The sequence below is a fragment of the Thalassophryne amazonica genome, chromosome 3, assembly GCF_902500255.1.
Source record: "Thalassophryne amazonica chromosome 3, fThaAma1.1, whole genome shotgun sequence".
In the NCBI taxonomy this organism is placed as follows: Eukaryota; Metazoa; Chordata; class Actinopteri; order Batrachoidiformes; family Batrachoididae; genus Thalassophryne; species Thalassophryne amazonica.
In genome coordinates, this window is record NC_047105.1 from 41,775,305 (window position 1) to 41,847,393 (window position 72,089).

General features: G+C 39.7%; 3 protein-coding genes across 4 annotated transcripts in view; all 3 read right to left on the reverse strand.

Annotated features, from left to right (window-relative positions):
• Positions 1–6,218: 6,218 nt before the first annotated feature.
• On the reverse strand, positions 6,219–17,703 carry lmod1b (leiomodin 1b (smooth muscle)). 2 transcript variants are annotated; one of them, XM_034166098.1, is made up of 4 exons: positions 17,382–17,703; positions 16,911–17,226; positions 8,337–10,103; positions 6,219–8,260 (listed from the first exon to the last, which is right to left on the reverse strand). In XM_034166098.1, the coding sequence occupies exons 2-4, from the start codon at positions 17,199–17,201 to the stop codon at positions 8,234–8,236; spliced, it is 2,085 nt and encodes a 694-aa protein (XP_034021989.1). In that variant the 5' UTR covers positions 17,202–17,226; positions 17,382–17,703; the 3' UTR covers positions 6,219–8,233. The 2 variants fall into 2 exon arrangements, with proteins under 2 accessions (XP_034021989.1, XP_034021988.1); XM_034166097.1 differs by having other exon boundaries at positions 16,911–17,703.
• Positions 17,704–41,680: 23,977 nt separating this feature from the next.
• shisa4 (shisa family member 4) lies at positions 41,681–64,027 on the reverse strand. Its single transcript, XM_034166099.1, has 5 exons — positions 63,718–64,027; positions 55,727–55,904; positions 44,980–45,116; positions 44,717–44,890; positions 41,681–42,171 (listed from the first exon to the last, which is right to left on the reverse strand). Exons 1-5 carry the CDS (start codon positions 63,773–63,775, stop codon positions 42,131–42,133), a joined length of 588 nt encoding a protein of 195 aa, XP_034021990.1. The 5' UTR covers positions 63,776–64,027; the 3' UTR covers positions 41,681–42,130.
• A 3,311-nt stretch (positions 64,028–67,338) lies between these two features.
• ipo9 (importin 9) overlaps positions 67,339–72,089 on the reverse strand; it is a 38,255-nt gene continuing 33,504 nt past the window's right edge. The window contains exons 20-24 of the mRNA XM_034166100.1: positions 71,766–71,899; positions 71,543–71,662; positions 71,266–71,385; positions 71,065–71,141; positions 67,339–68,149 (exon numbers count right to left, since the gene is read on the reverse strand). Coding sequence (XP_034021991.1) covers positions 68,039–68,149; positions 71,065–71,141; positions 71,266–71,385; positions 71,543–71,662; positions 71,766–71,899 — 562 coding nt within the window. The 3' untranslated portion in view covers positions 67,339–68,038. The remainder of the gene's footprint in view (positions 68,150–71,064; positions 71,142–71,265; positions 71,386–71,542; positions 71,663–71,765; positions 71,900–72,089) is intronic.

Genomic DNA, 72,089 nt, shown 5'->3' on the forward strand with positions numbered 1-72,089 from the left:
TACTGCCAATCAAGCCTTGCTGTACTCCTATCATCCCCGCCCCGATCAAATCTTCTGCCGGGTATTCTACAGACCGTACTTGCACATCTTTGGACAGATCCCTGTTGAAGAGATGTGGGGAAGGATTGGGACAAGGAATGCACTGAAAACATGACCCTGATTCAGGGCGGCGAGGAGCCCTGCAGAAGTCAGTACGGAAACTGGCTGGCTGTAATTCTGCTGGTCACCAACATTCTGGTCATCAATCTGCTCATTGCTATGTTTAGCTACACCTTCTCTGAAGTGCAAGCACACAGCGATATCCACTGGAAATTCCAGCGCTACAACCTGATTGTTCAATCTAACATTTCACTCAGTGGAAAAATACTGGAGTACAGATGTCTTAGATGGGGGTCAATAAAATTAACAGCACAGTAAGCCATATTATCTCAGACATTTCTATTAAACTGCTTTGAAAAGACAAAGATGGTCACATTCACAGCAGCTAGTGGCTATGAATAGTGGTACCTATCCACCTTATTCTGAGCCCTCATGAGGCCTTGCATGAATTATGGGTGAGACTTTCTGTAAAAACCGGAACTGGTGTCACCGAACGAACGGTCCCCCTAAAAGTCAGTTCCCCTGATGACGCGGTTCATGGATTAACACCTTATTTCTGCTTACAACTGCACTCCAGTCATCATCTGTCTCAGCAACAGATATCTGATGCTTTTGTTCAACAATCATTTCCACATAAATTCATCATTATTTCGGAAGCGATCAGAGCGCTGTGGCTAAATGAGCTGCTTGCTGATGCGTTCATGGCACGTCGGTCATTTCAAAGCGTCAGAATTTCGGCGAGTTTCTGCTTAAAATGACCTCGTTTCTGTTTAAAACTGACTTTGGAATGATTTAAGAGGTTTTACCAATACCATCTGATGGTTAATAATCCCATTAATCCATTTAATTGCTTTGGGTGAAGAGACTCTGTCTCAGACGTGCTGCTGTCGTCCGAAATGACGCATGCACAGATGCAAAAGGCGGACCCATTTTTAGGGGCGGACCGTTCTATCTGCGACACCGGTGTTTGCTTACATGATAACTTAGTAGAGAAGCTTGAATCTTCGACTGGACTGGGTTGCTTGACGCGAGGACGTTTCGCTTCAAATCGCAGAAGCTTCCTCAGCTAAAATTCTTGCTCTGGTGGTCTGACTTCTGTCTTGACTCTTGTAGAGAAGAATAATCAGAAGTCACAAAAGCTGGAGTTTTAAACCTAACCCTCCTACCGAGAGGCAGATTGCTATAGGCTAGTGACTAAACAATAGCTCTAATTAGCACCTATTGTGCTCTAGTTAGCACCCTCTTAATGACAGGGCAGCTGTCCCTCCTAATGATGGGACGGATCCTCTCCTGATGGCCCCCTTGACGACTCTGCTGGTGATGTGAATGACTCATTACCATGAACAAAAGACTGAAACTGCTTTGACCTGAGTACCCCATTGTAAACGGAGGATAAAGCGTGTCTCAGACCCCCTCCCCGGTTAAGGCTGGGTTTCAAACATTTCACAAAGAATGCCTCCTTGACACCTCTCTCAAACCATTTCTTCTCTCTGCGAAACGTCCTCGCGTCAAGCAACCCAGTCCAGTCGAAGATTGAAGCTTCTCTACTATGGAAACCACCTGGACAACTGAGAGCCTACACAGAAACATGATAACTGTTTGAATCCACGTTTTACGAGGGTTAGTGACTTAAACAGCAGCTGTTACAGTTCAAACAAGACAACATTACGATCCCATTGTCTACAAATATAGAGAGGTGGGAGGACGACATGAAGAAGTGGCCTAAGATAACATACGGTAACATTTTTAGCTCCTTTCTTAACTCTCTCTTCTGACGGGGAGGCAGTGAACAATCGTAAAAGCTCTGAGGCATATCAGGACCTGCACAGTAATAACGTCAGTCCCGTTCTGTTAAGAGGTCTTGGGACACAACTTATTTACCTTAAGGCAGACATAGAGGCCAGCAGAAGCCTAAAGTCCCTGATCACCGAGCCTAGGTTTGAGTTTCAGCATCAGGTTAATACAAACAGCAGGGTGTTCATGCAGAGCAGGTCAGGGCAGAGCTCAAGGTGGGTAACTTTTGCAAATTATAATGTATGAATGAATGTGGCAGAATACATGTGAGCCTTCATTAAAATGAACTCTAAGTCATCTTTTTTCTTTCCCTCTAGGTCCAGTTGACACTGATGTGCCTGCAGCTGGTTATCTGGACACCAACTGAGCACCTGCAGTTGGACATTTCATTTGACAAATTATTTACTGACATACATATGAAACACCTCCAGAATTTCTACTTTTCATACATGCTTCCAACATTAGTGGATTAATTTGTTGTAAAGAAGGTTCTGCTCTGCTCTAATATCTGAGTCTTAAAAATACAGTCATCACTTATCAGGTGTAACGTGTGTTGCAGACAACAAAAGAGCACTGTGCGACTGTATGGCTCACTTCTTGAATCCAAGTTTTTTGCTTTTTGAAAATTGTCTGTGTGCAGTCAATTATACAAGTTGTGTTAGCAACATGCTCTTTAAAAGCTTTTGGCAATGTTGCTTTGTTTCATGAGGCAACCACACTGTGAGATCCTTCATGTGTTCACACATAATGTCTACCCACAGTCCCACTGTGCTGCTGACCTGAGCTTGTGACATTTTAAATCAGTGTGTCAAATCAACCATGACAAAGTTCTGTCTTAGTTTCATCAAATTCATTAGAATTTGGGCCACAACTGGCATTAATGGTGAAGTGTTTGAAATTCTGAGTGGAATCCCTGCATACAGACGGGAGTCTGCATCAGTCTCTAAGATGCAGTCAGCTACAGGGGGTGGCAGTCCTGGTGATGGTGGATGCATTTTACACGTGATGGTGGGCACTTCTGACCAGGTGTGATCCTCCAGCCCCGGGTCCAACATGTTTGTTACTGCAAACAAGCTCCTCACCCTGATCCATCTCATATGGAGGACATAATTATCGAGAAGTGATGCATTAGGGTTTTCATAACAACACTTTTATTACACCATTAACCTTCCATCAAACCCACTACTTTCCACTGGTAACAGCATCACCTCTGTGCTCCAGAAACCAAGAGAAACCTGGTACATAATAACAGCTACAATATTAAATTCAGATTAAGATTAAAATACTGTATTGTTGAACATTTTGTTATGTCTGTACTGAAATTATGGCATTTTTAGGTTCATACTGACTAGCAGTCCCAATGCATTTTACATTTTAACTGTTCAGAAAAGAGTAATACATGCTGTTGCTAATGATTAATATTACAGTGATTTGTCCTCCACCAACATGAAATCATACCTGATATTCTCATGACAGTGCTGTCAATCATCTTTATCTGCTCTGGTGCTCTGTCCTATCCCAACCACAAACTAAGATGTTCCTCTGTGGGCTTTTTGTCAGCAAAGTGAAAAGAGCACAAATATAACATTCTAGCTGGTCTTTTCAAGTTGAGTGTTTTCAGCCACATCCTTCTTGGTTCCTCATCCCTCGGCCGGCGCAGGAAACTCTCTAACTTCGTTTAGTTGTTAGTACAACAGTGAACAGTGCAAAATGTTCCCGAACTGCAGAAGGACATTTTTTAAATGCTACAGGAGCTGATCATCATTTAGAAAAGAAAACGATAAACTTTCAAATAAACCGGCCCGGGAAACGAAAACCACTACAAAACAATGGCTGACTGCTACGTCCAGTGCCTCACAGGAAGTCGCACCCATAATCGCTTCTACAGCAGCGCCCTCAGGAATAAAGTGGATACGGAACACAGTAGCTGCCATTCAAAGCAACTACTGGCTAATTATTCATAACTTTGTGACTTAAAATAGATTTAAGTTCTGTACTAGGCAGTAAACATGGTTATTTCTGCTACAAAGTTGGACACATTAACATGGGATTCAATGGGGATTGACTCACCTTTGAAATCAGTCTCAAATGGCTATTCAAAGACCCGCAGGTTCCTTTGATCCCAGTTGCTGAAATGATCTTTGTTCCTGATTACCCATCTTTTATCCTATTTGCTGATCTTTGATTATGATTACTGAACTTGTGACTGTGATTATTGAATTAAAATCCTTACATCTGATTCCTTTGATCCTATAATCAGAATTAAAGTTATCAGAATCATGGATCAAAGCTCAAAGATGAAAGACCAAATGAAAAATCCAGCTCAGCACCAAAAAATAATGCATTCTTCATTGGCCCAAGCTCTACCTCTCCACTAAATTTCATTGCAATCATTTATGTCCTTTAAAGAAATTCTGCTTAAAAAACAAACTAAGACACAAAAATGGCAATGAAATCATACCTTTCTTGGTAGAGGTAAGGATAAACCTTTTTAAAAGAGAATTTAAACAATTTTGTGGATTTTTTTATTGGTCGTTTCACATTCATACAGAGTGTCCCAAAAAAGTGCCACAAAAATAAAGCAATAGAAAATCTATACACTTTTGGATACTGATATCTGTCATATGTCATCTTGAAGCACATCTCAGGGAATTTTATCTCTGGTGTTCATTTCTAATTTCACCTCAGTTTGTAAGAGTTTTGACATTCACAAGCTCGTATGGTCCGACCAGATCTCCCTTTGTTAACATAGCGAACAGTTCTATCAGTTTTAAACTTCTTTACAATCCTCCATATTGTCTTTCTGTCTAGAACTTTTCTAACTGCGGAATGACATTGATATTGTTGTTGGGTTTGCACGACTGATTTTGGTCTCAAAGTAGAATTCCACCAGTTTCTTTTTTTGCTCGATTGTAAGTGGCATCCCCATTGGATCAGTCTCAAACTACATCAGAAGAAATTCCTCACATATGTCTTGATGTCTGGGGGAAGAAAAAAAAAAGCCAACCAATCCATCAGGTTGGATGGGGAGCGTCGGTACACAGCCATTTTCAGATCTCTCCAGAGATGTTCAATCAGATTCAGGTCTGGACTCTGGCTGGGCCACTCAAGGACATTCACAGAGTTGTCCTGAAGCCACTCTTTTGATATCATGGCTGTGTGCTTAGGGTCACTGATCTGCTGAAAGATGAACTTTTGCCCCAGTCTGAGGTCATGAGCGCTCTGGAGCAGGTTTTCATCCAGGATGTCTCTGTACATTGATGCATTCATCTTTCCGTCAATCCTGACTAGTCTCCCAGTTCCTGCCACTGAAAAACATCCCCATAGCATGATGCTGCCACCACCATGCTTCACTGTAGGGATGGTGCCTGGTTTCCTCCAAACATGACGCTCGACATTCACGCCAAAGAGTTCAATCTTTGTCTCATCAGACCAAAGAATCTTGTTTCTCATGGTCTGAGAGTCCTTCAGGTGCCTTTTGTCAAACTCCAAGCAGGCTGCCATGTGCCTTTTACTAAAGAGTGGCTTCCGTCTGTCCACTCTACCATACAGGCCTGATTGTTGGATTGCTGTTGAGATGGTTGTTCTTCTGGAAGGGTCTCCTCTATCCTCTGAGGAACGCTGCAGCTCTGACACAATGACCATCGAGTTCTTCATCACCTCCCTGACTAAGGCCCTGCTCCCCCAATCACTCAGTTTCAACGGGCAGCCAACTGTAAGAATCCTGGTAGATTGGAACCTCTTCCATTTACAAATGATGGAGGCCACTGTGCTAGTTGGGACCTTCAAAGCAGCAGAAATGTTTCTGTACCCTTCCCCAGATTTGTGCCTCGAGACAGTCCTGTCTCTGAGGTCTACAGTCAATTCCTTTGACTTCATGCTTGGTTTGCTCTCTGACATGCACTGTCAACTGTGGGATCTTATATGTAGACAGGTGTGTGCCTTTCTAAATCATGCCCAATCAACTGAATTTACACCAGGTGGACTTCAGTTCAGCTGTAGAAACATCTCAAGGATGATCAGTGGAAACAGGATGCACCTGAGCTCAATTTTTGAGCTTCATGGGAAAGGCTGTGAATACTTATGTACACGTGATTTCTTAATTTTTTTATTTTTAATAAATTTGCAAAACTAAAAAAAAACTTTAATCACATTGTCATTATGGGGTTCTGTGTGGAGAATTTTGAGGAAAAAAAATCAGTTTTTTTTTTGTGTTTTGGAATAAGGCTGTAACATAACATAAAATGTGGAAAAAGTGAAATACTGTGAATACTTTCTGGATGCACTGTATCAGCCATTCCCGCCATCAAACATATGACTTTTTGTTGCAAACATAACAAAATATTTTATTGGAGAAATACAGGCTCTAGAAGAAAATCGTGTATAATAAAATACAAGTCTTTCTTACACAATACACAGAGTGCCACTCTGCTTTTTCTTTAAAATCACATTACAATTTTTTTTAATGATATTCACTGAAAAGCATTTTCCAAATTTCTCAAGTTAAGCCATTAAGATGTATGACAAAAGTAATGTGGGATATCCAAACATTCAGAGCAAAATACTACATTTCAGCTGGTGTAGTGCAGAACAGCCATTTGTTCTCTCTTTTTAAAAGTGTACTGTATAAATCTGTTTCTCATACACCGGAATTCCCATGGGTTACTTTCAAAAGTGTTGAACTCTGCCTGAGATGTCCTGAGATTTGGCAACAAGGTGTTCAACCAGACCTTTAGTGGAGCAGCAAACTGCTGATTTTGAGAAAAATCATTCAAATGACAATACAAGCATGAAACCTGGCAAGAACATACACATTGGTGTACTCATCAAAATTAGGGAACGAGCCAAGCAACAATCCAAGATGGAAAAAAATTAAAAATATAGCATATATCATGAAAGAAACAATATTTGAATGATGACAGTTAATACTCTGAAACAGATGTTACTCATTAAAATCTTGGGTACGTATATAACTACTGGCTTAAGCTGAAACAGGAAGACAGAAGTCGGGAATGAGAATGAGAGGAATACTAGTAGCCAGTAAACCAGTATTGATCAGTATGTCTGGTATTTATATATTGTGTATTTGTATTTATATTTGCAAACTGTTTTTCTTTTTTCACTTTTGATACTCTGTGTGCTTCTTACTCTGTGTGTTGCTATACAATGCTGCTGGAACCTCAATTTCCCTGAGGGAGTCTTCCCAAGGGATCAATAAAGTTCTATCTAATGTAATCGAAATGTATATCACAAGTTTCTGCCTACTAAATGTGTTGCATTTTATATTGTAACAATAAATGAAAAATAAATCTTGTCATGATAAAATGACAAAGAAATTTTTGTCCACTTTTAATGAGAACTATTAATATAGGTTATTACTACACATAAAATGTTTTTGTATCTATACTGCCAGAGCTAATTAAATGTGAATGTATGCTGAAAATGTGATATTCCATATAAATATTTCCACATTTTAGAGACACAAAAATGTCTTGAGGGATATTTAATAACAAAATCAGGTTTAGGATTAAAAAATAAAAATTAACGTACTCAGTATTGACTCAAATCCATCAACAAGATTCAGAGATATGGTGAAATGGAATTTTGGCTTGAAATCTGGCAGCCATCTTGAAAAAAAGGCCCCCACCTTGGATTTTCACATTAGCCATCAGAAATGTTTTTCAAAGAGTATGTCTATGCCAAGTGACATGTTTGTATCATCATTTGAAGTGTTTTTCCATTGGTTCCTCCACCTTTCATTTTTTTCTTACCCAGATTATGAATTCCCTGATATTTCAAAATTCCCAGTTTGAACAGAATCCCACGTAATAAGAATAAGATGGATTCCCTCTCCGCAAATAAATAAATGGCTGAATTAATATCTATGATATCAAGGATAGACTTTTGGATATTCAAATTCATAAAGTTATATGACTGTTACTAAGCGCATCAAAAACAGCTCCCTCACTCACATTTTGTTGCAAGCCAACATGGTATATGATCGGCTTCATATTATCTAGTGCAAATAACCAGCAAAGCGTCAATATGAACTGTAGGTAAAGAAACTCATAGCACTCTGCAGCTGGTGGTAAGAGGCTCCTGAGTCACTCATTCTCCACAGAGTCCTTTTGGTCCAGTGTTTGGGGGGAAAATTCATAGTGAGGGCTCGTCACTCACATCAGCATCTCATGCATCATGTTTCCTCAATGTCTCCAGCCATCCCACAGCACAGTTCTTTGACAGAATTGAACTGAATCTGGATGCAAAACAGAGTGCATTGCCACAGAAACCTGTAATGAGATGTCTGTTCAACTTTTCTTGCCATTTTCCAATAGAAGTTTTACTGCAACAACTTTGGCACTGGCACCTGTTGGACAAAGAAGATGTAAGTAAGTGTGACTTTGTGCTATCTGAACCGTTGTCTGTAAACCCATTCGACATACCTTCTTAAGTTGTTTAATGTTGCTTCCTCTGATGGAGGCGAGCAGTTGGTCCCTAGAGTTCTTAGAAGCACCTGGACTTTTTCCATCCAGCTTTCGTTGTGACACTGGTGTCAGAGAATTCTTCAGGGCATCTACATCCAAGGTTGGAGGAGGCGGCGGTGGCGGAAGCCCACCCCCAGGTGGTGGTGGAGGTGGAGGTGGAGCTGGACCTCCAGCTCCCCTCTTAGGAGTCAGCTGTGGGGATGGAATTGGCGAGGGGATGGGAGAAGGTTTTGGGGAAGCCTTGGGAGAACCTCTCAGAGAACCTCCTCCACCTGTCTTGGGTACCTCCAGCGTCCCCTTCTTCTCCCCATTGGCCTGAGCTTGTTTTTGCTCTTGCAAGCGTTTTTGTCTTTGTCGGTCCATGTTGCGACTGAGTATGTTTGTGGTGGTCATTCTGGGTCCGGCTAACTCAAAGTGGTAACCCAGTTTCAGCAGGGTGGTGTTATCTTTCAGAATCTTCGTCATCTCCATCTCGGTCTTTCCACCACAGATGTGACGTTGATTTTGGAATCGAAGCTCAGTGAGTGTTGAATTGTGTTGCAGAGCCTGGATCAGGGACAGGATACCCTTTCCAGTGAGATGGTTGGAGTCTAGGTTGATGCTGGTGATGGTCTTGTTGCTGCGTAGTGTGCCAGCGATGGCATAAGCTACATGGTCGTCCGCCCGGCAGTTCGCCAAAGCAAATGTCTTAACACTGGTGTTGTTGTGCAAGGCCTCAGCAAACTCGATAAGTGTTTTAGTCTTGATAACCTCCGAGTTGTTGACATTGAGCTCAGTGAGGGAAGCGCTGTTATTTCGAACTTGTGCCATCAACTCATCAAACATGCTCGAGTCTTCATCTTCCTCTTCCTCTTTCGTCTTGCTGTTGGGGGTGTTTTTTGCCACACAGTTGCTGATTTTCTTGGGTTCCTCATCTTTGCTGGATTTCAATGTATCATTTTTCCCTTTTACTTTACCATCCTCTTTTTCCTTTTTGTCTGCTGTAATAATTTTCCTGTCCTCTTTTATGTGGTCACTGTGGTTGAACAGCTCTTCTTTGTATGTCCTCTTTTCTACCTTACCACATTTCTCCTGCACATCACTTTCGCCCTTCTCAGACCTCTGCCGCTCAACTTTGACTTCAGCCTTGTCTTTATCTCCACTTTTCTTATCTCCCTTACTTGCTTTATCTTCTGATTTAGTCTCTCGAGTTTGGCTTTCCTGGGTTTTGCTCTGCTTCTCCACCATTTTAGAGACAAGTCCTTGTGTTCTCACAGTGTCTTTTCTGTCTTTTTCCTTGTTTGCTTCCTTTTCCCTCTTTTCTTGTAGTTTGGAAATTATGTCTTTGGTTTTGCTGTCATCCTTCCTTCTGCAGTCTTCCTTTCTGTCCCTCTCCTTGCTGTCATCCCTTTTTTCCTGTAATTTGGAGATCATATCCTTTGTCTTACTACCTGTGCTTTCTCTTTTATCTCTGAGCTTTTTGTCCTCATATGCATCTTTGGCATTGGCTTCCTCTTTAACTTCTCTCTCTCTGTTGTCTTGTCTCCTGTATCTACTTGAAAGTCCACTCCGCTCCTCTTTAGAGCATTCAGGTCCTTTGTTGTCTCTGTCGTCCGGCCTAATATCTTTTTCATTTGAAAGACTTGTTTGTCTTTGTACACCGAATTTCTTGTCATCATTCCCCTCCTGGCTGAGACCCATCTTCCTCAGGTATTCCTGCTTCCGACTCTCCTTCTTTGGCTCACTCTGCAAGAGGACAAACATGATATCAAATCAATACTTTTACTTGACAGTCAAGCTATATGCCAACATCAAAAAGAAATCTTACAGGAAAACATAATATTTGAACAGGTATGAAAGTTATCAGGAGATGTGTTGTAATTTTGAAGAATAACATCTCCATTTCAAATGATTCCTTCAGAACACATGCCTTTTAAGTGATGCAGAACGTCTTTTTTACAGAAATGCACGGTGCATGACCTTTATGACATAACACCTACAGCAAAACTGTACCCACTCGATCAGCTTCATGTAAACAAATGCACTGCTGTTGACATGACATATAATAAAAAAAATAATAATAATATGAGCGAAGCGTTGCGCAGCAGCGTGAACCTCACTCATGGTACAATGCATCCTAAACAGGAAGTGCCAATTTTCAAATCCACAGTAAAACAGGAAATGTTCAAATGTCAAACACTTCCTGGATTGACAGACGAGATCCCATGGAATCTCGCGGGAACTCAGTGGCAAGCTCACACTCAACAGGAAGTGCCAATTTATCAGTCACAGTGAAACAGGAAATGTTCAAATGTCAAACACTTCCTGGCATGGGTGGAGCTAGAGTGGAGGCTGGGGTTTCACTGGACTCTCCTGAAATCTGATTGGACACAGATGATTGACATGTCACGGCACCACACGTCTGGTTGAAAGAGCTGCAGTAGTTTGTGCTGTGTACCACAAAAAGTTCTAATCCACCTTAGTAGAAGAAGAAGAAAAATGTTTGCTTCAGATTTGAACTGAACACGTCGTTTGAACTATGGACTTCTAATCACACCAAACTTATATTATATATATTGGTGAGTAAAGTATTTCCCCTTTAATTTGGGTTGCCATGTCTGTCTGTTAGCTGTTTAAGAGTGCAAACATGTTTAAGGCAACAGACAAGAAGTTGGTTCTGTTGGCCTATTAGTGCAGCAGATAACTGAAACAATCCTTCAAATGGTGATACAAGCATCAAATTCAGCACAAAAATGTTTGACCCGTGTACAAACTGAAACTGATCTTTGTCACCATTCTTATCATTTATCATTCTTATCACTTATCACTAATTATTGTATGGCCTTGCCTTACAATATAAAGCGCCTTGGGGCAACTGTTTGTTGTGATTTGGCGCTATATAAAAAAATTGATTGATTGATTGATTGATCACTTATCATGTTTCCATCCCCTGACTTGTCAAAAGAAAACTGGCAATAAAACTGATTATTATTTACAGGTTTTATCAAATTTTAGAGATTTGCTTTCAGTTTGAGTTTGAGGAAGATAATTTTACAAATTTTTATTCTTTATTTTTTGTTTTTCTTGTATTTAAAATGGCATGAACAAATTAAAAATTCCAGTGTTCCAATACTTTTGGAGGGCACAGTACTAACCTTATGATGAGTACAAAATGAGTGTGGTATTATTACGATTTTGTTTAAGAATGTTTAATTTTCACTGTTGCTGCACTTTGTGTCAAATCATAATCATATCGTTTATCATATTGATATGAAAATTCAGTAAGTTATATCTTCTATTATACATTCCAAATCTAAGGTGGAACTCTACTAGTGTTTACTAAGGTGCACCTAAATATCTTTAAAAAAAAAAAAAAAAGAGAGAGAGAGTCAAGCCACTTAGGTGCCTGGTCTTGAGAACCAGGGATGGTCGGTTGAAAAGCTTTTTTATCCCATGGGAACTCTCCCTACCCACCTAAGCGGCTCAAGAATATGGACAACATGTATATAAGTGACATTTACATGACAATTTATATGACAATACTGAGATACAATAATATGGCCATATTGTACAGCCCTACTGTCAACTAGCTGAAAACTTTGAATATTAATTTACATTTACATTAAAAAAATGCTTAATAACGTGGCAGAGGGTTAAGAGGGCTGTAATGAGGGGGGTCAGCTGAAAAGCAAAAAAAGAAAAATGCTTAAAAAGGTGGGGAGTGTGAGGCGCAGAGCCCCTCCAGAAGCTGAAAAGCAAAATAAGGAAAATGCTTAAAAAGGCGGGTGGTCTGGGGGAGCTCAGCTAAAAGGTTTTAGTCATTCTCATGCTCCCAAGAACAATTTTACTGAAAAAGTCTGAAAGACCTAAATGGCATGGTTAGATGGCGAGGAGCTTTTCCAGGCATGTGAGAGGCAAATAAAGAAAAATGCTTTAAAAGGTGGGGGGTAGGCACCTACTGTTGCATAGATATATGATATGTAAAAGTCTGCACACTCAATATAAGATTTTTTTTTCTTGTATTTGCAAGAAGAAAAAAATCATCTTACATTGTAGCTAATATGACACACGCACACATGCACACTCACACACACATACACACAAGCACACGCACAGTGCATCTGGAAAGTATTCGCAGCACTCTCTTCACTTTTTCCACATTTTGTTAAGTTACAGCTTTATTCCAAAATGGAGTAAATACATATTTCCCTCAAAATTGTACTCACAACACCCCATAATGACAACATGAAAAAAGTTTTTTTTTATTTTTGCAAATTTATTAATGATAAAAACTAAGAAATCACATGTACATAGGTATTCACACCCTTTGTTCAATTACAGCCTCAAATATGATGCCCACAAGCTTGGCACACCTATCTTTGGGCAGTTTTACACATTCCTCCTTGCAGCTTGGATGGGGATGTGTCGGTGCAGAGCCATTTCAGTCCAGTCGCACATTTTTTTTCACCCTCCCATCACGAAATGATTCAAATTTTTGTGACGGGTTTTTTTAAAACTCACTATTCCTACCCCCGACCCTAACCTTTTGCACTCTTCATGATGAACCAATAGATTAATGTATATTTCGTGCTGCTGAATCATGACAATCCGTGAGACTGGGTTGGCCATTTTCAGATCGCTCCAGAAATGCCTTTTGGCACCTGAAGTACTCTCAATCATTGTCTCATCAGACCAGAGAATTCTCATGGTTTGAGAGTCCTTCAGGTGCCTTTTGGCAAACTCAAACTCCAGGTGAGCTGCCATGTGCCTTTTACTAAGGAATGGCTTCCATCTGGCCACACTACCACACAGGCCTGATTTGTGGACTGCTGCAGAGATGGTTGTCCTTCTGGAAGGTTCTCCTCTCTCCACAGAGGAATGCTGGAGCTCTGACGGAGTGATAATCGGGTTCTTGGTCACGGAAATTTATTTCAATTTCAATTTATTTTCATTTATATAGCGCCAAATCACAACAGAGTTGCCTCAAGGAGCTTCACACAGGTAAGGTCTAACCTTACCAACCCCCAGAGCAACAGTAGTAAGGAAAAACTCCCTCTGAGGAAGAAACCTCAAGCAGACCAGACTCAAAGGGGTGACCCTCTGCTTGGGCCATGCTACAAACAGAAATTACAGAACAATTCACAGAACAATTCACAGAACAATTCATGGACGAATATGCAAGAAATGCTGTTGGTGCACAGGACAGGAGGGTCGTCAACACAAACACAACTCCCATCTCTGGATGGAGCTGCACCTTAAACAGAGAGAAAAAACAGAATCAGGCATCAGAAAGACAAAAAATACTGTATAATTTGCCAGCATTAATCAACAAGAAAAACAGAAGAAATACTAAGGTGATCGCCAGCCACTAGCCCTAAAGTTCACTGAAAGACCCAGAATTTAGATAAAGTTGAGGTCGCGACATGCTCCGTTTACTAATAAAATGAATTAAAAGAGTAAAAAGTGTAAAACAAAACTGTACCAGTATGATAGCCATATGAAAGGGAAAAGAAGTGCATCTTAAGTCTGGACTTGAAAGTCTCCACAGAATCTGACTGTTTTATTGACGCAGAGAGATCATTCCACGTAACAGGGGCACGATAAGAGAAAGCTCTGTGATCCGCAGACTTCTTATTCACCTTAGGGACACAAAGTAGTCCTGCACCCTGAGAACATAAAGCCCAGGTCGGTACGTAAGGTTTAATTAGGTCAGCTAAGTAGGGAGGTGCCAGTCCATGAATAATTTTATAGGTTAGTAGCAGAACCTTAAAATCTGATCTCACTGGGACAGGAAGCCAGTGAAGAGATACAAAAATGGGTGTAATGTGGTCGAACTTTCTGCTTCGTGTCAAAAGTCTGGCTGCAGCATTTTGAACCAATTGGAGAGCCCTAATGCTAGACTGCGGTAAACCAAAAAATAGAACATTGCAGTAGTCCAATCTAGAAGAGATAAACGCATGGATCAGGGTCTCAGCATCAGCCATAGACAGGATGGGACGAATCTTCGCTATATTTTGCAGGTGGAAGAAAGCAGTCCTAGTAATATTTCTAATGTGGAGGCCAAAGGACAACGAAGGATCAAAAATTACCCCAAGGTTCCTCACTTTGTCAGTGTGATGTATGACACACGAGCCTAGACTGAGCATTAACTGGTCAAATTGATGCCGATGTCTCACTGGACCAAGAACCATCATTTCAGTTTTATCAGAGTTTAAAAGTAGGAAGTTTCTAGACATCCAACTTCTCACTGATGCAAGGCAATCTTCTAAGGATTTTATGTGAACGAGATTACCAGCAGTTATCGGCATGTATAACTGACTATCACGTCCCTGACTAAGGCCCTTCCCCAGTGATTGCTCAGTTTTGACGAGCAGCCAGCTCTCTGAAGAATTCTGGTAGCTATGAACCTCTTCCATTTACAGATAATGTGCACTGTGCTCATTGGGACCTTCAAAGGAGCAGAAATGTTTCTGTACCCTTCCCCAGATTTGTGCCTCGAGACAATCCTGTCTTGAAGGTCTACTGGCGGTTCCTCTGACTTCATGCTTGGTTTGTGCTCTGACATGCACTGTCCACTGTGGGACCTTATATGTAGACAGGTGTGTGCCTTTCCAAATCATGTCCAATCAGTTGAATCTTACAGAAATGCAAAGTTGTCCATGTGGAATCCAGTTAAGCTGTGGAAACATCTCAAGGATGATCAGTGGAAACAGGATGCACCTGAGCTCAGTTTTGAGCTTCGTGGCAAAGGCTCTGAATATTTAGGGCCCTATCACACCTTGATGATTCAGCCAGTGTATGCTGACAGCCCCGTTCCCACTGAGTGTTTTAATATGGTCGGCATACGCTGGCTAAATCATCAATGTGCGACAGGGGTGTCATGTATATGTGATTTCTTAGTTTTTTTATATATTATTTTTAATAAATTTGCAAAAATCTTTAAAAAAAAAACCTTTTTTCACATTGTCATTATGGGGTGTTGTGTGTAGAACGTAGTGCCATGAAGCTCAGTTTTGAGTTTCATGGCAAAGGCTGTGAATACTTATGTACATGTGCGTTTTAGTCTTTTTTTTTTTTATATTTAATAATTTTTCAAAAATCTCAGAAAAATAAAAAAAATGTTCAGATTGTCAGTGTGGGGTATTGTATGAATTTTGACCAAATAAATCAATAAAATTTCCTCCGTTTTGGAATAAGGTTGTAACATAGCAAAATGCTGAAAAAGTACAGCGCTGTGAATACTTTGTGGATGCACTGTATATGCGTGTGGGGGTGGGGGGTGATGGTGGTGGTTACAAGCCAAAGTTTTGGACACACTTTCCCACACCATTGAATGAAAACAACAAGGTCAACAAGGCCCCATGAGCTCTCCCTCAACTCCCTCAAGCTTTTTTTGATTACAGGAAGAAACCTGAAGCAGACCAGATTCAGTGGGGTGACTATGTGATCTGGCAATATTAACAATAACACAATAAATAAAACAATATGACACAGAATTGTCAGAATATACAGTGACAGAAGTGCTGCACTAAAACAACCAAATACACATAGTCAATTTATCACAATAACCAAAGGATTTTCAAACAAGAAAACAGATTAAATCTAGGCTTGAGGCTCACATGCCTACTACAACTCAAAGCTGTACAAATGGTGATGAAAACTGTCTGTAAAAGGCACAATTTGTTAAAAAAAATCCTTATATTTACTGTTCATTTATTTACAGGCTCTGAAATTGGAGAGGCTGAATATACAAATAACCACAGTTACTAAATAGTTAATGCAATATTTTTGATTTAAAAAACCCCATTGCAATAAAGCTGAAATTCTACACTACAAGCACATTGTGTGTCATTTCAGTTGCATTATAATGCACAGAGGCAAAGTCACACATTGTGTTGCTGTCCAGCTATGCAACCAGCTATGCAACCGTTTTATGATCCATGCATTTGCAGAGAGCAGCTTCCTAAATGTTTGATTTGTGAGTCTGCCTCTGTTTTGCTGTGTGAGGCCCCGGCTCCTAGCAGATGTATCCTTAAAAGGCAGTGAGCATAGGAGCAATCAACCAAGAAATTCCATCAGGCCGGGATTAAGAATATCTGCAAGACCACGACTCCATAGACTGAAGTGCATTTTCTTTTAAAGCACCCAACCAGCTGCAAACTAGCACAAAATCAGGGTCTTGGACCCCCAAGATGTCAGAGATGATCATGGAATCTATAGAAACAAGTCTGTTTGTGAGTGGTTGCTTCTCCATTTTTAACATGGCATTTAAGAATGTGAAAGAGATGTAAATAAGCCTCCAAGGGAAAACAATATTTTTGCTGGCACAGAAACAATCTCAGGGGACTATTATTTATGATCTGATGGACTCTGCATGCAAGAGGTCCAGTTGGCAGTGTCCTTCAACTAAAATGAAAAACAGCACATGAGAGCTATCATTAGAATACCTTGGGACGACAGATGTTATGTAATGTGGTAAACTGTAACTGGATTTGTCTGTTTAGGCTATTTTATTTATTTATTTTTTAGATCTGTCAGTTTGTGAACCCATACCTCCAATGACTGTTCCCTTTGACCGAGCCGCCATTTACTTGTGTCACCTTCTCGTCGACTGCCCCCTCTGGCATCCTCAATGTTGTTGTTCGTCGGCGGCAGTGAAGACCGACTGTCCGCTTGGACGATGATCTTCCCATCTGTCGGATCGAGGTCTGGCACTTTCAACATATCCTTCTCAAGTTCCTCCATCTCCTCTGGAGAAAGGGTGGACAGCAGGTTGTCCAGGTCAGGGTCCTCGCTCACCTGACGACCTGTACGGGTCAGGCCCCTCACCTTTCGCCTGGACATGGTTGCCTAAAGTCTGCGGTCAAAGCTATGCGCGTACAGAAGAATAGAAAAGTATTTTGTTTATTAAAGTGGTGGTGATAGTCAAGAAAATCCACTTAATAAGGTTCTCTCCTAAAATAAGAAACTGAATATTTCCACAGGAGGAGGATGAAGTCTTGTCCTTGCTGGGTTCTTGCGCACCAAAACGCCACCAGAGGCATCAATCCTGGTGCAGAGAGGCTGGTCTCACGCCTTGCAGTCGACAGTACCAGTGACAAACTGCAAGGGCTTCAAAATCATCAAAGTGGACTGCGAGGCCGGGACATTCTTAGAAATCCTGTGAAAGTGCATGGCCATATTTAGTTCAGGGTACCGACTCCTTTAAAGGTAATGGGAAGGGCTGAAGTTTACACAAATGCCAGAGAAGACTTACACAGCCACACTTCCTACTACACAACTGACAGTTTTATTGAAGACACTTTGAGGTGATTTAACTCATAACAGTGAGTATTTCAAGAAGTGCTGCCACAATGAGACAGTGCCAGCTTTAAGGACTCGTCCTACATCCCAGTTTCTTCAAGCGCTCAATAAGGCGACAGTCAAATTTATGTTGATGTTACTTGTGATCACAGTAGAATGAAGTTCTATTTAATTTTCTGCCCAAAGTCTGAACATGTTTTTTGGTAGGCAACATGGACATCTAGTGGTCAACTAATATAGAATCAAATTGCATCCTTGTTTGAATAGAGAAAAGGATAAGAAATAACTATTTCAGAGTTGGAGAGAAGCACAAATAATAAATTGTTATAAACTAACTAATTTGAACCCATGAAAATATCTTCTAAAGTCTTACAGTGTTTTGTTATATTGCAATGATTTAACAAATCTGTGCGTATAGAGTAAATAATTTATACTGTAAATTCTGAATTCACATCTGGACCATCACATGGTGTTGAAGAAGTAAATTCTGAAGAATTAGTCCTTGGGCCAGCAGTCAATTTTTACCTAATTGGGACCACCTAAGGTGAGAAAATGACATTTAATGTATACCATCCACCCTCTATGAAGTAAGTACACAGGTCCTGAGGTCCGTTGGTTTTGGAGCTTATCCACAGATATGGATGAGACTCTACCACTCCCCCTGGACAGAACACCAGTCCATTGACGCTTAAGTCATAGCTGATGTTCCCTCACAAGTGATAGCCGGGCCAATATAAATTTGACCCTCAGAAAATTTACACAAAAGGTTTTTGGTTTATGTTGATCATTAAGTTCACCAAAGTACTAGAAAAAAAGTTGCCAAAATTTTGGCCCTGGGAAAGTGGTTAATTTGTATAATCTCAATATGGCCACACCCCCAAACTTCTATCTACAGAAAACGTTTTTCCTGTTTGGTTTAGACACTACAAATGTACCAATAGATATAAATATGACACCAATCTGTAAAATAACACCACTTGAAAATGTCTCTGACATCACGTGACATAGTGCCTCAAAAACACTTAAAATTATGATTGAAAATCACATTGAAAGAAGTCTTTACCTGTGAACAGAATACTATTACCATTGTGCCCTGAGGAAAATGTCCATCACACTGATGATGGACATTTGACGTAGTGTCACAAACACTTCAACTAGTAAACACAAAAGAAGTTCTACTGCAACAGTGCGGCCACATTTAAAAGTCTCCACTGTCATTTTCATCATCATCTTAGTCCAAAGATACTTGGTTGTGCGTGTTTTCACATGATTCAAGTTGGCATATCTCACAAGCAGTTGTGCATGGAAGACCATACCCCCAACATGTACAGCGTTGTGTTGTACACCCTGTGGTACAGTTGCAGTGTACAACTTTCAAAAGATTGTCTGGTGCTGCCTTATTTCCACACATTACAAAGAATTGTCCTCAGTTGTGTCCTCAATAGTGTGGACTCTTTCCCCATCCATGCTATAATCTGGTACTGAATAAACTGCTTGTTGACACAAAGGCATTCCATGATATGTAGTACTAAAGATACCATTAGTCTCCTTAAGACACAGATAAGTGTCCAAGTCTCACACCCATACAGGAAGACAAAACGCACCAGGACACGAAAGACTTGGACATTGACATTAACCAAACAACTCTGTATAGTGACCTCATGACTTTTTGAGCTCCTCCAAGGTTATCTCCCAGTCTCAAGGGTTGATAACCTGGAGACATGAATGTCACTCCTGCATTAAGTGAATATACATGTTTGATGCTTTCAGCACATACAGATACACTCCAGGGCCTGTATCCGCGAAGCAACTCAAAGCCCTCTCAAAGAGCTCGTAACTTAGTCTAAAATTTCCTGGCAAGAAATCTTAGCCTCAGAGTGAGCCAACAGGTGTCTGAGAGCAAGTCTGAGCAAGGAGGAGACAGAAACTCCTATCTTTGTGAGGAAGCAGGGTTGACCCCGTTGCTAGGTATGAAGCAGTCCTCTAAGAGATGTGATTGGTTGTCACAGAAAGGGGAGGAGAAATAAAGAAAAACAAATGTGCTCCGCCCTCCTAGTCATGAATGGACAGTGAAATCAACCGATCATTTAAGCTGAACTGCATTAAGATGTGTCATCATGAGGATAACTGTTATGATGAAATCTGTCTTGAAAATGTTCAAACATACCTCATTCACATGCCAAATATCTATATAGTAAAAGCATGCATGCGTGAGTTTTATTGTGAGTAAATAATATAATTGTAAATACGTTAAAAATACATGCATGACACAAGAAAGTGAAAACACGCATTTCCATTGTGGTCCGTTTAAAATCAAATGAGAAAATAGAAGTAATAATAAACGAAAATAACAATATTAATAATACAGATAATAATAACAATAAAAAAATAATGATAATATTAACAGTGTGTATATGATAACAAGAACCTAAACAATCAAGCCAGAAGCGTGTTACTGGCTCACTGTCACCCTACATATGGAGAATATCTCTGCTTCCTCTGTATCTTCCCTGCCATTTTCTCTGCTTAGACACTCTTACACTTCTTAAAAGTCCTCCTCCCTCCTCTTACCATTTTGGCACCTTAGGAGCTCCCTTAAGGCCTAAGGTTTTTTGCGGACAAGTTTCATCTTACCAAGTGAAAATTCTGAGAAATGTCTAAGAATTCGAGGAATTCTAAGATTTTTCTTAGATTAATAATCACTAGGAGCCATTTTTAACCTTAAGCTGCTTCGTGGATACGGGCCCAGATGTTCAAGTACAGGAAGTCATTGAAAGTGTGGATCTCCATGTTGATCTAGGACAATCACAAACCCAGACATTCTGATCCTTTACTCAGCTTCTCAAGTATTAGATTTGGGGTATTCACTGATTCCACAAAGATCATAGCATCATCTGTAAAAAAATGGCTGAATAAATATCTGCTATATCAAGTATCAAATATCAAGTATCAAGTAGACTTTATTAGCCCCCCAGGGGCAATTCGTTGTGCAGCCAGCAGTAGAACACATTGGGACATATAGAGACATAACATGATCTAAAATAGAGCATAAAAACTCACCATGAAAACTCACCACACAGTAAACATACACTCAACAAAAATATAAACGCAACACTTTTGGTTTTGCTCCCATTTTGTATGAGATGAACTCAAAGATCTAAAACTTTTTCCACATACACAATATCACCATTTCCCTCAAATACTGTTCACAAACTAGTCTAAATCTGTGATAGTGAGCACTTCTCCTTTGCTGAGATAATCCATCCCACCTCACACCATGATTAGTGCACAGGTGTGCCTTAGACTGTCCACAATAAAAGGCCAAACTGAAAGGTGCAGTTTTATCACACAGCACAATGCCACAGATGTCGCAAGATTTGAGGGAGCGTGCAATTGGCATGCTGACAGCAGGAATGTCAACCAGAGCTGTTGCTCGTGTATTGAATGTTCATTTCTCTACCATAAGCCGTCTCCAAAGGCGTTTCAGAGAATGTGGCAGTACATCCAACCAGCCTCACAACTGCAGACAACGTGTAACCACACCAGCCCAGGACCTCCACATCCAGCATGTTCACCTCCAAGATCGTCTGAGACCAGCCACTCGGACAGCTGCTGAAACAATCGGTTTGCATAACCAAAGAATTTCTGCACAAACTGTCAGAAACCGTCTCAGGGAAGCTCATCTGCATGCTCGTCGTCCTCATCGGGGTCTCGACCTGACTCCAGTTCGTCGTCATAACCGACTTGAGTGGGCAAATGCTCACATTCGCTGGCGTTTTGCACGTTGGAGAGGTGTTCTCTTCACGGATGAATCCCGGTTCACACTGTTCAGGGCAGATGGCAGACAGCGTGTGTGGTATCGTGAGGGTGAGCGGTTTTCTGATGTCAGTGTTGTGGATCGAGTGGCCCATGGTGGCGGTGGGGTTATGGTATGGGCAGGCGTCTGTTATGGACGCATTTTATTGATGGCATTTTGAATGCATAGAGATACCGTGATGAGATCCTGAGGCCCATTGTTGTGCCATACATCCAAGAACATCACCTCATGTTGCAGCAGGATAATGCACGGCCCCATGTTGCAAGGATCTGTACACAATTCTTGGAAGCTGAAAATGTCCCAGTTCTTGCATGGCCGGCATACTCACCGGACATGTCACCCATTGAGCATGTTTGGGATGCTCTGGACCGGCGTATACGACAGCGTGTACCAGTTCCTGCCAATATCCAGCAACTTCGCACAGCCATTGAAGAGGAGTGGACCAACATTCTACAGGCCACAACTGACAACCTGATCAACTCTATGCGAAGGAGATGTGTTGCACTGCATGAGGTAAATGGTGGTCACACCAGATACTGACTGGTATCCCCCCCAATAAAACAAAACTGCACCTTTCAGAGTGGCCTTTTATTGTGGGCAGTCTAAGGCACACCTGTGCACTAATCATGGTGTCTAATCAGCATCTTGGTATGGCACACCTGTGAGGTGGGATGGATTATCTCAGCAAAGGAGAAGTGCTCACTATCACAGATTTAGACTGGTTTGTGAACAATATTTGAGGGAAATGGTGATATTGTGTATGTGGAAAAGGTTTTAGATCTTTGAGTTCATCTCATACAAAATGGGAGCAAAACCAAAAGTGTTGCGTTTATATTTTTGTTGAGTATAATAACTCAAGGAGACTTTTGTAGATCCAAATTCATAGTTATATGAATAAGTTATATTAAACACCTCATAAAGGCTCATTCAAATGTCAATATGAAGTGTAGGAAAAGAAACTCATGGCATTCTACAGCTGACAACACATACTCCTGTGTCATTCGTTCTCCATATAGTGGTGCAGCTTGCCTAAAATTACCATAACAATTGTGGATTTTGTAGTAAAAGTATGGAATTTGGTACACCTATAGCTAAAGGTATTACAAATAAAACTAGATATTGGACTATCATTCATTTTCAATATGTCTCCATGGCAACAATTTTTCAAAATGAAAATGGAAAAAAATGCTTCAATCATATTGGAAAACATACCACATTATTTATCTGATCATAAGGATTCCAAAAAGATATAGTTTGGACTATCTATGAGTGAATGTTCTGGAGTTATGGGATTAAGAACAGCAAAAAAGGATGACAAAGAACAATTTCAGTTTGTACAGTAGTGTTCAGAATAATAATAGTGCTATGTGACTAAAAAGATTAATCCAGGTTTTGAGTATATTTCTTATTGTTACATGGGAAACAAGGTACCAGTAGATTCAGTAGATTCTCACAAATCCAACAAGACCAAGCATTCATGATATGCACACTCTTAAGGCTATGAAATTGTGCTATTAGTAAAAAAAAAAGTAAAAAAAGGGGGTGTTCACAATAATAGTAGTGTGGCATTCAGTCAGTGAGTCCGTCAATTTTGTGGAACAAACAGATGTGAATCAGTTGTCCCCTATTTAAGGATGAAGCCAGCACCTGCTGAACATGCTTTCCTCTTTGAAAGTTTGAGGAAAATGGGACGTTCAAGACATTGTTCAGAAGAACAGTGTAGTTTGATTAAAACGTTGATTGGAGAGAGGAAAACTTATACACAGGTGCAAAAAATCATAGGCTGTTCATCTACAATGATCTCCAATGCTTTAAAATGGGAGAAGAAAAAAAAAAAAAAAAAAAAAAAAAAAAAAACAGAGACGTGTGGAAGAAAACGGAAAACAACCATCAAAATGGATAGAAGAATAACCAGAATGGCAAAGGCTCACCCACTGATCAGCTCCAGGATGATTAAAGACAGTCTGGAGTTACCTGTAAGTGCTGTGACAGTTAGAAGATGCCTGTGTGAAGCTAATTTATTTGCAAGAATCCCCGGCAAAGTCCCTCTGTTAAATAAAAGACATGTGCAGAAGAGGTTACAATTTGCCAAAGAACACATCAACTGGCCTAAAGAGAAATGGAGGAATATTTTGTGGACTGATGAGAGTAGAATTGTTCTTTTTGGGTCCAAGGGCCACAGACAGTTTGTGAAATGACCCCCAAACTCTGAATTCAAGCCACAGTTCACAGTGAAGACAGTGAAGCATGGTGATGCAAGCATCATGATATGGGCATGTTTCTCCTACTATGGTGTTGGGCCTATATATCGCATACCAGGTATCATGGATCAGTTTGGAATGTCAAAATACTTGAAGAGGTCATGTTGCCTTATGCTGAAGAGGACATGCCCTTGAAATTTGTGTTTCAACAAGACGATGACCCCAAGCACACTTGTAAACGAGCAAAATCTTGGTTCCAAACCAACAAAATGAATGCCTCACAGATGTGAAGAAATCATGAAAAACTGTGGTTATACAACTAAATACTAGTTTAGTGATTCACAGGATTGCTAAAAAAAGCAGCTTGAACATAATAGTTTTGAGTTTGTAGCGTCAACAGCAGATGCTACTATTATTGTGAACACCCCCTTTTCTACTTGTTTTTACTAAAAGCCCAATTTCATAGCCTTAAGAGTGTGCATATTATGAATGCTTGGTCTTGTTGGATTTGTGAGAATCTACTGAATCTACTAGTACCTTGTTTCCCATGTAACAATAAGAAATATACTCAAGACCTGGATTAATCTTTTTAGTCACATAGCACTACTATTATTCTGAACACTACTGTACAGTGGTCAAAAGTTAAAGTTGCTCCAATTTTGTAAAACAGCGATGGAAATTACTGATTAATAGGGTTTTAAAAAGGAATAGATTGCACCATGTGTCATGCTTAGTTATCATACTACTAGATAACATATGTCATAAAATCTAATGGATGCCAACCTTGTTTGACCTTTACTTTGGAGACCATACATTCAACAGTCAAAACTATTCCATTTATTAATCCTATTAGCTCAACCAATAGTTTTTTTTAACCAAAATTGGAGCAACTTTTCACTCCAGTATAAAGTGAAATTGATCTTGGTAACCGTTTTTGCTGTTTTTACCTCATAACAGTCAGTCATAGTCCAATCTATACCTTGTTGGAATCTTTATCATCAGATAAATAATATGCTACACCTTTCAATATGATTAGAACATTTTTAAATTTTGACCCCTGTGTGATTCTTCATTGACCCCTGTAGACCATTAGAGGTCAGCTCTGGGATGCCTTCACATCTGAAAATAGTTAAATTTAGAATGTGTCTGCCAAATTTCATACTTTCATCACAAAAATGCACAGTTACTTTGCCTATCTGCTGCACTAATAGTCCTTTTGGTCCTGTGTCCCACTGCCAGCAATGTAAGAGACATTGTCCAGGGAATTTACATTTAATACAGGAAGCAGCGGCACCGGAGGTCCACCCCCCATGCAGAGGTGAGGCCTTTTAACCCCTTAACGCCTATCGTCGCATATACGAGGTCTATTAGAAAAGTATCCGACCTTATTATTTTTTTCAAAAACCATATGGATTTGAATCACGTGTGATTGCGTCAGACAAGCTTGAACCCTCGTGCGCATGCGTGAGTTTTTCCACGCCTGTCGGTTGCGTCAGTCGCCTGTGAGCAGGCTTTGAGTGAGGAGTGGTCCAGCCCCCTCGGTGGATTTTCATTGTCAGGAAATGGCGGAATGATTTGGGCTTTTTTCTATCAGAATTTTTTCAGAAACTGTTAGAGACTGGCAGCTGGAAACCATTTGAAAAATTTATCTGGCTTTCGGTGAAAATTTTACGGGCTTCACAGAGAATAAGGACTGTTACTACAGCTTTAAGAACAGCGTTAAGGACGGCTTTAAGGACGCGACGCGCGGAATTCCTCCGCACGTCTGTCTCAATGTGCCAAAAAAGTGCTGATGTCCACGTCTTTTCACAATTCCTGTGCTAGTCAGACGATGTCCCGGATAAAACACAGCGTCCAGTTTGGAAATGAATGGCACATTCCACTGTTACAGGAGTTTTTGTCATGGAAAGAGGAGCGGAGGCTTCGCGCGTTGCGGCGGTGCCGCATGGTGCACAGCAACGCCGTGATGAAGCCTCATGGGACATGTTCTGGCATGTCCAGGCACATCCACAATTTCTCGGATAATCACTCGATGGAAAAACCACCGACACCTGTCTGAACACCATCTCAAAGCCGTCCTGTGAGACCAAAACGGAGGTGTTCCTTTGTCTCGCTCCATCAGCAAATCGGTCATGACGCGCGAAGCCTCTGCTCGGCTTTCCATGACAAAATCTCTTGTTAAAAGTGAAATCTACCGAAAAATGGTTGATGTCCAGCTCTTGTGATAACCAGAGAAAGTGCACACGATGGTCCAGCTCCACAGAGCCATCTGTTTAGAAATGATGCGGTGGTTTGTGGCTCTCGATGGCGGCATGGAGCGTGGCGTGCCGAGCGTCCTTAAAGCCGTCCTTAAAGCTGTAGTAACACTCCTTATTCTCTGTGAAGCCTGTAAAATTTTCACCGAAAGCCAGATACATTTTTCGAATGGTTTCCAGCTGCCAGTCTCTAACAGTTTCTGAAAAAATTCTGATGGAAAAAAAAGCCCAAATCATTCCGCCATTTCCTGACAATGAAAATCCGCTGAGGGGGTGGACCACTCCTCACTCAAAGCCTGCTCACAGGCGAATGACGCAACCGACAGGCGTGGAAAAACTCACGCATGCGCATGAGGGTTCAAGCTTGTCTGACGCAATCACATGTGATTCAAATTCATATGGTTTTTGAAAAAAATAACATTTTTTTATATACAGCTATATAAATTCAGGCATTAAGGGGTTAAGAGTCAGCTTGAGAGATGGAGTTGGCGAGAGGACAGGTGGTTTTGAAAAAGCCTTGGCAGAAACTTTCAGAGAACCTCCACAACCTGTCTTGGGGACCTCCAGCATCCCTTTCTTCTCCCCTTTGGCCTGCACTTGTCATTACTCTTGCAGGTGCTTCTTTCTGTCTGCTGGTTCATGTTGCGACTCATGTTTGTGGTGGTCATTCTGAAACCGGCCAACTGGAGACGTTGCACCAGTTTCAGCAGTGCAGTCTTCAGAATCTTCTTTCACCTCTGTCTTTTCCACTGCAGATGTGATGCTGGTTTGGGAACAGACGCCTGCGTGTGGAGTTGTGATGCAGAGCCTGGATAAGGGACATGATGCTGTTGCCAGTGAGATGGTTGGACTCTACGTTAATGTTGGTTATTCTCTTGTTGCTCCACTGTGTGTCTGGGATGGCATAAGCTACAGTCGTCTGCTCGGCCGTTAGCCAAAGCAAACAGTCATCTGATATTGCGCTGTTGTAATTTTGCAGAATTTGAATATCGCTTAGAAGTCTCACAATTTCAACTTATCCATTTGGCAAATACACCATTTAAAGTGAAGCAAAGCTTATTTTTATAGACATGCATACAGTGCATGATGCGTTTGACAACACCTACTGTAAAACAGCACCTGCTCCATCACCATTGTGTAAGCAAGAAAATAGTTTCATGGTACATACATTTGCAGAGAGGAGCACTAGAAGTGTCTGACTTGTGAGTCCTGCCTCTGTTTTGCTGTGTGAGGCCGCGGCCCTGGCAGATGTATCCTTAAAAGGTATTGAGCGTGTGTGCAATCAACCAAGAAATTTGCGCCAGGATTAAGAATCTCTGAAAGACCACAGTGGCACAGAACAAAATGTATTTGTTTTCAACCTGCACAACCTGACACCAAGAAAGCGCCATGCGAGTTATTGTTTCTCCAATTACAAGACATGACCAAGAATGTGTAATAGATGTTAATAAGCCTCCAAAGGAGAATATTTATGCTTGCAGTGAGGCAATCTTTGTGGCAATGCCACCACTTTTAACTTTCTGTCCCCACCCCCAACAGACTACTTTCTGATTACATGAAATCTGTCATAGATTTTTCCATCAATTTACAGTAGTGTTCAGAATAATAGCAGTGCTATGTGACTAAAAACATTAATCCAGGTTTTGAGTATATTTCTTATTGTTACATGGGAAACAAGGTACCAGTAGATTCAGTAGATTCTCACAAATCCAACAAGACCAAGCATTCATGATATGCACACTCTTAAGGCTATGAAATTGGGCTATTAGTAAAAAAAAAAAAAAAAGTAGAAAAGGGGGTTTTCACAATAATAGTAACATCTGCTGTTGACGCTACAAACTCAACACTATTATGTTCAAACTGCTTTTTTAGCAATCCTGTGAATCACTAAACTAGTATTTAGTTGTATAACCACAGTTTTTCATGATTTCTTCACATCTGTGAGGCATTAATTTTGTTGGTTTGGAACCAAGATTTTGCTGGTTTACTAGTGTGCTTGGGGTCATTGTCTTGTTGAAACACCCATTTCAAGGGCATGTCCTCTTCAGCATAAGGCAACATGACCTCTTCAAGTATTTTGACATATCCAAACTGATCCATGATACCTGGTATGCGATATATAGGCCCAAAACCATAGTAGGAGAAACATGCCCATATCATGATGCTTGCACCACCATGCTTCACTGTCTTCACTGTGAACTGTGGCTTGAATTCAGAGTTTGGGGGTCGTCTCACAAACTGTCTGCAGCCCTTGGACCCAAAAATAACAGTTTTACTCTCATCAGTCCACAAAATATTCCTCCATTTCTCTTTAGGTCAGTTGATGTGATCTTTGGCAAATTGTAACCTCTTCTGCACGTCTTTTATTTAACAGAGGGACTTTGCCGGGGATTCTTGCAAATAAATTAGCTTCACACAGGCATCTTCTAACTGTCACAGCACTTACAGGTAACTCCAGACTGTCTTTGATCATCCTGGAGCTGATCAATGGGTGAGCCTTTGCCATTCTGGTTATTCTTCTGTCCATTTTGATGGTTGTTTTCCGTTTTCTTCCACGCGTCTTTTTTTTTTTTTTTGTCCATTTTAAAGCCTTGGAGATCATTGTAGATGAACAGCCTATAATTTTTTGCACCTGCGTATAAGTTTTCCCCTCTCCAATCAACTTTTTAATCAAACTACACTGTTCTTCTGAACAATGTCTTGAACGTCCCATTTTCCTCAGGCTTTCAAAGAGAAAAGCATGTTCAACAGGTGCTGGTTTCATCCTTAAATAGGGGATACCTGATTCACACCTGTTTGTTCCACAAAATTGACGAACTCACTCACTGAATGCCACACTACTATTATTGTGAACTCCCCCTTTTCTACTTTTTTTTTTTTTTTACTAATAGCCCAATTTCATAGCCTTAAGAGTGTGCATATCATGAATGCTTGGTCTTGTTGGATTTGTGAGAATCTACTGAATCTACTGGTACCTTGTTTCCCATGTAACAATACGAAATATACGCAAAACCTGGATTAATCTTTTTAGTCACATAGCACTACTATTATTCTGAACACTACTGTATTTAAATTAATTGGTCTTACAGAATGAGCCCCTCATCAACAAGTAATGTCTCCATTGAGTACAGTGCCTCCAGATGTAGCTAAGTGGCTAACTAAATAATCCATCCATTTTCTAAACCCACATATTCCAGTTTAGGGTCACGAGAGAGGTGGAGCATGTCCCAGCAGTTATTAGACCAGAGGCAGGGTGCACCCTGAACAGGCCACCAGTCTATAGCGTAGGGCCAACACAACCATGGTAGTGCAGCAGATAACTGAAACAATCCTTCAGATGGTGATACAAGCACCAAATTTGGCACAAATACTCCTTAGTCTTTACTCTTTGAAAAAACTGACTGGCCACTTGAATTTTCAATAGGCAGCCAAGTAGGGGTCAACTGAAGAATTACTCAGGGTCTAAATTAAAAGATGCTCCAATCATATTGAAAACTACACCACATTATTTGTCTGATCATAAAGATTACAAAAAGGTATAGTTTGGACTATTTATGACTGAATGTTATGGGGTAAAAACATTAAGAATGGTGACAAAGGTCAGTTTCATTTTGTACAGGGGTCAAAAGTTAAAGTTGCCCCAGTTTTGGTAAAAAGTGATGCAAATTATTGGTTGAGCTAATAGGATTAAAAATAGAATAGTTTCAAGTGTTGAATGCTTTGTTAGCAGGAGGTGGTAAAATCACAAGTCAGAATTTCAATACATCCACTTGGGAAATGATTCACAATATTAATACCAGCATTTTGGCATCAAAATTAATCCTATATCTTGAAAATAACCCCCCACCCCTTGAATGTAACAAAGTATGGTCTATTTTCAATTATCTGGCTATTCTGCTATGTGTAAAGTTTGTCCATGCTCTTCAAAAACTTTATAAACACAATTCTTTCACAAAGGTTTTATTTCAGTAACACTGTGTGAATAACTTAGGAGGAGGCCATGCTCTTCAAAAACTTTAAAAACATAAACCATTGTCAAAGGTTTTATTTCAGTCACACTGTGTGAATAACAGAACTTAGGAGGAGGCCATGCTCCTCAAAAACTTTATAAACATAAACCATTGTCAAAGGTTTTATTTCAGTCACACTGTGTGAATAACAGAATGTAGGAGAAGGCCATGCTCTTCAAAAACTTTATAAACATAAACCATTGTCAAAGGTTTTATTTCAGTCACACTGTGTGAATAACAGAACTTAGGAGGAGGCCATGCTCCTCAAAAACTTTATAAACATAAACCATTGTCAAAGGTTTTATTTCAGTCACACTGTGTGAATAACAGAACTTAGGAGGAGGCCATGCTCTTCAAAAACTTTATAAACATAAACCATTGTCAAAGGTTTTATTTCAGTCACACTGTGTGAATAACAGAATGTAGGAGAAGGCCATGCTCTTCAAAAACTTTAAAAACATAAACCAAGACGGCTGCTACCAGAACCATAACCCCACATCTGTCCGTCATGATTAATGAGGTGAGCAAGGCGGTACAATCTCAGACTGCATTAACTTCTGAACTCAAACGCAAGTTGGAAACCATCTCAGAGCAAATGTCCGCCTTGCAAAGGAAGATGTTGGAGACCAGGGAATATTCATAAATTGGATTTCGACAGTCAAAGGAGCCGCAGTGGAATTTCTGTCTCGCTCTGCCTAACCCAAAACATTAGCCTTATCAGCTACCGAACGTCAAAACACCCAGTTTGTTTTTCCTCCAGAAGGATTTCAATGGCCTTGATAAAGCATTCGGCTCCCCTCTTATCTGCCCTCCCTTACAGCTTGCTGTTGTCAAGGCAACTCCAGACTTTATGCACACACGGACAGAGACTGATACGAACTTATTTGCACACGACGCACGCCCCCCCCACCCCGGCCTCAGCTCTGCCACTCCAGGGGGCTGTGCGGCACATAGGTACAGCATTCCCCCCCAAGCTGGCTGGCTTCACGGAACTCTGCTGCGGCCTACACCCACTCTGCCTCAGTTTGGATGGACTGTTTCAAGTTAGGCGCACATAAACAATATCAAATGTATATGTGTTGTTTTTTAATTCTGATGTGTGCCATTATTATGTTCAACTAGTAATAACTGTGGATCAATTGCTGTATTTTTGTCTGCGGTAATTGGGTGTGAATATAATTTCGTTGCACTTCTAAATGTAATAACAAATGATCATCATTATCAAACATAGTCAATGTCCACTGGAGTCTATGACATATGTTACCCCCGTAACATAACTAAGCATGATACATGGTTCAAACTATTCTTTTTAAAACCCTGTTAACCCAACAAATAATTTGCATCACTTTTTAGCAAAACTGGAGCAACTTTAACTCTTGACCCCTGTACAAACTGAACCTGACCTTTGCCACATTCTTACTGTTTATATCCCATAACTCCATGGAATTCAATTACAGATAGTCCAAATTGTACCTTTTTGGAATCATTATGATCAGGCAAATAATGTGGCGTAGTTTTCAATATGATTGGAGGATCTTTTAATTTTGACTCCTGTGTAATTCTTCAATTGGCTCCTACTTGACTGCTGACTGAAAATTAAAGTGGCCAATCAGTTTTTACAAAAGAGGAATGCATAAGGAGTATTTGTGACAAATTTGATGTTTGTATCACCATTTGCAGGATAGTCCTCTAAATATTCTTTTATCTGCTACACTATGGACACCTACAGTTAACTTAGAGGCATGAATTCACCTAACCTGGAAGCAGTGGTGGGCACAGTTCTGCTACTCCGCTAATTATTGAAGCTAATATTTTCATTATCGGATTAGCTTTTCAGATAACTTTGAAAACCATCAGCGGACTAATTAGCTTCCGATAAATTTTGGTCCGATAAATTTTAGACCGCTAACATATTTTTGTAGGTGTGGTGAACAAAGCTTAACAGTTACAAACATTCATAAAGTCTAAAATCAGTTGAGTACCTACCTGTTAAAAGTTTTGTAGTAGATGTGCAGTTCTATCCTCTGCAAACAAAATAGAGCTGGTTCCAGGAGAAACTGCTGTATCCTCTGCAAAGGAGAACTGGTCACAGAAAAGAAAAAACCTCATTTCTTTTGACCCATACTGATATGCTGGCAATATCACCGAAGTTATCCAGAGGTATACAGTTTTAACTTATGGTAAAAATTTTAACCAAACTAATTTCAGACAAGTTATTTAAATTAACATCACGTCTGAAGTTTCTCTGAATATTCTCTGGGTTTATAGACGTTGTTATTGTGTTTGTTTTATGTAAAAATGCCAGAAGAAGCCCAGGTTGCTTCTCTATTATTTTCAGTTAGAATCATTGCAATTGATTCCTGTTTGCTCTTTAGAGTCCTGCTTATGCCAAACACTGCCTGTCGTCTTTGTTCCAGAGTAATATAAGATGTCTGAAATTCAGTTTGCGTTTGTTAAATTCCACGCATCTTAAATGTAGCAGACACGGATTATCTGGAATTTTGTTTTGGCAAGTTTTCACGGTCTCTACTGCCATCTACTGACCAGTAGTGTTCATGGCAGTATGAGCATCTGGACACCAGTAGATGGCAGTGTTCTTTTTATTTTGACCCTGGTTATATCAGACTGTTGTCAAATCATAACTTCTTTTTGCAAATGGCTTTTTTTTATTTTAAAAAATTTTTTTTTACAAAAGCACATTTATATGTAAACACCAACACACACACCTCATATTAATGTGTTGGTTTTTACATAGAATGAATGAGTCAGCCAATCAGTGTTAGCAGAGGCTCATTTATCCATAATCCCTTTGGCATCTGTGTGTTTGTTACAAAACTTCAAAATTAGTGCATTATTTAAAATTAAAAGATGTGTTATTTTAACTTTGTACAAATGACAGAATTGACATTAAAGGAGTTATTCTATCCAGAATAATTTGATGATTTTAAATCAAAGCCATAACTCAAAACTGCTTAATTTTCCAAGACCTCTGCCTCACTGCGGCATAGCTGTATTCTGTTAAGGAATACTGGCTTGTTTTGTGTGTGTGTTAAAACAGGAGCTTCCAGCAGGGGGAAGGGCACACAAAGACAAAAGTGCTGACTCGTTTGGGTCTGTGGTCGCCATTGATGCTACCAGAACCAATCGTGGTATCAGCTTGTTAGTAGTTGCAAATGTATTGGAAGCAATACTGAAAGGTATCAGTTATCTGTAGCTTCCGATAAATTTTTGAGTGGTTTATCGGTTTAGCTTTATAAAAGATAAGTTTTCAGTTAGCTGATTAGCTGTTATCGAAGTTACCTTTTTGGTTATCCGTGTCCACCACTGCCTGGAAGTGGGAAGAAGTCGGTGTTGCAGACTGAGCGTTCCCCCTAAAAATTGGTCCGCTCTGCCTTCACTGCGCATGCGTCATTTGGGACCACAACAGCATGTCTGAGATGGACACTCTACACCCAAAGCGAGCAAAGGGAATAATGTGATTAGTAACCTTCAGATGACAACGTAAAACCTCTTGAATCATTCAAAAGTTAGAAGCAGAAATGGGGCAATAATCGGTGAATCGCTACTGACTGAAATGACGGAGGCGCAGTGAACGCAGCAGCTAGCAGCTCGTCTGGCTGTGGCACTCTGATTGCTTCCTCCATCTTTTATGATGAAATAATTCTGAATTTATGTGGAAATGTTTGTTGTACAAAAGCTTCAGATATCTGTCGCTGAGATAGATGATGACTGGAGTGCAGTTTGAAGCAGAAACGAGGTGATAATTGGTGAACCGCTGCCGACACTTAGAAATGACGCATGCGCAGTGAAGGCAGGGTGGACCGTTCGTTATGCGACACCGGGGCACTCGGAGGGAACCCACGTGAACACAGGAACAACATGCAAACTCTGCACAGAAAGGCCAGATGGAAAGCTCAGATGGGACCTTCTCACTGAGACAACAGTGCTAACCACTGTTTTTTTTTTTGTTTTTTACATTTTGTTGAATTAAACATGCACATTTCCCTCATTGTACAGCAGATATCTGTAAGAATCATTCAAATCCGGTTACAAGCACTAAAATTTGACTGTGTATGCCTTTTGGTACATATTGTAGAAAAATAACTTTAGCCATTTGAATTTTAAATAGGAGCCAAGTAGGGGTCAGTTGAAGAATTGGACAGGGCCAAAATTAAAAAATGTTCCAATCATATTGAAAGTGATACCACATTATGTATCTGAGGACAATGATTCCAAAAAAGGTATAGTTTGGACTATAACAATGTTCTGGACTTATGGGGTAAAAACAGCAAGAAGCAAAGGTCAGTTTCAGTTTGTACAGGAGTCAAAAGTTAAACGTTGCTCCAGTTTTGGGAAAACGTGGTGCAAATTATTGGTTGAACTAATAGGATTAACAAATGGAATAGTAAAGGTCAAACAATGTTGACGTCCATTGGATTCTATGACATGTGACATTTGTTACCCCGTAACATAACTAAGCATGACACATGCTGCAAACTATTCCTTTTTAAAATCCTACTAACTCAACCCATAATTTGCATCATGTTTTACCATAATTGGAGCATCTTTAACTTTTGACCCCTGTACAAACTGAAAGTGACTTTTGTCGCCATGCATTACCCCATAACATTCAGTCACAGATAGTCCAAACTATACCTTTTTGGAATCTTTGAGATCAGACACATAATGTGGTATAGCTTTCAATATGATTGGAACATTTTTTTTTTTGACCCCTATGGAGTTCTTCAATTGGCCTACTTGGCCCCCTATTGAAATTTCAAATGGCTGTTATTTTTCTAAAATATGTACCAAAAGGTATACACAAACTTTGGTGCTTGTAACTGGATTTGAAGGATTCCTCTGCAAATATTAGCTGCTGCACTAACTGTACATACCATCTCTATGCTACAACAAAGTTCTGTCACCTGTTCATGATGACAAGAAGTGATTTACTGAGTGTTTTTAGCTTACACACACACACACACACACACAAATATATAAATTTGATAGCCTTTAGAAGTACCAAACACATCAGACAGATTTTACATTCCAAAGTTAAATTTTATCAGACATAACCTTTTCAGCAGTCACTTGATATTAACCATCCATTTGACAACAGAGAAGCCACAGGGACAGCTATTTTTTTTTTTTTTTAATTAATGACAGTTTAGTAACACACTCAAAGTTGGACAGAAGCACAAATAAATGAACAAAAACTAATCTGAATTTACAAAACTGTCTTACAAAGAGAAAGCCAGTGTTTCATTTACAAAGGATTAACAAATCTGTATGTATGGAGTAAATAATTGATGCTGTAAACACCAAATTCTCAACTGGATCATCCCATGGGTTTGAAGAAGTCATCCATGGCCCCACAGCCAATTTTGACCAGATCAGTATCACCTAAGGTGACAAAGTGGCACTTATGCCACTCTGGGAAGGAGATTTTTGTGTGTGTGTCAGTCACAACTGGATTCTATCATTTTGTTACTTTACTTGGTACCCAACATGTGCTTGGCACCTGGACTAAATCACCTCAAACATTTGGATTTTCATTCATTTTAACATATTTGTCTCACATCTTTATCCTTGAGACTCTCAACATGTTGCACCTGCAAAAACATAATCCAGGCATCAACTGCACATGCTGCAAACATCATGTTCTACAGCAGTGTTCACCAACCCTGCTCCTGGAGACCACCCGCCCTGCACGTTTTACATCTCTCCCTACTTTTGTTATTAAAGTCAGGTGGGCTCAGCGAATTAAGAGCAAAGTGACACCAGTACTGTACACATACCTGACAGCCGACATCACCTGTAGGTTTTCTGAAGAGCTCGAAACTCCCAGCCAACCCATAAAGGGGTTGAGTGTGAGCAGGATGACCGATGCCCAAACATGCCCCTCCCACCAAAATGTCATACCTACCAAACAAGCTAAAGCCAACAGGTTAATTGTGATTCAGGTATTTGACACACGTTTTGTGGACTGGGTGGTATTTTCCCCACATAGGGTGGCTTGAGCGCGGGTATAAAAAACAAACAAAATATACAACCCCTGGCAATAATTATGGAATCACCGGCCTCGTAGGATGTTCATTCAGGTGTTTATTTTTGTAGAAATAAAGCAGATTACAGACATGACACAAAACTAAAGTCATTTCAAATGGCAACTTTCTGGCTTTAAGAAACACTATAAGAAATCAGGAAAAAAAAAAATTGTGGCAGTCAGTAACGGTTACTTTTTTAGACCAAGCAGAGGGAAAAAAAATATGGAATCACTCAATTCTGAGGAATAAATTATGGAATCACCCTGTAAATTTTCATCCCCAAAACTAACACCTGCATCAAATCAGATCTGCTTGTTAGTCTGCATCTAAAAAGGAGTGATCACACCTTGGAGAGCTGTTGCACCAAGTGGACTGACATGAATCATGGCTCCAACACGAGAGATGTCAATTGAAACAAAGGAGAGGATTATCAAACTCTTAAAAGAAGGTAAATCATCATGCAATGTTGCAAAAGATGTTGGTTGTTCACAGTCAGCTGTGTCTAAACTCTGGACCAAATACTAACAACATGGGAAGGTTGTTAAAGGCAAACATACTGGTAGACCAAGGAAGACATCAAAGCATCAAGACAGAAAACTTAAAGCAATATGTCTCAAAAATTGAAAATGCACAACAAAAATGAACGAATGGGAGGAAACTGGAGTCAACGTCTGTGACCGAACTGTAAGAAACCGCCTAAAGGAAATGGGATTTACATACAGAAAAGCTAAACGAAAGCCATCATTAACACCTAAACAGAAAAAAACAAGGTTACAATGGGCTAAGGAAAAGCAATCGTGGACTGTGGATGAAAGTCATATTCAGTGATGAATCTCGACTCTGCATTGGGCAAGGTGATGATGCTGGAACTTTTATTTGGTGCCGTTCCAATGAGATTTATGAAGATGACTGCCTGAAGAGAACATGTAAATTTCCACAGTCATTGATGATATGGGGCTGCATGTCAGGTAAAGGCACTGGGGAGATGGCTGTCATTACATCATCAATAAATGCACAAGTTTACGTTGATATTTTGGACACTTTTCTTATCCCATCAATTGAAAGGATGTTTGGGGATGATGAAATCATTTTTTAAGATGATAATGCATCTTGCCATAGAGCAAAAACTGTGAAAACATTCCTTGCAAAAAGACACATAGGGTCAATGTCATGGCCTGCAAATAGTCCGGATCTTAATCCAATTGAAAATCTTTGGTGGAAGTTGAAGAAAATGGTCCATGACAAGGCTCCAACCTACAAAGCTGATCTGGCAACTGCAATCAGAGAATGATCTGGCAACTGCAATCAGAGAAAGTTGGAGCCAGATTGATGAAGAGTACTGTTTGTCACTCATTAAGTCCATGCATCAGAGACTGCAAAATGTTATAAAAGCCAGAGGTGGTGCAACAAAATACTAGTGATGTGTTGGAGCGTTCTTTTGTTTTTCATGATTCCATAATTTTTTCCTCAGAATTGAGTGATTCCATATTTTTTTTTCCCTCTGCTTGGTCTAAAAAAGTAACCATTACTGACTGCCATAATTTTTTTTTCCTGATTTCTTAGTGTTTCTTAAAAGCCAGAAAGTTGCCATTTGAAATGACTTTAGTTGTGTCATTTCTGTGATCTGCTTTTTTTTCTACAAAATTAAACAACTGAATGAACATCCTACGAGGCCGGTGATTCCATAATTTTTGCCAGGGGTTGTATATTACCTCAGTTACCATCTAGTAACAGTGGAGCCAATGTCACATGATGATAGCTGCCAAATAGTGCTAAAGGTGCTAACAAACAAATTACATAACATTAAAAAGATTTCAACGGAAATGGTGGCGCAGTGACGTCTTTGATGGTTCACTGTTGTATTTAACCGCACAGTTGCCCATATTATCTTATGTGTGTGATAAAGTGCACGGAAAAGACAAACGAGCAGCATAGTGGCTTAGCAGTTAGCATTACTGCCTCACAGTGAGAAGCTCCCAGGTTCACTGTTGACCTGGACCTTTCTGTGTATTTGCGCACACTCAGCAGGTTTCGTGTCAGGTCCCTCTGGGTGCACCAGCTTCCTCTCACTTATGAAGAGATGCAGGTTTGGTGAATTTTAAATTAATGCATTTCTTCAGGTGCATCAGCCCTCTGATAGAATGGTGGTTCTTGCACAGTTACCACTGACATAGGCTCCAGTAGCTAGTTGCCCCTGCTAGTGGAGCTTATGGAGCAGGGCCAGTTGTCATGGACAGGGAAAATGACTATAGACCAAAACCATTTTTAAAGGTTTGTTTCTGCTGTGAAGGTAGAGATTTAACATGGGATTCTACGGCGAGTGACTTTCTTTTGGAGTCGCCCTTAAAGCTAGAGGGCCGCCCACATTTCATTAAACTGACAATTTAGTTTCTACTGAAATCCAAGCATTATGTCTGTTTATTTTTGAAATGCCTTGAAAAATTACAGCTTATTTTAATGAAGAGAACGCATTTATTCGGGGGGGAATTCCATAACTAATATTTTCTTTTGAACGACGTCTGCAGGAATACATGCATGTGTGCATGCGTGAGCTTTTCAAAAGACCAGAAGTTACCTTGATGCGATGTGTGACGCTGACGTCTGTGAGAGGTCTTGGAAATCACTGCAGAAGTGTTATTAGATTATTAAAAACAGCATTTTATGTGTTTTAAATGTGTTTATTTCTCACTAGCGTTTACATAATATATGATAAATATCTTACATTTACATATTAAAGGCACTGTTTTGGAGCATTTTCCACCATGTTGGATTAGAAGGCAGAGAGCAACCAGCCAGCACATGTTACTGTGCCTCTCTACTCTGACTGGCTGTCACAGTGTGCTTCCCATAATGCTTCACACATGTCTGGGGAAGCCACCACGTGATCTACGATGTCACGGTCAGACTAGATGGGTCTCAACTGTCGCTGTTGTAAGTAGATCAAGGCTGTCTGTTCCTTTAAATTTTTCCCCTTCAGGGGAACTTAACTTTTTTTTTCAAGAAAACGTACATTTTGACCGTATTGGTAATGTTATATTATGAATCCCCTACTTAAAGGCTAATAAATAAAATTGTAATGGTGCCAGTGAAAATTCTTTTTATGGCTTAAAAAGCTCAGTGGCCCTATACCTTTAAAGTGGCCATTCAAGGAACTGCAGGATGTGGCACATTCACATTCATGCCAAACCATTCACTACTGGAGGTTACTGTTTGAAAAGCACCGGTCTTGACTAATCTGCTGTGGCTGCTGCAGGTCCACATGCAGGGCAGGTGATCACCAGCAGCAGGGTTGGTGACTCCAGTTCTACAGTAAAATAGTATTACAAAGGTCACAGGGATGTTACCTGCAGACAAACTCCAGATTAACTGACCTTGGCTTCAACAGAGCCCAAATCTGTGAGCCCTAAATTCAACAAGAGGTCATCAAAAAGCTCCCTCCACCCATTAAAGGTCATGACTTTTTGGCTTTGTAGCTTATCCAGAATGTGAGAAACCCATTCACAGTAAAATGTGATGTTATAAACATCACATGGAAGATTCAAACTGGCTTAAACACCAAATTTTTATGTTACAATAACATCATATTGGAAAAAAGTTAAGATAAAATATTCAGTCAAGCAACTGATTTACAAAATATGTATATTTAAATAGTTAATCTCTTATTATTGTTCATTGTAAGGCGGGACATTTTGTTTTAATTAAGCAGCGTGACCAGCAACTCCCTTTCCCTGAAATGTTACAATTAATAAATATTTTTACATGAATTCACTGTAAAACATCCAACCTGACACTGTGGGATTAATCTAAATACTCATTTCTAATTAAATAAACCAGACAGAAGCAAGAGAGAACAGATAACTGACTTGGTAGCATGGTAACGAGATGTTACATTAGAAATAAGATGCAGCTACTATACTACCTTAAACATTTGAGTCAGACAGACAAAAAAAAGCCAGGGGGGGGGGGGTAAATAAATAAAAATCAAGTGCCTCATAATTGCTTATAGCAAATGCTAATTACCATCAAATCCAGTAAACTATTAACCAAACTTGAGAATGTTACACTGCTTATGATGTAAACACATCACATGCATCCTTTATACCAGTGTGTTACCAACCCTCCAAACTGATTTGCACTTTACAAGATTAAAAAAAAAAAAAAAAGAGGAGGAGTCAGAGATAACTTTAGTGCAGCAGGTAACAGAATATTTACAGAGGAATCCTGCAAATGGTGATACAAGCACCAAATTCAGAACAAATTGAGAAACAAAAAAAAAACGATTGGCCACTTGAATTTTTAACAGGCAGCCAGGTAGAAGTCAATTGAGGAATTACACAGGGGTCAAAATTAAAAGACACTCCAATCATATTGAAAAATACACCACATTATATATCTGATCAGAGAGATTTCCAAAAAGGTATAGTTTGGACAATCTGACTGAATGTTATGGACTTACGGAGCAAAAACATTAAGAATGGTGAATTGGTAAAAAAAAGTGATAAATCAATGGCTGAGTTAACAGGGTTTTAAAAAGGAATAGTTTGCACCATCTGTCATGCTTAGTTATCATGTTACAGGGTAACATGTCACATATAAAATCAAAAAATAATATAAATAATATAAAATCCTGACCTTTAATTTGCAGATTAAGCATTCAACAGTTAAACTATTCCATTTATTAATCCGATTAGCTCAACCAATAATTTGCACCGTTTACCAAAATTGGAGCAACTTTAACCTTTGACCCCTGGACAAACTGAAACTGACCTGTCACCATTCTTAATGTTTTTACCCCATTCGCTCTATTGACGTATCCCATAATCCCTTGCGCCCCAGAGAGTCGCTGCAGTCAAACAACAGAGAATCCACATGACAATTGTAAATGAATATTATACTACAAAAACATAATTTTTTATGCTTTTTGTCACATTAATAAAAGACTGCATGCATGATACCCTGAAAACTTGCTCAAACAATTATAACAAATAATCCGTGTCTGCTACGTTTAATCTGCGTGGAATTTAATAAGCGCAAACCGAATTTCAGACATATTATATATTAGTCTGGAACAAAGAGGACAAACAGTGTAGTAAAGAACAATAATCAAGATGTTAAAGAGCAAACTTCACTTTCCCCCAGAATGACATGATCACGGAGCGAGCGTAGCTCACAGCAACCCCCATTGAAAATAACGGAGAGACAACCTGTGATTCTCGCATGTTTACATAAAACAAATGCAATGACAATGTCTATAAACCAAGAGAATATATTCATGAGAGTTTTAGGCACAATATAAAAATAGTTTTATGTTGTGATGTTAATGGTGTTATCTGTGTGCAGCGGTTAAAGTGCAGCCCGATCAGAGTGTCTCAATGCAGTTCTCAATGTTACTGAGATCTCGCAGAGTGGCGACCTGTCCGAGGTCTTGCAGGATTTGAAACGTCAAAAGGGTGAATAACATTCAGTCACAGATTGTCCAAACTATACCTTTCTGGAATATTTATAATCAGACAAATAATGTGGTGTGGTTTTCAATATGATTGGAGCATCTATCAATTTTGATCCCTGTGTAATTCTTCAATTGACCCCTACCTGGTTGCTTATTGAAAATTCAAGTGGCCAATAACTTTTTTTAAATTTACGTCTAAAAGGAGTATTTGTGCCATATTTGGTGCTTCTATCACCATTTGCAGGATTGTTTCAGTTATCTGCTGCACTACTTTAAGCATATCCCCAGTTTATGCAAATTGTGAGCAAGCATTTTCCCTTTAGTAAAGAAACAGTGCATTTTAAATTCGACAAACACATTTTACCAAAGATAATCAGCCCTCTCTTTAGCTGACACCCTGTTATTGAGCGGTGGCGTGGTGATGCCAACCGGGTACCTTTCTGCTTGGATCAGGTGTCAGGGTTGAAGAACCAAGTTAGACTCAAGTAAAATACCCCATTAAAGTAGGATAAGTGTTGAAACTAAATAAAAACTCTTAAAGTGCTTCTGGTTCTCTGTCAAACTGCTGCTAGGCAAGCTGTAGTGTTTGTGTAAATGTATGAGTGTATCAGCGAATGTTGCTGCCTTCTCCTTTTCAAACAGTCATTTCTTTCAGCTGCTGTTGTGTTCCACTGCAACGTAGCCAAGCCCATCACTGTCCAGAGTACTGCGGTGGAGAATACGGCGGGGGAGCTGAAAAACAGAAAAAATTTAAAAACAGTCAATTCCTCAGTATATTGCTGTGAATATGACAGAAATAACTTAAAGCTGCAGTGTGCAAGATTTAGTGTCATCAAGTGGGGAGGTTCCAGGTTGTATTATACAGTCGCTGGTTACAGTTTTGTTTTCCTTCACTTTCTCTCTTCTTTGGCAACAGGGATTCATGCTCATTTGCCTTCTCTTGCGATAACAAGTATGATTCTCTATTTCACAAAAAAATGGGGGTTCGCAAACTTAGCAGCATGCACGAGCAACCAGTAGGAGAGCAACCACCAAGCCCACCAAGCAACCACAGCCCCGCAGAGGGCTCTGAGCTTGGTTTGTCACACCCATGTGTGAAATATAATACCATATTACAGTGCAGGCAGCAACTAGCATTTTGTTAATAATTGCCAGTCCTGAATTATGGCCTGCTTCGTTTAGGTCCCGTGTCTGAGTACAGTTTGACAAACGGCCGGGCTTTTAATCATGGAAATACGGTACCCACTTTCCTTGAATTGGCAAACATCAGTGCTGAACTTCACTTCGTACCTCTGTTACTGGGCACACCCAGACTGATCTGTCCGGTACATGCGAGGGGTTTTTAAAATGGGAATATATTGTGATGGGGTGGGACATTCTGTCCGATGTGAGCGAAAATCCATTATATACGGTGTTTATCACATGGAAAACCATACAAGAGCACTGGAGCTGTTGCTTTTGTCCGGTGAGTGTGAACATCCAGTTAATATGATGATAGCTTAGGTGAGTTTTACTGTAAATAAACTCTGGGATTCAAGAAAATTCTCATGCCTGCTTTGAGTATAATGCCCATGTGTTGCAAATCATAAGATTCAAAACAATCTCATCTAAATTTCTGGCATATATTTGTAGGGTATAAAGAAATAATTTGGCACAATATAAAATGTGTTAGAAAATTCTTCGAATTTGTATTGAAAATACACCTTTATTCATGTGGATGAACTGTTTTGGTGCTATAAATGAGATCACCAAAGTGTTTGGGTCACAAAAACAGTGTAATATATGAATAAAATTGTGGATCCGTGTATAATAAATGTCCAAAATGAAAGTATGTCAAAATTGCATATTGAGTGAAAATGCTGTCAGCCACTGCATATTAGCATTCATATCCATCACCGATGTTCACTTTTAAAGCCAGAAATAACTGGTGGAGAGGCACTGCTGAACTTCTTGAAATAGAAAAGTGTCTATTCTTTATGTTCGACACTATGTTCTGTCAGTGAGAATGTTGCACTGAACATTACAAAGTCTCAGACAGAGTTGTTGAAACAGTAATTGAAAAACAATAAAGGCAGGTTTTCAAATTAAAAAGCCACAGTAATAAGAAGCTTCTTGAAGTTTAGTTTCGTAAACTATGTAATGGTGCCCTGACACTTGCACGATTTGATCCGCGTACTTGCACGGACATCGTCATGACTATCCCACCCGCTGTTTTCCAAGATGGACGTTGTGCTTTGTTCCACTGGCTGCCACGTATTGTTCGCTGGATGCTGTGTATATAAAATAATTATTTTGCAGCAGATTAATCATTTTCTGTCCGAGTTGGCTCTTGAAAATGGCTCTAATCACAGAGGAGCACTTCAGCTGCTGCTTTGTGCATAATAAGGTGGAGAATGTATTTGGAGCCGTCTAAAAAGGTACTCATTTGTCATTTTTACATTGTCATGGCTTGGTAAAACAGTTGCATGTTCTTTCCTTCTTGTGTGCAGCTATACAAGTATGTTTATGATAGATTTAACATCTCGTTATAATAGTTCAGGTGAGCTGCGCTCTGATGCATTGCATTGACGCAGTCACTTGCACTCTCACTGCGTTTTTGAATTGTTTGCGTAATATTCATGTGAAGTTCATGTAATTAATGTGTGATGGAGGTTTTGAACATTTCTAAATTTTCTTTGCGCACTTGCATGAAGCTGTGCACAGTTTACACTGGTTTACAATGAGTTTGAGAAGAGTTTACTCCCGTGCATGGCAGAGTGCGTGCAAGTGCAATGATCAAAGTCATGCAAGTGTCAGGGGGCCTTAAGAGTAAGTACACCTCTATGTACATCCCACCTTTAAACACAGCCTACATACGACCATCCATGAAAAACCAACATAAACTCCCAATTTTCTATAGGAATACAAACTTCCTACAGGAACTGCACCAGTGTATTAAAATCTGATGAACTCTGATGCACCAGATCAATCCAAAAAGCAACACTTCTTAATTTTTAATCATACTCCATAGACCTGCCTGTCACCTTCTGAACATTGCCATCTGCTGGATGGACGATGGTATACATTTAATACATTAAATGTGATGTTATAAAAAAAAAAAAAAAATCTAATTTAATAAATAAAAATCAATGTATAAAAGTATTAGGACAACCAAACATTTTCCCTGCTGCTGTAATTCTAATCAAAATGTAAAGTTACTGTCATAATTAGGAAGCTGTGGAGCCCAATGTTGCAAAGTGAATTTAAATAATCATCCTGCTGTCCCTTAAAGCCTTACCCTGACTGTATATAGGATCTGTCACTGGATGTGGAGGATAAGGCCCAGGCTGCATCACTGGATACTGGGGTGCCACTGGGTAGGCTGGATGCGGATATGCTGAGTGTCCTAGGGGTTTTCCGTAGGGATCATACATGGGCTCCACTGGGTAGCTGGCCATTGCGATCTGCTGAACTGTTGATCAAACACACAAATGGCTGTGAAGAAGACTACAACCCTTGGGTTTGCCACTAAATCATGCAGACAAAGACAGACGCTTTCACCATCATATGGTGTCCTTCCCCTCTGCTGCCGTCTCTGGTAGAGGTAGCAGCAAGAGCACATGAAGCAGCACACCATGGTTGCAATGATCGCAACAAAGAGGAGAATGGAGGAGGCGATTCCAGCTAGAGTAGTGGGGCTGTAAACAACAGAAAGAAGCTGGCGTTACTCTCTTTTTAGAACCCCAAATCAGAATTTTTTCTTGGGGACGACATGGAAAATACAAAATACAAAAAAAAAAAAAAAATTAAATTTAGTGATTCTTACACAGACTTATTTTACTGCTGACTGCATGATCCCAAGATGGTGTTTTTTCCTAGTGAGCTTCATTTCATTTATTAATATACATCAATTCCTACATTTCATACAGTTGTATGCAAACGTTTTGGCATCGCTGATAATTTTCACAATTTTCCTTTATAAATCATTGGTTGTCTGGATCAGAAATTTCAGTTAAATATATCACAACAGACAAACACACTGATACAGTGAGGAAAATAAGTATTTGAACACCCTGCGGTTTTGCAAGTTCTCCCACTTAGAAATCATGGAAGGGTCTGAAATTTTCATCTTAGGTGCATGTCCACTGTGAGAGACAATCTTAAAAAAAAAAAAAAAAAAAAAAAAAATCCGGAAATCACAATGTATGATTTTTTTAAAATAATTTATTTGTATGTTACTGCTGCAAATAAGTATTTGAACACTTGTGAAAATCAATGTTAATATTTGGTACAGTAGCCTTTGTTTGCAATTACAGAGATCAAACATTTTCTGTAGTTTTTTTTACCAGGTTTGCAGACACTGCTCCACTCCACTCCTTCATACAGATCTCTAGATCTTTCAGGTTTGGAGTTTCAGCTCCCTCCAAAGATTTTCTATTGAGTTCAGGTCTGGAGACTGGCCAGGCCACTCCAGGACCTTGAAATGCTTCTTATGGAGTCCCTCCTTAGTTGCCCTGGCTGTGTGTTTGGGGTCATCGTCATGCTGGAAGACCCAGCCATGACCCATCTTCAATACTCTTGCTGAGGGAAGGAGGTTGTTTGCCAAAATCTTGCAATACATGACCCCATCCATCCTCCCTTCAATACGGTGCAGTCGCCCTGTCCCCTTTCCAGAAGAGCACCCCCAGAGTATGATGTTTCCACCCCCATGCTTCACGATTGGGATGTTTTCTTGGGGTTGTTCTCATCCTCTAAACATGGTAAGTCCAAAAAGCTCTATTCTGGTCTCATCTGACCACATGACCTTCTCCCATGCCTCCTCTGGATCATCCAGCCAAAGTGGCAGGCCAAGAAATAGCTCAGATAAGCTGAAGCGAAGGATGGTAAGAACAGTCAGAGTCAACCCACAGATCTGCTCCAAAGACCTACAACATGATCTTGCTGCAGACAGTGTCTGTGCATCATTCAACTATACAGCACACTTTGCACAAGGAGATGCTGTACTGCAGAGGAAGCCTTTTCTGTGTACACGCCACAAAGAGTCACTTGAGGTATGCTAAAGCACATTTGGACACGCCAGCTTCGTTTTGGAACAAGGTACTGTGGACTGATGAAACTAAAATTGAGTTATTTGGACACAACAAGGGGTGGTATGCATGGCTGAAAAAGAACAGCATTCCCATAAAAACACTTGCTACCTACAGTAAAATTTGGAGGTGGTTCCATCATGCTGTGTGGCCAGTGCAGGTACTGGGAAACTTGTTAAAGTTGAGAGTCACATGGATTCCAGTCAATATCAGCAGATTCAGAGAACAATGTTCATGAATCAGTGACAAAGCTGAAGTTGCGCCGGGGCTGGACCTTTCAACAAGACGATCCTAAACACTGCTCAAAATCTACTAAGGCATTCATGCAGAGGAACAGGTACAATGTTCTGGAATGGCCATCTCAGTCCCCAGACCTGAATATTATTGAAAATCTGTGGTTCTGATTTTAAGTGGGCTGTTCATGCTCGGAAACCAACAAACCCAAGATGTTTTGTAAAAAAGAATGGTCCAAAATACCTTCAACCAGAATCCAGACTGTCATTGGAAGCTATAGGGAGCGTTTAGAGGCTGTTATTTCTGCAAAAGCAGGATCTACTAAATATTGATGTAATTTTTTCCGTTGGGGTGCCCAAATTTATTCACCTGCCTAATTTTGTTTAGATAATTATTGCCCAATGTCTGTAAATCCTATAAACTTCATTTCACTTCTTAAATATCACTGTCTGCTATATGATACAGTATATTTAACTGAAACTGCTGATCCAAACAACCAATGATTTATAAAGGAAAATCCTGGAAATCATCAGGGGTGCCCAAACTTTTACATACAACTGTACCAATAAATAAAAACTTGGGATGCTAAAGCATTTACCACTTTGTAATGTTGGCATTCTTTCTCTGAAGACATTTTGGCAGGGAGGCCAGGGAAGTCGACACTGCTTCTGGACAAGGTTAACATAAGGTTACGTTTTGTACAGTTAAGTTTTAAGAGGCACTTGTGAATGTAACTCCATGTTTGCCAAAGTATTGCCAATGTGGTTATATCACCCATTGATGAATGACTGCACTTGATACAGTGCTGTCTGAGGGGATGGAGATCCCAGGTGTTCAGCTTCGGCTAGCACCCCTGCCCTTTATGCACTGAAATTCCTTCAATCATTTAATGATATTATAGAATGTAGAGGGAGAAATATGGAAATCCCTTCCAATCTTTGTTTGAGGAACATAGTTTTAAAACATTTTAATTTTCTCACATTTGGTGACAAACTGGAGGTCCATCTACGCTCCTCAAAGACTTACCCTTTAGTATATACTGTTTTTGTATCAAATCATGATTACAATCACCTCTTGACATCACTTGTTTGAAACATTATTTAAATCTCATTACTGACCCTAAATTGCCTTGTGCCAACTTTTTTGTATGTTGCAAGCCTGAGAAAACATGAAATACCTTTGGTTCATACTGTCTACAATGAAACAGAAGTCTAAGTAAATGTAAGAATCACTTTTTTATTGTCTTTTTCCATAATATCAGAGCTTTTCCTGATTTGGGGTTGTATTTTATCTTCCCTCATGTTAATCAATATTGCTGTAAATCCCATCTGAATGAATGGCACTATATGTCTGTCAGATTTCATCACGTTATAATCTCAATAAAACAACAAATCCTACATTTCATTTCAGCTTCTACTACCCACTAATCTCATCCCTTACTGGCTTAATAAGTGGCTCAGTCCTGGGGGGGGGGGGGTTATGGATGGTTTCCAGTAGTGTGGAGGAAAACTGCCATCCTGCACAGTCTCAGGTTGAAGGACGCTTCGCACAACATTAGCACGATGCCTCACAGGGGATTTTCTAATTAACAACACCTGAATGGAGCTGATGTGATAAAACTAATAAAAAGATATTACACTGCGGGGAGCAAAGCAGAGTTTGACCAGTCCAGCCAAGAGGCTATGGGAACAAGTCAGTGCACTGATGTCTGCACTTCAGTCTTTGAGCTCAAACTGGAAAAACAGAAAGTGTTGTGATGGTGGCCAATGTACTGTACAAGATTTCCATGTGTTCCCATGTGGGCCTTTATTTCCCCCATTTCGATAGACAGAAGATACTGTATTCATCCCCAAGGGGAAATTCAGATATCCAATAGCTCGTACATAAAAAAAAAAAAAAAACGAAACATCTGCTTACAGACATCACAGTATATATGAATAAAATTAAAGTGCTACATAATGTAAGCAAGGAAAAAAAATAATGCAAGCCCAAAATCTCTGGTAAAATAGATAAATTTGCTAAAATTAAAAATTACAGGGAGGTTGCAGTGGTATCAAGAGGCATTAAAAAGTCTAATGACAGTGGGAACAAAGGACAAGTTCAAATTTTTTATTACAAACAACCTCAAGTCAATAAAACATTGTTGGCAATCACGCCTCTGAGTTCTTATCACTGACAATTACATTGTTTGTGAGAAATCCTCTTTTCAAAAAAAGTGCTGATAAGAAAACATGGGGCACCAGAACGGGCGCTCCAAAAGAAATCAAAGCACATTTATCGGAATCTAAAAAAAGGCTTTTCTGTATGATTATTTATATATTGATGGCTTTCTACATTTACTATAAACCACATGCACAGTCAAACTGACTACAGCTAGCTTCTAAAACTGCTGAAGGGATATCAAATAGCATCGGAGGGGTGGGGGCGAAACCAAACAAAAACAAATGCATGAAGCTGGACATATTTCTTCAGACATTTTGTACTAACATGTTAATGAATGCAAGAGCAAGTTGTGATCTCTATCTCATTACTATTTTGAGCACACAGTGGATTTTTAACTCCAGGTGAAGCAGGCCAAAGTAGATCTCCTGCCCAGATGATATGATTTAGCCTGTTTTATACCCTGGGTATATTCTAGGCTATTCTGCAGGGTATGACTGTTCCTATTTCTTATTTCAAACAAAATATACCCCAGGGTATAAGCCATCCTGGACTATTTTATACCATGGGTAACAACTCAAGGTATACCCCCTGCCCAGACTATACCCAGGGTTAAAGTATCTTAGCCTGTTTTATATCCTGGGGTGTATTTTAATAATAATAACCTTTATTTAACCAGATCACTCATTCAATTTTCAATTTATTTTTCATTTATATAGCGCCAAATCACAACAGAGTTGCCTCAAAAAGCGCTTCACACAGGTAAGGTCTAACCTTACCAACCCCCAGAGCAACAGTGGTAAGGAAAAACTCCGTCTGAGGAAGAAACCTCAAGCAGACCAGACTCAAAGGGGTGACCCTCTGCTTAGGCCATGCTACAAACAAATTACAGAACAATTCACAGATAAATATACAAGAAATGCTGTTGGCGCACAGGACAGAAGGATCGCCAACACGAATACAACTCCCATCTCTGGATGGAGCTGCACCTTAAACAGAGAGAACAGAATCAAGCATCAGAAAGACTAAAAATACTGTATAATTTGCCAGCATTAAACAACAAGAAAAATAGAACTTCACTAAAAGACCCAGAATGTAGGTAAAGTTGAGGCCGCAGCCCACTCCAAATACTAATAAATGAATTAAAAGAGTAAAAAGAGTAAAACAAAACTGTACCAGTATGTTAGCCATATGAAAGGGAAAATAAGTGTGTCTTAAGTCTGGACTTGAAAATCTCCACAGAATCTGTTTTATTGACTCGGAGATCATTCCACATAACAGGGGCACGATAAGAGAAAGCTCTGTGACCCGCAGACTTCTTATTCACCTTTGGGACACAAAGTAGTCCTGCACCCTGAGAACGTAAAGCCCGGGCCGGTACATAAGGTTTAATTAGGTCAGCTAGGTAGGGAGGTGCCAGTCCATGAATAATTTTATAGGTTAGTAGCAGAGCCTTAAAATCTGATCTCACTGGGACAGGAAGCCAGTGAAGGGATGCCAAAATGGGTGTAATGTGGTTGTACTTTCTGCTTCGTGTCAAAAGTCTGGCTGCAGCATTTTGAACCAATTGGAGACCCCTAATGCTAGACTGCGGTAAACCAGAAAATAGAACATTGCAGTAGTCCAATCTAGAAGAGATAAACGCATGGATCAGGGTCTCAGCATCAGCCATAGACAGGATGGGACGAATCTTCGCTATATTTTGCAGGTGGAAGAAAGCAGTCCTAGTAATATTTCTAATGTGGAGGTCAAAGGACAATGAAGGATCAAAAATTACCCCAAGTGTGATGTATGACACACGAGCCAAGGTTGAGCGTTAACTGGTCAAATTGATGCCGATGTCTCACTGGACCGAGAACCATCATTTCAGTCTTATCAGTGTTTAAAAGTAGGAAGTTTCTAGACATCCAACTTCTCACTGCTGCAAGGCAATCTAAGGATTTTATGTGAACGAGATTACCAGCAGTTATCGGCATGTATAACTGAGTATCTGCATAGCAGTGAAAGGTAATCCCAAAACGCTGCAATATGTGCCCAAGGGGTGCTATATAAAAGGGAGAAAAGCAGGGGGCCTAAGACAGACCCCTGTGGAACCCCAAATTTCATGTCACTAAGGTTAGAGGTAGTGTTACTGTACAAAACACAGCAAGAACAACTGGTCAAGTATGATGTCAGCCATGCAAGGGCACTCCCAGTAATCCCAAAATGATTTTCCAGCCTTGTATGGCCTTGCCTTGCAATGTGGAGCGCCTTGGGGCAACTGTTTGTTGTGATTTGGCGCTATATAAGAAAAAAGTTGATTGACTGATAGTCTACAAGCTGCCGTGACACCACTTTTTCCAGAATTTTAGAGAAAAATTATAGATTTGATATCGGCCGATAGTTTTTCAATACACTAGGGTCAAGATTAGGTTTCTTAAGTAATGGTTTAATCACTGCAGATTTGAAACATTTAGGAACAGATCCAGAAGTTAAAGAAAGATTAATAATTTTCAGCACAGTCAGCCCAAGAGTGGGCCACAGGTCCTTAAACAGTTTTGTTGGTATAGGATCAAATAAACAAGTTGTGCTTTTTGTTGACATTACGAGATTTGTCAGCATGCCTAGTGAGATACTATCAAATTCTTTAAATCTAGGTAATACCTCAGTAGTGGCACCCACCTCAATAGCAGGGTGTAGTGGCTGGGTTAAGGCATGCTGGGATATGTTTAACCTAATGTCTTCTATTTTCTTCCCAAAGTAATCCAGGAAATCTTGTCCTTTAAAAGGAGCTCGAACTACAGGTGGTTGTCCATGCATAAGTGTTGCCACCATGTCGAACAAGAACTCTGAATTATGCTTGTTTTTGTTGATCAAATCAGAGTAGTAGGTCCGCTTTGTAGTCAATAATGCATGCTTATAGTCTATGATAGCATCACGCCATGCAAGGTGAAATACTTCTAATTTTGAACGACGCCATTTCCCTTCTAGACCTCTTGATTTATGCTTGAGGTCACGCAGATAATCATTGAACCAAGGTGACTGTGATTTGGGGGAGCGTGGTTTTAACAGAGGTGGTGCAATCATGTCGAGTATAGTTTTAAGCACTGAGTTTAAACTATCCACAAGTCTGTCTACTGATTGGGTATTTGTCAGATGTGAAGCTAAGACATCAGGCAGTCTAGCTTGGAGTTCAGTCTTAGTTGAGGGGTTGATGCATCGCCGTAATGATATACAAGGTTGTTGTTCCAATAAACACGGCAGCTAAACTGTAAACTTAAGTGAGTGATCAGACACCACTGATGTAAGAGGCAAGATGTCAATATTCATGACAATTTCCATAAATGATTTGCAGAGAAGATCAGAAGGCTTATTTATATGAATGTTAAAGTTACCAATGATCAGAATGTTATCTACACTAGTTGACAAGTTAGAGATGAACGCACCAAATTCATCTAAGAATTCAGAATATGGGCCAGGAGGCTTATATACAGTGACAAAGTAATACGACTGATTTTTATTCTTCTGACCTTGGCAATGTGTAATATCCTGAGCAGAGCGGATAATGAGATGCTCAAACGAGTTATATTTGTGACCCCCAACAGCTAATAAGCTAAACTTAGATTTATAAATAAGAGCAACACCCCCGCCTTGCTTCGCATCACGTCCCTCGTGATGCGAAGCAAGGTGGGGGTAAAATAGTTTGATCCCATTGGGATCGAAAACTATTTTGCAAGGCCTGGCCAAGAAAGGCAGCAGCACACGTCACGATGGTCAGAATGACATCATCATGACAGCATTAATAATAAACAGAATACAAATAAATAAATAAACAAACCCCATCTTGGCCATAGTAAAGTGTAGCAATGAAAACTCATAACTTTCAGATCTCTGAAGTAAACTGGATCAATAGGTCGGAACCAGCCCAAGAAGAGTCTTGTAAACCAGAGTCATCCAGTGTGTATATCGCCTTATGGTCAAAGAGGGCATGCCAACTTTGACATACAACTTGCAGTGGTGGGAGAGGCAGCTACAACCAGTGATTAATCTAAAGACACAAGCGGGGTCAAAGACCGTAGACAACTGGTTGAAGCACACATATACATGACATCGCTGTAGTCCAACAAGGGCAGGAAGGTGGCAGTTATTAGAAGCTTCAGAGCACTTAAGGAAAAACATGACTTATTTCTATATTATTTCTTTCCATTTTAAGGTTCTGCTACTAACCTATAAAATTGTTCACTGACTGGCACCTCCCTACTTAGCTGACCTAATTAAACCCTACGTACCGGTGCGGGCTTTGCGTTCTCAGGGTGCAGGACTACTTTGTGTCCCTAGGGTGAATAAAAAGGCTGTGAGTCACAGAGCTTTCTCTTATGATGCAACTGTCCTGTGGAATGATCTCCCTGCGTCAAAAAGTCAGATTCTGTAGAAAGTCCAGACTTAAGACGCTCTTATTTTTCCTTTCGTATGGCCAGCATACTGGCATAGTATGTTACTATGTTTTTTACTCTTAAATTCATTTTAATAGGAAACAGAGCAGGCCGCGGCCCCAACTTTATCTAAATTCTGGGTCTTTCAGTGAAGCTTAGGGCTAGTGGCCGGTGATCACTTTAGTATTTCTTCTGTTTTGCTTGTTGCTTAATGCTGACAAATTACACTGTACTTATTGTCTGATGCCTAATTCTGTTTCTTTCTGTTTGAGGTGTGCTCCATCCAGAGATGGGTGTGGTGTGTGTTTTCTGAGGCCCTCCTGTCCTGTGCACTGGTAACATCTCCTGTATATTAATTTTGTGACTTGTTTGGTAATTTGTCTCAGTAGCATGGCCCAAGCAGAGGGTCACCCCTTTGAATCTTGTCTGCTTGAGGTTTCTTCCTCAGAGGGAGTTTCTCCTTACCACTGTCATCTGTGTTTGCTCTAGGGGTTGGTATGGTTAGACCTTATTTGTGTGAAGTGCCTTGAGGCAACTTTGTTGTGATTTGGCACTATATAAATGAAATGCATTAAATTCTATAAAGGAAACCTAATTTCAACCTTAATTTGGAGATGTATTTAAGATGGGCTTTGAAAGAAAGCTCCATATCAACAGTTAAATCCAAATACTTGTAACTGCTGACTAGCTCGAGAATATTACCTCGAGCAGTTTTAATTCATGGTATATTCTCCAAGGAAACAGGTAATTGAGAAAAACATTATTTTATATTTTTCTGCATTCAAGACTAGCTTGAATATCTCCGGTTCTGCACTACATCAAAAGTAGACTGCAAAAATTCAAATGTCTGTAACACTGAATTTGAACAACAATAGATTACAGTGTCATCACCGTAAAGATGGTAGGAGGCATTCGATAGGTTTACACACAAATCAATAATATAAATTCTGAACAAAAGAGGTCCTAAAAGTGAATCTTGAGGAACATATTTTGTTACCTCAAGGAAGGTGGAATTAGCACCAGCCATATGAATGCGCTGTGTCCACAAACCAAGAGGCAGCATGTGTACAGACACCATGTTTGTAAAGAATGTCTAACAAGAGACTGTGATCCACACTATGGAATACCTTTGAAAGATCAAGAAATAGTGCAACACAAAACATTTCAGAATCCAATGCCTCAAACACATCATTTAAAACTTTTAGAATGGCAGTAACAGTACTATGTTGCTTCCTGAAACAAAACTGAAAAGGGTTTAAGATAGTCCTTTATCTGATCATAGCCCAACTTTTCAAAGTTTACCAAAATGCAGAATTTTGAGGTAGGTCCATGTTCACATTTGAAGGTTCACCTCCTTTTAGCAGAAGGACAACAAAAGCAGATTTCCAGACATTGGGGAGTTTGTTTGTGCTTAGACTCAAATTAAAAAATAGTAGATAGTAGTTTAAATTTAACCAGGTTAGTCCCTTTGAGATCGAGATCTCTATTACAAGGAAGATCTGGACAATTATAAAGTTTCCAATCAACCTAACCTGCATGTCTAGATGTGGGAAGAAGCTGGAGCATCCAGATGGAACCCATGCAGACACAGAAGAACATGTAAACTCCACACAGATCACAGGTGAGAATGACCTTCTTGCTGTGAGGCAACAGTGCTAACCACTAAGCCACCGTTCTGGGGTAAACTCAGATATTTCTATTTCTTAGCCCAAAAGATAATCCAGGGTTTCAACCAACTAGGGTATTTTATACCATGGAGAATATTTTGGTGGGGAGATAATCTGACTTGTTACCACTGTCCTGTTGATGTTCATGTATAACTTCCAAAACACATACAAAAAGGGGGATTTATCACAAACAAGGCAACTATCAAGGTGCAGACAGCACTCAGAGGGTTAATTGCTAGCATTGTCAATTTGAGTAGGGTTGTAAAAAGTGGGTTCTCTTTCAAAGATACATTTTAGGATGGATGAAACATAATATTGGCCATTATTATAATTCTTTTTTATATAAAAGACAACTCATTACACCTAAATTTCTTCCATGTGTCCAATTATGAATTTAATCCAACAATATACAATAAAGAGGCATTTTTTAATAAAGTTGCCTGGAGAGATTGGACAAAGGTTATAACAACCAAAGTTCTCATTTGACATTTTCATGTCAACTGTTGTTTCATATCCATTTTGATGGTACACAGAGCTAAAATTCTTTATTTACACAGTAAATATGTATGTATGGGAGGCACTATCACGGCCTCTAAAAGGACAAAGTATTTATTTGCCTCCTTTATCAGACACAAAGGATACTTGATCTGGAAGCGAAACTTGGGAATGAGAATAAGAAGACTGACTCCTGGTGTCAAGTAATTATATAAATAAATAAATGCCTTAAAAATCCTGTTACGGCACTCACCTGAACTGGAAAAGCATGCAGCGTTTCTGCTCCCTTTCTGTGATCATCTTGAAGGCATCCATGCAACAGTAGCGTCGGTTGCAGTTCCCACAGCAGAACGTGATGAGAGGGCAGTCAAAACCATTGTGCCACGTGCCATTTTTGTCCACGTACCACAGACAGTCCTCATTTCCACTGACTGCAAACAGTCAAAGCAAAAAGTAAAGATAATCCATCCCACCTCACAGGTGTGCCATATCAAGATGCTGATTAGACAGCATAATTATTGCACAGGTGTGCCTTAGTCTGGCCACAATAAAAGGCCCCTCTAAAATGTGCAGTTTTATCACACAGCACAATGCCACAAATGTCACAGGTTTCGAGGGAGCATGCAGTTGGCATGCTGACTGCAGGAATGTCCACTAGAGCTGTTGCCCGTGAATTGAATATGTTCATTTCTCTACCATAAGCTGTCTCCAATTTGGCAGTACATCCAACCGGCCTCACAACACATGTAACCACACCAGCCCAGGACCTCCACATCCAGCATGTTCACCTCCAAGATCGTCTGAGACCAGCCACCTGGACAACTGCTGCAACAATCGGTTTGCAGTACCAAAGAATTTCTCCACAAACTGTCAGAAACCGTGTCAGGGAAGCTCATTCTCATCAGGGTCTCGAGCTGACTACAGTTTGTCATTGTAACTGACTTGAGTGGGCAAATACTGACATTTGATGGCGTCTGGTTGCTGATCAACTCTATGCGAAGGAGATGTGTTGTACTGCGTCTGGCAAATGGTGATCACACCAGATACTGACTGGTTTTCTGACAATTCCCTGCTCCCCCAATAAAGCAAAACTGCACATTTCAGAGTGGCCTTTGTGGCCAGCCTAAGGCACACCTGTACAATAATAATTTTCTCCCTCAAAATTCTACTCACAAGACCCCATAATGATGACAAAAAAAAAAGCTTTGAGATTTTAGCAAATTTATTAAAAATAAAAATATAAGAAATCACATGCACATAAGTATTCACACCCATTACTCAATACTTTGTTGATGAACCTTTGGCAGAAGTTACAGCCTCAAATCTTCTTGAATATGATGCTACAAGCTTGGCACACCTATGTTTAAGCAGTTTTGCTCATTCCTCTTTGCAGCACTTCTCAAGCTCCATCAGGTTGGGTGGGGAGCATCGGCGCACAATCATTTTCAGATCTCTCCAGAGATTTTCAATCGGATTCAGGTCTGGGCTCTGGCTGGGCCACTCAAGGACATTCAGAGTTGAAGCCACTCCTTTGATATCTTGGCTGTGTGCTTAGGGTGACTGTCCTGCTGAAAGATGAACTGTCGCCAAAGTGTGAGGTCAAGAGCGCTCTGGAGCAGGTTTTCATCCAGGATGTCTCTGTACATTGCTGCATTTATCTTTCCCTCAATCCTGACTAGTCTCCCAGTTCCTGCCACTGAAAAACATCCCCACAGTATGATGCTGCCACCACCATGCTTCAATGTAGGGATGGTGCCTGGTTTCCTCCAAACATGACACTGGCATTCATGCCAAAGAGTTCAATCTTTGCGTCATCCATCCAAGGAATGGGTATTGGGAGCCGGTTCCTTTCGGGTATCGTTAAGAAATTATTCGATCCACCAACATCAATAGCCTTTTTGCTTAATGATTCCCTTATTGGTCCTTCAGTGTGGCCGTTGTTTTTGGGGGTGTTTGTCAGGAAAATGATCATTTCTCTACAATGATTTCAGACCCTGCAGCGGGTCTGTAATCAACCGTTTCTGCAGCACGGCTTTGCTCTGAACCTTGAACCAATCAAAGCAGTGATTCGCAGTTCGAAGCAGTGCTTCGATCTGCTGCTTCGTTGGTTCATTGTTTTATTTCGCTTTATCTTAATTTTTCCCCACTAAAATCCTAAAGAGCATAAGTCTGAGTAATATTTACCTTTTTATGTTAAACCGACCTGTAATGGTCTTCTGAAACAGTTGATAGATGTATTTTGTAACTTAAAAACGGGACCAATGCTAACGCGTTAGCATGTCTATGGCATTTTCAATGTTTACCATTAAGCTGTTCGCATCTCAGCACGTTTGTGTGCATTTGTTTTCTGTATAATTAATGGCTCAGCATTCGTTGTTGTAAAAGAGTCAACTTGTAATTTTATTTAAAATGTATTTTTATTCATATATTAACCCTCTGGGGCCGACGCTGCCGTATATGACAGCTAAGACCAAGCTTTACTAACTTATAAATAACTTTTTAATGATACGAGATAGAAACTTACTTTTTTTTTTGCTGAAAAGTTAACTCTGTGGACGTTCGAGCCAGCCATCGTCCATCTTTGTACTCCTCATAGAAGCTGTGTGATGACGTGCGTAATGTTAGTGTCCAATCGGAATTTGTTCACCGTCACATGGTTTTCCAAAATTCAATCGTAGAGCAGATTTCCCTCACGTGAAAAGCCAAAGAGCGTTTTCAGGAGCGATATGTTGTTAGTTGGCCCGTTTGAATAGCCCCCTGGGTGCTCCAATGAGTACATACTATTACTACATACTCAGTGTGCCCTGCGCCATTACGCACAACGATCAGTGAAAGCAGGAGCAGACGGAGAGCCTCTGATGACAATGTCACGTGCTCAAACAAAGTGTGTAACTATCAGGATTGCTCCACTAGTTTGCATGTGAATGTTACTGGATAACTCTGTTGCTTTCTCTGCATAAAGCACTGTTTACCATATCAATGGACAACAAAACAGACTATTTTGTATATATTGTTCAAAATGTGCATTTATGTTTATTGTTTGAACCTTTTTGTTGTTCAGTCTTTCACACAAGACCTCAAATTACCTTTATAAAGTGTCAAAACAGTTGTTTATTATAGTTTGCTGTGTGTTTTGAATAAATGTATGTGGAAAATTATTTTTACTTATTTTTCGCTTTATTTTTTCCTTGCCTATTTTTGATTGTAAACCTTTATTACACTTATAAAACACAACAAAAACATATATATTCTGAATGCAAGAGACATAAAACTTAATTGTGGGATGCAGGGAGAGCTGTTAACAGCAATAATAAAACATTTATGCCAGGCGAGTGAACTGTCCAAAAACTGTCCTGTGAACACCTCGTGACTCTTACACCTCCACTTCATCCCTGTCTTAAGTTTAATGACAATTTGTTTTGTTCAAACCATATTTTCAACTTGTTAAATTCTTCAGTGATTTCCTCCAAAACCATCTGCCAAGCTAGAAAACTGCTGCATCCTAGTAAGAGCAGAATACTACTGCAATTAATTTGAGTAAGGAAAATTGTTTTTTTTTTTCCCCTCACCAAAATGGATGCTGCACTCACTGCAGTTTATTGTCTGGAATAGTCCCAGATTAAAGAGATTCTTGTATTCAAAAATTTTTGTGCGGGTGGTGTTGGGTAATTTTTAGTTTCAGCTTTTTTTTTTTTTTTTCACCACTTTCTTCCCTGAATATGTCAATCGTGAGTCATTTTTGTGTGGATTAAAGTTACTAAGTGGGACTCCTATCTTGCTGCGAGAAAGAAAAGAGAATTGTCCTCCGTTCTGTTCACAGCTCCAAACGCTGCGCCGCTCTCTGTCAAGTTAGAATGACAGAGTCCAGTTGGAATTAATAAATTCAAAGCAAAACGCTGTTTAAATTAATTGACACCTCTTTCCAAACGTTGTAATACAAACAAAACTGTAATAGATCAAAACGTATTTACCTCCCAAAATGAGACGTCCTGCGCTGACGTGCAGCAGCCAGCTGAGCTCAGCTGTACGGCGAGACGTTAATGCCAAAATGTCTGAAAGGAAATGCTTTTGACAAAAACTACAGATTTTGTTTATTTTTAATTTATGTCCAGAGATCAAGGATCCAGTGACCAATTTAAAATGTTGTTGACATAGAAAACCTGCAAAGCCTAGTTTTAGTACACAGAAAATTCACAAGAGGTATCAATAAGGGAATTGATAAGGAATCAGAATAAGCGGAATCGATAATGGCATCAATATCAATAAAATCTTATCAACATCAATCCCTAATCAGTCCAGAGAATTTTGTTTCTCATGGTCAGAGTCCTTCAGGTGCCTTCTGGCAAACTCCAGGTGGGCTGCCATATGCCTTTTACCAAGGAGTGGCTTCTGTCTGGCCACTCTACCATATAGGCCTGATTGGTGGATTGCTGCAGATTGTCGTCTTTTGGAAGGTTCTCCTCTGTCTATCGAGGAATGCTGGAGCACTGAGAGTGACCATCAGGTTCTTGGTCACCTCCTTGTTGGTGGATTGCTGCAGACTGTCATCTTTCTGGAACGTTCTCCTCTGTCTACAGAGGAATGCTGGAGCACTGAGAGTGACCTTCTGGTTCTTGGTCACCTCCTTGAATAAGGCCCTTCTTCCCCAATCACTCAGTTTAGATGGGTGACCAGCTCTAGGAAGAGTCCTGACGGATCGGAACTTCTTCCATTTACTGACGAGGGAGGCCACTGTGCTCATTGGGACCTTCAAAGCAGCAGAAATGTTTCTGTACCCTTCCCCAGATTTGTGTCTCAAGACAATCCTATCTTGGATGTCTGTAGCCAATTCCTTTGACTTCATGGTTTGTTTGTGCTCTGACATGCACTGTCAACTCTGGGATCTTATATGTAGCCAGGTGTGTGCCTTACCAAATCATGTCCAATCAACTGAATTTACCTCTGGTAGACTCCAATTAAACTGTAGAAACATCTCAAAGATGATCAGTGGAAAAAGGATGCATCTGAGCTCAATTTTGAGCTTCATGGCAAAAGGCTGTAAATAGTTATGTACATGTTACTTCTTTGTTTATTTTTAATAAATTTGCAAAAATCTAAAAACTTTTCACATATTATGGGGTACTATGTGTAGAATTTTGAGGCAAAAAAATAAATTTCATCCATTCTGGAATAAGGCTGTAACACAATGTGGAAAAATTGAAGCGCTGTGAATACTTTCCAGGTACGCCGCGTGCGTATGTATAGATAGATAGATAGATAGATAGATAAGTCACTGGCACTTCTTTATTTTTAACTTTCTTTCTTACTCCAGGCCAAGCCTTGTCAGAGCACATTATTCAAAATTCAAAGGCCGCTTATAGCAGAGGGTAAACGGTGATTAGAACTGAAGCAAGGTACATTTAAAAGACTTATGCAAAGCAAATCAATTTACACCCTTGATTATTTTTACAGCTATAAGAAGACGATCCAATCAAGATGGGATCAACTCTCTGAAAATCAGGTGAGAACATGCACACGTTTGTGGGTGATTCTTTAACTACGGGCACTATTAGCCTTGTAAATGTAATTTCCACCACACCATTGCCTTACAATATAAAGCGCCTTGGGGCAACTGTTTGTTGTGATTTGGCGCTATATACATGTGCTCTGATGTCACTGTTTATCTCCATAGAAACTACCCAAACAATCTTTCATACAAACTGTTTAGGGACATTACAGTGTTGTGGTGGAAATTACGGCAATAGTGTGGGACAACTACATTTTGTTAAAAAAAAATCACAACAGTTGTATGACACTGAATACCCCAATTATGTTTTGATTATTTTACTGATATTTTAAAACATTAGAAAAAAACATTTCTTTACCATTCATTTTTATCATTGAAGATCAAAAGTCTGGGTGTGGGACAAGAACAAAATGGCAATATGTGCATATAATGATGCTGAAAAAAGGTGAAAAAGTCATCATAGACTACCAGAACAAATTTCTTAACACACTTTCATTGTAAACATAACTATAAGTGTGAAATGTCCCCTTGTTTCTGTTTTTCATACAATATGATCAAAGGACATAAGTGCCCGTAGTCTAAGAATCACCCTTGTATAGGCTGCTAAAAGTCACATCGAGTTGTTCAGGTTATATGACGTTTTATACTATATATACTATACTTGACTAAACATAATATGCTGATAACCACATTTAAGCTCAAAGAGCTTCTGTTTCTGTCTGAATTTTTGAAATTTTGGTCTGTGATCCAGGATCAAGATTTATATCTATCTGCTTCTCAACCTCTTGAACTAATTATGGATAATGACATTTGAATACTGGGCCATCATGAAAAACACCGTTAATGATAATATTTCTTAGGGCACTGATTTTTTTTCTTTTTGGACTTTCTCTGCTGTGTGGGTTAGCTCTCAAACTGTTTGTCAAATCTCTTTCAAATGTACATTAAGTACAGTTAAATAAAATAAAAAAATAAAAAAAGACATAAATCAACAAGTTATACTAGACCGAGGTCAGAAGCTGACACACACACAAACACACACACTGCACTGAAGCAACTGCAATTTTTTCTTGCATACATAAAAAAAGAAGTTATTCCTAAATTTAAACCATCATAAGCTTGAATTAAATAAGCAGTTTCACTACAACAGTGTAGAAATATCAGAATAAGTTAAATGATTGTATTTTAACGTAGAAGTTTTGCAATAAGGTAAAAACCACTTTTTAAGAGCCAATCATTGCTGTTGCTGTAGTTGTACAGTACTGACAAACTAGGTGTCATTTATTACAAACAAAACATAGAAGCATCAGCTACATTTGAGAGGATGGAACAAATAAATATGGTATTTTGGACAAACTGTCTCTTTAAAACAACTGAAGTTGTCTCAGTCATCTAGTTTTTGGTGTAGAACAGTTTCAAACATTGCTTCTGTGTTTCATCATAAATAAAACACAAATCAACTAATACATTTGACAAGTTGGAACAAATGGAAATTTGACATTTTTCATTATTTGTTTCTTTAAACCAGTTGGCAACATACATGCATCTTCAACCGCTAATCTGGGATTGGGTTGCGGGAGTTCATAAAATAGCTGAAGCAATGTAATAGTCATTTAAATGTTGTTCGTGCAGAACAGTTTAAAACCAGAAAAACAAGCAAACAAAACATGTTGCAAATAAAACTAAGAAGCAAAATAAACATTTATGAAATTGGTACAAATTGGTCTTAAAAAAAAATCATCACTTTAAAGATGGTTTAGGCATTTTAATTATCCTTTGCTGCAGAAGAGTTTTAATCAATTTAAAAACCAATTTATGGCATATAAAATAGAGAAGCAGTTTTCTGAAAATCAAAATTTGGCATTTTCCTTGAAGACTGTCAAGTTAAACTAGTCTATAAACAGGAGTGTTTCTGGTGTATGTTGGTGTCGAACAGGTTAAACAGTTAAAACCACTTTACTGCTAACAAAACATAAAAGCAGTAAGTACATTTATTAAATAGGCACATCAATTTATTATCGGGCATTCACAGCAATTTCTCACTTTATAAAACATGGTTGGAGATTTTCGATGTCATGTGTTGGTGTAATACCAATTAAAACTTTTTTTTTTTAATTTTGCAAATAAAACACGTTTTAAAGAATTATCAGTTTAAGCAGTTTATAACTTTTTCTATGTACATTTTATTAAATTTAAACAATTTAATTCAATTTATCACTTTGTATAACATATTTGAAGTATTTCCGATGGTATGTGTTGGTGTAGAACTGTTTAAAACCGATTTCTGACAAATAAAAAAAGCAGTAGATATAAAATTTGTTTTTTTTTTTTCTTAAGATTTATAGGTTTAAACTAGTTTATGACATGGTTCAAGCTTTGTACATATTTGTTGGTGATAACAGCTTAAATCATATTTATTTATTGCAAATAAAACCGCAGTAAATCACATTTGAGAAGTTGAAATAAATCTAAACTTGGCATTTATGGTCACAAGGGTTGAAAATTACTTTTGCGCCAATGTACTAATCGATTAATCCAACTCTAACAGTAATGATCATTTTAACTACGCCAGAGTTGCGCCGGGCAGCGGTAAGCTAACGGTTTAGCTCCACAGGCCCAAAATAAACACAAGAAACCGCAGGGTGGTGACAGAAGAGAGGCAGGGAGGTACGTGAGAAGCTGTCGGTGAGCTGGGCCGTGAATCGCGGCCTGGACGGACAGTATTACGGTAATCTTACCCTGAGAGGTACAGAGAACGACGGTCAGCAGCGCCAAAGTCAACGCGCTAACAGACATGTTGCCCGTCCGAAACGTCGGCCTTAAAGCACACTGAGCGAGCACAGATTTAAATAATAATGCGTAACTAAATGTTGTTACGCATTATCCGGGCTCAGGAGCTGCAGGAGACGGGACGGCGTCACCGAGCGGTAATTTATCCGTACAAATGACACATCGAAGCGATGTGACGCCGTTCAAGCGGGACGGGGAGAATGCTGCATTCACGTACTGCGCGAAACGTCGGATTTAATCACTGCTACACGAATGAGCAGCTGCTGCGAAGAGCAACGGAGGCAGAGCCGTAGAAAATCCGAGGGAGGCCCCGGGCTGCAGTTTAATGACCCCCCCACCAACACAAAACGCACTTTTTTCTTAGCTGACCAGCCAGTAACACTTTTACAATAACAGTGAAAGGCCTATTTATGTGTGATAAAATATATACAATTTCACAAAACTTCTGGTTTAATTTTATCATCTGCATTTGGGGACTTACAACAGCAGAGTTGCAGGTGATGGACAAACATAATACTTCATAATTTAAATAGACGAACTGGTATCGAGTTGCAGATTGATTTGGCAGGTTTTGTACCAGATGTACAAGAACCTAATGTGTAAACAACCCCTGGCAATAATTATGGAATCACCGGCCTCGGAGGATGTTCATTCAGTTGTTTAATTTTGTAGAAAAAAAGCAGATCACAGACATGACACAAAACTAAAGTCATTTCAAATGGCAACTTTCTGGCTTTAAGAAACACTATAAGAAATCAGGAAAAAAAAAAATTGTGGCAGGTTACTTTTTTAGACCAAGCAGAGGGGAAAAAAATGGAATCACTCAATTCTGAGGAATAAATTATGGCATCACCCTGTAAATTTTCATCCCCAAAACTAACACCTGCATCAAATCAGATCTGCTCATTAGTCTGCATCTAAAAATGAGTGATCACACCTTGGAGAGCTGTTGCACCAAGTGGACTGACATGAATCATGGCTCCAACACGAGAGATGTCAAATGAAACAAAGGAGAGGATTATCAAACTCTTAAAAGAGGGTAAATCATCACGCAATATTGCAAAAGATGTTGGTTGTTCACAGTCAGCTGTGTCTAAACTCTGGACCAAATACAAACAACATGGGAAGGTTGTTAAAGGCAAACATACTGGTAGACCAAGGAAGACATCAAAGCGTCAAGACAGAAAACTTAAAGCAATGTGTCTCAAAAATCAAAAATGCACAACAAAACAAATGAGGAACAAATGGGAGGAAACTGGAGTCAACTGTGACTGAACTGTAAGAAACTGCCTAAAGGAAATGGGATTTACATACAGAAAAGCTAAACGAAAGCCATCATTAACACCTAAAAAGAAAAAACAAGGTTACAATGGGCTAAGGAAAAGCAATCGTGGACTGTAGATGACTGGATGAAAGTCATATTCAGTGATGAATCTTGAATCTGCATTGGGCAAGGTGATGATGCTGGAACTTTTGTTTGGTGCCATTCCAGTGAGATTTATAAAGATGACTGCCTGAAGAGAACATGTAAATTTCCACAGTCATTGATGATATGGGGCTGCATGTCAGGTAAAGGCACTGTGGAGATGGCTGTCATTACATCATCAATAAATGCACAAGTTAGAGCAAAAACTGTGAAAACATTCCTTGCAAAAAGACACATAGGGTCAATGTCATGGCCTGCAAATAGTCCGGATCTTAATCCAACTGAAAATCTTTGGTGGACGTTGAAGAAAATGGTCCATGACAAGGCTCCAACCTGCAAAGCTGATCTGGCAACAGCAATCAGAGAAAGTTGGAGCCAGATTGATGAAGAGTACTGTTTGTCACTCATTAAGTCCATGCCTCAGAGACTGCAAGCTGTTATAAAAGCCAGAGGTGGTGCAACAAAATACTAGTGATGTATTGGAGCGTTTTGTTTTTCATGATTCCATAATTGTTTCCTCAGAATTGAGTGATCCCATATTTTTTTCCCTCTGCTTGGTCTAAAAAAGTAAGTTACTGACTGCCACAATTTTTTTTCCTGATTTCTTATAGTGTTTCTTAAAGCCAGAAAGTTGCCATTTGAAATGACTTTAGTTCTGTGTCATGTCTGTGATCTGCTTTTTTTCTACAAAATTAAACAACTGAATGAACATCCTCCGAGGCCGGTGATTCCATTTTTGCCAGGGGTTATAGTTTGATGGTGGGATGAAACCCACACAGATATGAGCACAACATGCAAACTCCATACACAATGAAGTGGCAGTGGTGGATTTGAAACAAGCATTATATATAATTTTTAATTTATTAGCTTCAGTAATTAGCACTGGCTTTTGCGGCACCGTTTTTTTAATAGTTCTGCAAAAGAAATAGATTCAGACCTCTGTTTAAGCAAATATAAATTGTTCAGTGTACAGGATACATTTGCCAGGCCAAAAAAATAAAAACCACAAAAACAGGGTTTTAAGTATTATTTTCTTAGAATAGTTGAATCAGATAGTGTTATCAATGGTATGGCGTTTGTGGTGAATCCTCCATTTACATTCATGAAACGCTCTTCATTGTGGACCAACTCTTCCAGAGTGATTCTGACTTGATGTGAAGGTTTTTACTTCATGTAAAGAGCTCAGTCACCATCTGCTTGCGTCACCTTGTGGTCTTTCAGGCTTTTTGGTGTTGCTTAGCTCAGAAAATTCCTTTTTCCCCTCATTCTTCAAAATGAATGCAACAAATTGTGCATTTGGTCACTTTCTACTCAGGTCTGTTTTTTCCCACCCCACTTCCAAGCCCAATTATGGCCTCCTTCTCATCTGTTGACCTTTATGGAGATCACATTGAGAATGATAAAGAAAAGCTACCAAATTCAATTTCAATACTTGGAGTCAACTCCAGATTTTTTTTTTTTTTTTTTTACCTACTTCATCTGCTATGAAATCAAGGAACAGGCTACAACTGACCATGAAGTCAGTAATCAGTCATCCAGTTACTCGTGGCCTCTGAAAACAGCAGCTTTATAAAAACTGGCTGATACCTAAATGGCTGACATTTTTCCACAAATTCCCTTAAGTGTTTTAGACAGTTGGAAACATGACCACATTAAGTCCCATTGTTGATAGGAAGCAAAGCACTGATGCTAAGGCTCCCTGAGGTGAAGCAGTAAGATGAAGTTATACATTTTCTGTTTAATCTACTTGCATTTGTGCTTTTCATATAAATTCCACAGGAACAGGTGCATGTGAATTTTGTGCCACATTTCTTTTGACTGATCCAGTTTTTAGCAAGTCGGCACTAGACCAGGCTTTTGGTGGCTTACGGTGCAATCACTTTCTGCTGCCACACAACAGCAATGTACGAACACGTAATTTTAAGACCAACATGCCCACATCAGCACAAGTGCACCTGAGATTTAAAGTGCATGGGCTTTGAGTGAAAGACAACTGAGTCAGTTGAAAAACAACACTTGCCCTGTTTTGTGAAAGGTTGCAGATGGGGAACTCAAAATTGAACAGCCAAAATATCGCCAAACTGAGATTGTAGGCTTTATAAGTTTTTTTTTTTGGGGGGGGGGGGGGGGGGTATAAATAAATAGAGTCTTTTTGGGACTTTTATTTATAAATGTTCCATCCCAAATTTCAATGAGTACAAGAAAATGACAAGGCTGTGAATCACCATGGTAACTAACTTCCCAAATACCAAACATATCTCCAGACGTGACAGCTGGTCTAAGAGCTTTTTGTTACCGGTCACACAGTCAACACGTGTATCTGGAAAATAAGGCCGCTAATGTTTGTCCATTTCAAAGGATCAGGACATTATTCTTTCATGTCCTTCAGTTATTGTACAGTCTGTTAGAAGACTAAAATTCATGTCATTCTATACAAAAACAATAATAACAGGCTAAGGTACAAATGTCACAGACAGATGTTCTGTTCATACATCCTGCATCACCTGTTCTGCTCTGAATCTTCATTCCTTTATTCCATCCTCTCCTCCAAAATTAAGTCACTCCATGTGTGAGAGGATAGGCCACTCCCTCACCAAACATGCACCCCTTCAAGGTCACACTCCCACCTCTTCATCCTTTTAAATGCGTGAAGTCCTTTATCCCATCAGAAGGAAAACGAGTGATGAATAGGTGCATTTCTCTCTTCCCATCTTGCTGTGCCAGAACCACCATCTTACTGCTCCTTCTCACTATGCTGGAAATTCATCATGAGAGCATACGTGACGGGGCAAAAGAGAACTGAAGAACACTGGTGCAGGCGAAGTGATGTGGACAAAGGGGGGCTAGAGACCGATGGACTGCAGGGTTTGTCTCTCGTTGTTGTTGAGGTGGCCTGAGAACATGCTGTAACATGGCTGCTGGGCAAACTGTGTCAGGAAGTCTGTCAGGTAAGCCTGGAGATGCAGATAATATGGTCAGTGTCAACTGAAACTGTAAAAGCACAAAGTCAGTATTTAATTCACAAAGCCATTTAGGACCCTGTCACACTCAGACGGAGACCATTAAGACCGCACTGCACTCAGACAATTTCAATGAAATGCAACAGGAACGTGGCTAAAATGGAAAACTGTTCCATTTTCAAGTCCGTAATTCGCCATGATTACCTACCTGCCATTTTCTCAGAGCGTCAGCCCTGTTCTCAATACTGTGCCACGCGTCTTCATTTGTTATGCACCTTTTCTTGTGTCCACAAGTCAGAAAATCCACTCTCCTGCCAAGCATACCAGCCTCCAAGCACACACTGTATGCTGTACATGCCACCACGTGCTTTGAAGTGAACCTCTATTTCTATGATGAGGTGGTTTTTGGGGGGGGGTACTGCATTATAACACTATGGACAGCAAGTGGTACATTTCTTTCACATAGCAGACTGCTGTGTTAAGGACAAATTTGGCATGTGTCCTCCTTAAGAATGAAACTGCTGAGGCAGACACTGTTTCAACCTCTTCATACTCAGAGTGTCATCTGATTTTGTTGGGGGGTTATTAGCCGATAGGCCACTCACCCTATGTCGTGGCGCGGCATCCGTCGTAGTCATTGGCTTCGTCCATTTAATGCGATCTCTCAACTATTTTTTCTAATTTGGATAGGGCTTAATATGGGTCATTAACATTGTTCCTGTCTAAAAATCATATCAAGAAAACCTGCACCCTCTCGGCCCTTTCTGGAATTAGTTTGAGACCTCTGACCTACATGCTCCATCTACCAAACAAAAGGTACTGCTGGTGGTGGAAATGCAAGCCAAGCCAGACTTAACCGTTCAGACCAGTACCATACCAACCCGGACTGTCGGCATATGTTGGCTAAATCGTCACAGAGTGATAACTGTATAACTTATTCGACATAGCCAGCGCGTTGGCAGATTTTTCATAAGATGGCTATATTTTCAAGGTGCAACAGGCCTGTTACATTCATTTAGTTGATGTTTTTGACTGGCAAAATTTCCTGTATATTTGTTTTGTAAATTGCAGTGACAAAAGTGGGTCGGGGGGGGACACCTTAAAATTTTTTGCAAGGGCCAAAGGGCCGAAGCCCCTGGGAGGGGGTCTGCGGGTTCTCCTCCAGAAAAAAATTTGAGATCTCAGATGCATTCTGGTGCATTTTCAGGTCTATTTACAAAATATATATATATATATATATATAAAAATTAATTTTTTTTGTTGGGTCAGGGCAATTTTCCCACCCCAGTCTTTTCATAAAACTTGTATTGTGCTACCAGCCTTTAATCCAAAAACATACATTGTGGTTCAGAAAACTACACTGACAATTCAAAGAACTCAAAAATAATAATTCTCAGTATCAATTCAAATGCAACAAAAGGAGTATTTATTGCACATTAATACATCAACTTGTTCAACCTTTACTCGCTTCTGAGTTTTTGTAGTTTTGGCAAGAGCTTTGGAGCAACTGATCTGTTTTCAAATTTTTGGTCACCTTAAAATCCTTACAAATATATTTTTAATTCAACAATTTCTGATTACTGTACATTTTGAAGTTAAATTTTTTTTCTTACATTAGAAAACTATTTTTAGACAAATAAAATGAAAAGTAATGTGTACATGTACTAATGCTAGATTCATTCAGCAAATGTATAGGTTGGTCAAGAAATATATTTCTTAAAATATAAAGAAATATGAAACAGCACTGTGCTATTTTCTTTGATTACTTGGTGGTTAAAAAAACTTTAAATAAAAAACTCTAGGACAAACACTCAGCTCAATACAACCTGCAGCTAAAAGCTAATTTATCTGATAAATCTCAGCACAGCACTAAGTCACATATTTTCACTCACTCACCTCAAATTTTTGTCCATTGCTCAAACTCAAGCTTATGGTTTTGACTCAAACAATAGTTAAACTCTAGTCTGAATGCTAACGGCATTAGCGCGTCAACCATTAGGAAAAATGCAGCTCATGACTTTTAATGTCAACAAAGTAAAACGTTAGGAAAAACAGCAGGGCAGTCCACAAAAACTTTATAAACTCTTGAAGTCCAAAACAAATGAACCCTTCTTTGGAAATTATTGGCAGCTAGCAAACAAACACGGTGCATTACTGCCACCAACTGTTTCGGCATGGAACTGAAATTAACTGAATGAATGGACTGACGCATGTTGTCAAAAATAACCCGGAAATGTTCACAACGTGAGTAAAAATCCTCATTTTCGGTCATGATCGCTTCTCCCTCAGTAATATATAAATTCACCCTCATTCATAGTAACAGAATTCTCTCTTGTTAGAAACTGACACCAGGTTATTTTAGTGCCAACTGCTGTTGTGCTCCAATAAGGTTTCTCTTTTTGTTTTATTACATAAAACTCTGTTTTATAAACATATAAAGAGATGTATATAACAAAAACCAACAATACATAGACGGGACCTTCCTCCCCAAACATTTATGCTGGTTTTGCGGTGCCAAGCAAAAAAACAGCTTTATTTACAATACAGAACGCCATTCAATCCTCCTCAAGATGGTGGCCTGAGCTACTTGTTACTGCTTCAGTGAATGATGCTGTTCCCTCTGGTCTTTCTTCATCTCTGTGGACTCACCCGAGCTTACAGTGCCGAGGGAACACATGGTAGACACACAGTGCCGACCCTTAAGTCAATGACTCAAACGCTGCACAAGGTAACCAACAAATGAGGTTATGATGCAAACTTTAAACTCATGGTGTGAGAGTCACCATAGTCAAGAGTAGTGTTATGATCTGATTGTCTTATAGCTCACACATGTAACATGATAGAGTAAACGGGCAGTTGTAAATGCATTATCTATCTTATTGGATCAGTCACAGCTGGAGATAATGTACCTGCAGGTCAACCTGATATATCGGATCTTTCAAGGCATCTGGATCATCCTCCTCATCATCTTCATAATAATCATCATCTGGAAACAAAGAGGTGTCAACATTAACCGTCATCATCCTGCATCACTGTTGTAATGTACAGTAAGAGTGGAAGATGAGCACAAAGCAAAGAGAACAGACGAGGCATGGGTTAAATACGAGTACCGTATTTGTTTGAGGCGATGAGATCAGAAAGCAGTTGCCCTGCCAGCCCTTCATCCTCTTCCTCCTCCTCCTCCTCCTCCTCCTCCCCCTCCTCCTGGTCCTCCCACATGCCACTGGAGTCTGAGACAAACAACAGTTGGTGCATAAAATGTGTCGTCATTCTTTAATTTATAGACGTGTTGAAAATTTTTACAAAATCTGCAGCAGTGACACCAGAATGGTCTCTAGAAGTTCAAAAAACATTTGTGCGAGTTAAGTAGAAGGAACCATAAATCACCTTGGCTCCAATCTGCGGCATTAGCTCTACTAGCATTTGCCTCCACTACAGTTGACAGTTCATTGATAATCAATTTGAAGATCTTCACTAGTAAAGGAATGTTGGTCCACCTCTCTGGGTCTATGAAAAAGAAAAGAAACAGATGGTGAAATAAAAACTAAACTAGTGAACAATGTACATCACAATATTCATATCCAACCATGAAAGTTGTACAGTGCCTTACTTTTTGCAGATTTAGAGCGCGTGCGGATGCCCTCCTCAGTACTGAAGATCTCCTCACCCTTCACCACTATGTCCTGCAGACGCTTATCGTCAGTGTTTAGGCTATGTTGCAACAGTTTGCAAAGAGCCACTGTGCTGCAGGAGGGCATGGTGAGGGAAAGATTTATAGAGGTCACAAGGGCACACATCCACGCTAACATACATATATGCCTTTATTTGGGAATTCCCGTGTCAGGGGAGGTGATGGTCTAGTGGTTAAGGTGTTGGGCTTGAGACCGGAAGATCCTCAATTCAAATCCCCGCCTGACTGAAAAAAATCACTAAG

Bases quoted from the DNA above. Each gene is read 5' to 3' on its own strand.
- lmod1b (XM_034166098.1), bottom strand. From the start codon at position 17,201: ATGTCCAGGCGAAAGGTGAGGGGCCTGACCCGTACAGGTCGTCAGGTG. The intron at 10,104-16,910 runs GTATGGGTTCAC...GTCCTCTTGCAG, and splicing joins AAAGGGAACAGTCATTGGAG to AGTGAGCCAAAGAAGGAGAG. The intron at 8,261-8,336 runs GTATGTCGAATG...TTTGTCCAACAG, and splicing joins ACATTAAACAACTTAAGAAG to GTGCCAGTGCCAAAGTTGTT.
- shisa4 (XM_034166099.1), bottom strand. From the start codon at position 63,775: ATGTCTGTTAGCGCGTTGACTTTGGCGCTGCTGACCGTCGTTCTCTGT. The intron at 44,891-44,979 runs GTGAAAGCGTCT...TTTGATCAACAG, and splicing joins GGGAAGGACACCATATGATG to TTCAGCAGATCGCAATGGCC. The intron at 42,172-44,716 runs GTAAGGCTTTAA...TCTGTTTTTCAG, and splicing joins AGATCCTATATACAGTCAGG to CTCCCCCGCCGTATTCTCCA.